The 72,089-nt window shown below is 42.7% G+C and overlaps 5 protein-coding genes across 5 annotated transcripts; all 5 read right to left on the bottom strand.

Moving 5' to 3' along the window:
• Positions 1-26,250: 26,250 nt before the first annotated feature.
• On the bottom strand, positions 26,251-27,306 carry LOC123987951 (golgin subfamily A member 6-like protein 1). The gene has a single exon (XM_046286378.1). It carries the CDS (start codon positions 27,304-27,306, stop codon positions 26,251-26,253), a length of 1,056 nt encoding a protein of 351 aa, XP_046142334.1.
• A 617-nt stretch (positions 27,307-27,923) lies between these two features.
• LOC114882015 (stress response protein nst1-like) lies at positions 27,924-28,981 on the bottom strand. Its single transcript, XM_029198900.2, has 3 exons — positions 28,550-28,981; positions 28,147-28,164; positions 27,924-28,076 (listed from the first exon to the last, which is right to left on the bottom strand). Exons 1-3 carry the CDS (start codon positions 28,979-28,981, stop codon positions 27,924-27,926), a joined length of 603 nt encoding a protein of 200 aa, XP_029054733.2.
• A 21,359-nt stretch (positions 28,982-50,340) lies between these two features.
• LOC123987950 lies at positions 50,341-51,333 on the bottom strand. Its single transcript, XM_046286377.1, has one exon. The coding sequence runs from the start codon at positions 51,331-51,333 to the stop codon at positions 50,341-50,343; it is 993 nt and encodes a 330-aa protein (XP_046142333.1).
• Positions 51,334-51,383: 50 nt separating this feature from the next.
• On the bottom strand, positions 51,384-54,012 carry LOC123987949. The gene is made up of 2 exons (XM_046286376.1): positions 51,511-54,012; positions 51,384-51,461 (listed from the first exon to the last, which is right to left on the bottom strand). Exons 1-2 carry the CDS (start codon positions 54,010-54,012, stop codon positions 51,384-51,386), a joined length of 2,580 nt encoding a protein of 859 aa, XP_046142332.1.
• An 849-nt stretch (positions 54,013-54,861) lies between these two features.
• Positions 54,862-55,641, bottom strand: LOC123987948. The gene has a single exon (XM_046286375.1). The coding sequence runs from the start codon at positions 55,639-55,641 to the stop codon at positions 54,862-54,864; it is 780 nt and encodes a 259-aa protein (XP_046142331.1).
• Positions 55,642-72,089: the final 16,448 nt, after the last annotated feature.

Here is a 72,089-nt window from a genome sequence, read left to right as displayed (position 1 = left end):
GCATCTTGTAGAGTATATCTTCTAATTAGTCCTGCAAAAAAATTGTATTTTTTCATTCCTAACGACTTTTATCGCAAAATACATAATACTTCGTTTATATCTTCCGGCGTGTATGCTGCAGGGAATGTACCGATAACGATGAAACCTTTCACATTTAGTAGGAGGTTTATCCGCGATGATCTCACTTGCAAAAATTTATGAAATTTGTTGTTTATTAACAACTTAAATTCGGTCAATTTTTTTCGGTTATTAGCTAAGCAACAGAAATTTAAAATCACGTTACACTATCCTACAAATACTACTGGTTCCACTAAAAAGTGTGAAATAAAATAATTTTTAACAAAAAAACATCCGACTGGTGGGCAGAAATATATGACGTACGATAACTGATAACTGGTGATGATATTGTAAAGTATCACGATACAATGAAATTTCTATTATTTGTCGCAAAAAAAATGATGTGAACGCATAGTAAGAAGCATGCTGTAAAGGGGAATCACACGCACTATTAAAAATCTCCCTAAAATTCAGTAGGTCACTAGCTGCGCGAGTTAAGTGCGGTCACTCGTGAACTGCAGTATAGTTAATTCGCAATGGGTTTATTGATTCCCGCTGAATATAGTTTACTTGAAACTCTCAAATGGGTGATTTATCATAGGTTGCCGACGCCGGAGTTAGGATCTTCCTAGTAGAGGAAAAGTTTTTAATTTTGCGCCGCCTCTGAAAACTTTGAAATGTATTTGGTATCCTATTTAACGATTAAGTAGATATTATTAATAGCTATGGAATATTGGTATAAATGAAATAGAAATTATTTTATACTTTTTAGTGCATTTCGAAGTCGGATGTTTTTTTGTTAAAAATTATTTTATCTTTAATTCCTTTTCCCCGTTTATATGGTGCAAGGTAAAGTCCATGTCCTTCCATAACACGATTGTGCCGTTTCACTTCCTTTAATGTTTTCCGTGCTGCAGATGCATCGTTGACTGCCTTGGCGATACCTGCTGCACCGCCAGCCACCGTGCCCAAAACTGAAAGACCTGCAAAAATAGGTTCAAGTGCTGGAAAAAATCCCCCACGTTTTGCAACTGGAAGTTTGCGCGACTTCGTCTTCTTCTTCTTGTTACTTTTCCACGGTGCCATTAATTTCCTCTTTGGCTAACTCTTTGGCTAACAATATTCCAGCAACATGCACAGACAAAAGTATTTTCCAATCTGGTGCGAATTCTTTTGGTGCTAATTCGAAGATCAAATGTGCATATGCACATCGTACGGCTATCGTATAGGAAGTGAAATTTTTCGTGAGATGTTTGGGTTTATATAGGTAGAGCGAGAAGTAGCAAATGATGCAATACATTATGATTTATTAAAGTACAATTTTCAACATAATTTGTAACATAATCCTTTTTTCTCTGTTAAGATGCTGCTGATGCAGCTGTTTTTATTGCCTGAATACCTAAAGCTACTAATTCGCAATCGATAATTGAATTTGGATCATAAATATCAGTTTCTTTGATATGCTGCAAAACCTCTGCATGCACTTTTACATCTCCGTATCCCCGAACTAATGCAACAAACTCTTTAAATTTTTGTTCCACCGAATACAGTTTATCATATAATGCATTATGCATTTCAATTATACAATCATTTAAAATTACCATTTTCTCAAATGTTTTTTTCATCATGCACATACATATATCATTGCTAATCAATTTAATTACTTTTTCGCCATATAGCACTCCAAATTCAACACTTATATCATTAAAATTAATATTGACGCGTGTATCTTTTGAATCGCCAAAGAAGCTGCGTTCGTTGTCTGCTTCGACTACAATCAGCGACCATGTGACTATGCTCAGCTCCATACGGTTGTTTCGCCTGTCTGATAATATGAGTTGCGGGTAGAAATTGTCGCCAAGTATATTTATGCCGATTTCCAAATGCTTTGTACAGGAATCCGTCAATGGATATTTTCGGCCCAAAATTCGACATGATAATTGTGGTGCGATTCTCCAACAAATAAATACCGTTTAAATATGTTATTAGAACAAATAAATACCGACAGCGTTAAATGAAATGTGTTTCGAACACTTACTTCACATCATCCTGATGTTTTGTCATCTTTTTGCGCACCTCTTCTTCTTGAGTAGAACTTGTGGGGCGTTTCCTTTGGCAAAAAAACTCTTTGAAACTTTGAGAATACATATTTCACTTTTCACAATACAATCTCGCGAACGATGCACTTGCGGTGATGGTCAATTTGGTTTTGCGTATGCTTGAAACTTTTGCAAACCCCCTACCTTCTATAGTCACGAATTACAGTATCAGATTTGCTGCGTCAACAAAAAACTCATTTCCAAGACGTAGAAAAAAGTGGTATTCCGATAAGAACAAACAGTTCAAGGTCATGGAGGGTGGGGGTGGGGTATCATATTTCTGCTGATGGTGTCAAATTTCCGTTCAAGGTCATGTGGTGGGGGGGAGGTAGTATCATATTTCTGCTGACGGTGGTGACAAATTTCAGTTCAAGGTCATGGGGGGGGGTATTTCTGCTGAGGTGGTGGTTATGGGGGGACGTTGTCATAGGGTGGGTATTTCTGCTGAGGGGGTAGTTATAGGGCGGGGGTTGTCATAGGGTGGGTATTTCTGCTGCGGGTGGTGGTTATGGGGTGGTTATAGGGCGGGGGTTGTCACAGGGTGGTTATTTCTGTGAGGGGGTGGGGGAGGGGAGGGGTGGGGGTTGTCGGAGGTCAAGGTCATGGGGTGGGGAGTGGGGTGGATGTTGTCGGGGTAGGGGGTATCATATTTCTGCTGACGGTGTCAAATTACTGCATAGTCAGCAAAAAAAATGCTGACGCCAGTGATTTAGAATCCGCATAGAACAACTACTTCCGACGATTTCAACTCCCACGGCACTCTGCCTCGCTACGCGGAGGTCTTTACCGCAGAGGAAAACTATCGCGATTTCCGAACAACTCTGTCTCTCGGACACACGGGCTCCCGATTACGTACCTCGACGATTGATCGATCAAGAGTGACAAATTTTGCGCGAGATCGACGGTCGAAGGGCCCGTCGCCCGATCATCGTCCTTGGAGGGGACGGTTTGACGAATCGTGGCACGTTTTCGGTAGTGTCGCGTGCCCGGTGGTTGGCTAAGACGCGCGAGCTAGATGAAGATCCTTCATCCCCTTTCGTTGGTGTTCCTTTTCTTTCTATTTCGTCGCCATGATAGTTTCAACGGTTTTCAGAAACTACGCAGTATTTCTCTGTATATGTATAATTATAAAATAATCGATTTAGTTGATTGTTGGATAATTAACTATTAAATTCTATTGATTTGGTTAAAATGCAGAATGAATCTGGGATTAAAATACATATATAATTTGAGAGATGAACCTGTCATCCGTATATCTTCCCTTAACAGGATCAAAATTATTTACTTTCCTGATTTATAACAACGATCTTATCAGTGTAAACGCGGACGATGCATTTACGATAATCGCAATGCCGATTATGCATTCATTTACAATTTATTCGCATAATAATTTCAGTGGATTCGGCATTTCGTTTTCTATGAATTCAAACATTCCTTCGAGAAAGTTCCTTTGTTCAAAATTTGCCGTTGTCGCTAGGCAGTACTTAGAATTTCTAATACAATAGTGTTTATTGCTTTGAACGACTCTTGATTTTCGAACGGCGGTCGAACCTTCGCGACGTTTGATTTTATAAGGATTCTCATTCCTTAGGTTCATCGTTTAAAAACATATTCATCCATCCATCCTTTCACACTATCATTCCGATCAGCTAATAATGATCCTGGTTGGACCGGCTGACGCTTTGTGCAAATGAGAGAGAGAAAGAGTTTTCTTAACAAAGAAGTTATTACGGTTTTCCCGTTTTTACGCAGTTACCAAGGGAAAGTCCCGGAATGCGAAGCACTGGCTAACTGCGTAGCGCTGGTGTTATGCTTACGGCTCTCTCTCTCTCTCGAGCTGAGCCCGAGTTTTTGTGCGTGGTATTAAACGGTATTGTATTACTATGGTTGGCGACGATAGTTTCAAGGAGGGTCACGTAAACAACTGTAAAGAAGGAAACAGAAATGACCTTTCCCCGTGTACCTCGCATGAGAAATTCTCCGAACCCAAGGGCTTGACAAGATACACGATTCCAGGGTAGAGTAGAATAAAGAAAAGAAAGCGATAGAATAAGTCAAAAATAGAAAAGAATTAAACTCAAACTCTTCCTTGTACACCCCTGCATGAGAAATCCTCGGAATCTCGAAAGGCTTGACAAGAATGTACAAGGTAGAGGAGGAATGAAAAGATTGGCGGAAAAGTGAAACACCCACCTCACGACCCTTACATGAGAAATCCTCGGAACCCCGAAAGGCTTGATAAGGGACGCAAGGTGGATAAATCTCAAATTTTCCGCCGTGGCGTAAGAGTGTTCACCGATTACTCCGAGATGGATGTACCAATCGGAACGAAACCTTTTATATCTTGTAGGATATGTCTTCCGGTTGGTCCCATTGAAAAAAAATTTTTCATTTTATCATTGTTATTGCAAAATACAGGAAGTTTTTAATGTCAAGATTGGACGATTTCAATGACCTTTTAATATGTTGTCGGGGACATGATTCTGAACAACTTTTTCATTATGCATAATTAACGGAAAGTTTTAGTTTCCGAGATATTCGTGAAAAACTATTGTTACTACTACATTGAATTCTACGTATGCCTATGTGTCTACTGGTGTATGAATCAGCATGCAGTCGCCGATTCTCTACTGTTTCTATACACATATCGCGTCGATCGAAATCCAGTATGCATAGACATATAATAATAATAACTATTGTTATTGCAAAATCCGATTCTATACCGCTACTCTATAAGGAATACACCGATTGCGATGAAACTTTTCACATCTCGTACATCTTTCCACCATAATTTCATTCACAAAAATGTATGTAACTTCTTATTGTTAATAACTACCGTTATTGCAAAAAAACATATTCTTTAGGGTTATTCTGCAAGGAATGTAGCGAGCGCGATTTTTCAAACTTGTCCCTGCAAGTAATCTTCGTCAGTTTCTTTACTAATTGGTCGCTAATAATAAAACAAATAAAAAAAAGGCTTGGCTTGCTTCTTCACATATCAGGCGCTGGAAGCTGATTTGGACTGTTTCTTTGCAAAAGCAACTGTCGTAATTTTAGGATGTTGGGTGGGTGAATGCAAATACTCGGTGACAGTTAATAGGTGTATTTAATAAGAAAATATATTATCAACAGACGACTGCTCGTGGCGACGGCCCGGTGCCTTCTACCTTCTACAACGAAAAACCTTTTCCTGTCCCGGAAAATCGGAAGGGGAAAACCCTCCGGCTTCAAGGACTCGCTGGCTAACTATTCCTTCGACCGAACCGAGGTTCTGGCAATCGTCACTTTTATTACCACGTCTCGAGTTCGGTTGTACATAGTATAAACATCAGGCGATACGACAGTCGGCCACATAATCTTTGCATTTCTGAGCAATGCGATACGAGTGCTCTCTCGTCATGAGGTTTAACGAGGACTTTGTTTGGTGCTAAATCAGATAAAACTAGACCATCTAAACTTTTTACACGACTAACAAGGAAAGGCCGCGAAGTGTCCCCCTCCGATTTTGATGAAACTTCATTCATTTGTTAAGCAGGTAAAAATAAGGGACACGTATTTTTTTATACCGGCTGAGACGCGACTTTAAGGGGTGAAACCACCTTCAAAGTTTCGACGTGAAACTGCTATCTCGAAAACCAAAGAAGATACGTGAAAACTTCTAATGGGCGGATTTAATGGTTTTTTATATACAATAATATGGCGTTAACAGATTGTCGAAAATACCATTTGTTTATAACAAAAAAAATGTTTATAACATTATTTTACACCTTATTTAAATTTATGTAATGACAAAAAATGTAGAGCATTTTATTCCAAATCGATTGATATATATGTTTATGAAATTCCTTCCTACAGTTTCGCAGATTTTTATTATTTATGACTCGCGCGTACGCCCGCTGAGTCAGCGCGTGATACTTTCATCGTATCTGACGTTATACACTGATGTTATTTATCCGCATAAGTGGAAAACAACTATTTTTATAACATACAATGGTTAATTTTGTTAAATTTGTATCGCATGATATAAAATAATTAAAGCTATACATACTCCAGGGTGGATGTATGAAATTGATAATTTTAATATGCAACAAGGAATTTGAATAACTTAAAGAACATAGTCGTGACAAAAATGATACTCTTCGAAGAAATGCTTCAAATATAAAGGCTTTCGGCACCAAGCACAGGTAATAATAGCCATATGTGGTTCATTTTCAGATTGATAGTTAATACTCCTAATTGTTTATTATCTGATACAACTTTTCCCATATGTCCACTACAGTATCCACTCAACGAATGGAATAGTAAAGCGATTGTTTATAAAACATTTACTTTAAAAATAAAAATATCTTGTAACCTTTGTGACCTTCGCTCTTATAGTCTTATAAATTTTTATTATTTATATACGGAACTCTCGCCAATCAATTCCATCCACTACGCATAGCTACATTATACAACCTACAATATCTGCAAACGGAAAACTGCTATCTCCTCTTTTCGTCGTGTTAAAGGAAACATCTGGAGAGTTTGGACCTAGGGTACAACAAACTATGTTTAAACCAACAAACATTTTGGCCATCGCGTCAACATCTGGAAAACTGACCAACGAACATTTTAAAATTTGGTTAAAAGAAATTTACTTTCCTAATACAAACAAGAAGACTGCTTTACTATTAGATTCTTGGAGTGACCATTGTTGTCGTAGTATTGTGGAAGCTACACCGGAAAATAAAGAATTAGTAGTATTTACGATTCCAGCAGGGACTACAAAATATTTACAACCATTAGACGTGTACGGATTTCGTGTATGGAAAAATTTTGTTCGCCGGTTTTCAGACACAGTCATCCTATTACATTACGAGATTAATCTCCACACGAGGGACAATATTTTAAAACTCCAGTCGCTGGCTCATAAACAATTTTCTTCCCCACCATTTGAAAACTTTATTAAATATTCATGGTATAAAAACGGATATGTGTCATCGAGACCACCTCATTTTGAAAATCCCGTGGAGTTCTGCTATGCTGCAGATAATGAACCACGATGTCACGTATGTGGTGATGTGGCTATTATTACCTGTGCTTGGTGCCGAAAGCCTTTATATTTGAAGCATTTCTTCGAAGAGTATCATTTTTGTCACGACTATGTTCTTTAACTTATTCAAATTCCTTGTTGCATATTAAAATTATCAATTTCATACATCCACCCTGGAGTATGTATAGCTTTAATTATTTTATATCATGCGATACAAGTTTAACAAAAGTAACCATTGTATGTTATAAAAATAGTTGTTTTCCACTTATGCGGATAAATAATATCAGTGTATAACGTCAGATACGATGAAAGTATCACGCGCTGACTCAGCGGGCGTACGCGCGAGTCATAAATAATAAAAATCTGCGAAACTGTAGGAAGGAATTTCATAAACATATATATCAATCGATTTGGAATAAAATGCTCTACATTTTTTGTCATTACATAAATTTAAATAAGGTGTAAAATAATGTTATAAACATTTTTTTCGTTATAAACAAATGGTATTTTCGACAAACTGTTAACGCCATATTATTGTATATAAAAAACCATTAAATCCGCCCATTAGAAGTTTTCACGTATCTTCTTTGGTTTTCGAGATAGCAGTTTCACGTCGAAACTTTGAGGGGTCGTTTCACCCCTTAAAGTCGCGTCTCAGCCGATATAAAAAAATACGTGTCCCTTATTTTTACCTGCTTAACAAATGTACGAAGTTTCATCAAAATCGGAGGGGGACACTTCGCGGCCTTTCCTTGTAAGTGCACCGTAAATTTGGCCTTTTGCAAAATTCTTTTTGCCAAGATCAATTACAGCTTTGTTCAATATAGTCCCTTGTAATTTGTGCACCGTTACTGCCCAACTCAGAATAAGTGGTAACATTCTGCATCCGACGTCTCCAAATCCTTTTGTCGCTTGAAACGTTGCTGAAACTGGAGATATTGGAATGTTGCCATCAATATTTGTGAATCTATTTCCAATGGATTCGTCGTCAAATTTTATAAGTACTGAATCCGGCAATTCTCCCTGTTCTAGTTGATCTCTTCGAAGTGCCGGCCATGTAAATTTCTTTACTATTCCCATTGCGCCGTTTATCAAACCATCAGAAATTGATAGGTTTCGTCGCAGCATAATTCGAGATCCCTCAGTTAATGTTATTGTATGTAACAGTCCGCCACAATTATTTGCATTTACAGGTACGACATTTTCTGGTGGCTTTTTTCCATATGTAGCTGCCTCACGGGACTCATCTATTGAATCACTGACGTACATTCGACGTGATTTTGCTAATTCATCTGTCATTTTTGTGTTATATTCATCCACTAATTTTATCGTTGGGAATATTCTTACTGCAGCACCATCCTCGAACTCTCCGGTTAGGGGAACTCTTCTTCGTTCGCATAGTATTTGTAGTTGAGAAGTTGTCACTTCTCCAAACCGAAGGTTATTCAGTAAGTCGATAAATTCAACGTCATCTCTTTGTCGCATATTAATGGTGAGTTCGCAGAATGAAAATTGGTGCCATAAATTAATTTCTGCAGTACACCAATGTGGTTGTTCAAAACACCAGTGTCCTTTTACGGGGGCAACTGTATGATATCGCCGAAGAGAAGTACATTTACGCCGCCAAATAGTTTATCATTGCTTTTGAATTCTTGCAATCTTAAATGAATTATTCGCAAATTCTCATAAGATACCATTGATATCTCGTCAATAATCAACCACCTTGTATGACGCCACTTTCGTCTCTCCTGTTCGAGTCTTTGTCCTGTCAGTCGCCGATACGTCATTGCAGTACCTTTTTCAATAGGCAAGGAGAACATGGAATGCAGAGTTTTACCTAATATTTGACGGGCGGCGACGCCAGTCAAAGAAGCTACTTCAATGAAAGATGGTTTTATCATCGTATCAACTGTAGGATTATAGCAGCGTTTAACATGTTCAACAAGTAATTTAAAAATAAACGACTTACCGCTACCAGCTCCTCCGGTAATAAAAAGCAACATTTGTTCCCTATTTTCATCATCATTTTCATTAATATCTTTCTCAATTACTGCGGAAACTGATTTCAATAAGTCTTTCTGTTGAATACTAAGACATCGAATACTATTAAGGAACACGTCTTCTGGCATTGCAATTGTTTCTTGCTGTTGATCTTCATACAAATCAACTTGATCGTAATGTATTGTTTCGTCAGCATGAATTCTGACTGGATTTCTTAAAAGTTTATCATTTCTTAAATGTTCTTCGTGTACAACAATTAAAGCAGCAGCCTGGGCGAGCGCCGCTTCAATAATTTGGTCTGCGTGAGTAAATTGTTCGACGGTTGCGTTACCCATCATAGGTTTCAACTCGTGTTGCTGTCGAAGAAAACATTGTTCCGAAGATTCGTTTTCGGACATAAGTGTACTTTCATCACGAAATGGAATGTGACACACTATTAAGTTATAGAAATATCCTTCTCTGTCACTGTTCAGGGTATAATTTCGGTGGCGAAGTACAGCTGGTTTATTTCTTATTCGCATTCGGGTATTGTCCTTTAATTTGATAAATTTCGACCTTGACATTGCTCCATCGTCATTACGAAGTTCTGCGTCTCCATCCTCTTCTGTCCACATACCACTGGAAACTGTTTCATATCGGACAGCAAATTCAGCTAAGCTCAAATCCTCTAGATTGTCTGCTCTCTTTACGTAACGATCGAATATGTTATTGAAAAATGATGTTTCATATGCTTCGAATCGCAAAATTCTATATCTCTACTCAGGCCGACATCTATTTATAAATACAGCTTTTCGCGAGCTCATTTTCAGAGGTAAATGACATAACCGATAAGCACATTCGGGAGCACTAACCACACGTTGAGACAGAATTGCCATAGATACCGATAATAGTTGATCCCGGACGGTACCGCTCCGGCGTTTCGCTCGTAAAATGGCTTCTTTAATAATATTTCCTGTGTCCTGCGGCTCGCATTTACTTTCGTATTTTGCAATATAATATGCGACAGCTGTAACATTTCCGCATGATTGAATATCCATGTTTGCTTCCCAAAGCTTTAAAAGAGTTGGGTTGTAATTATTTACCATAATTTCATTTCCTGTTCTCTTAAGTACGCAGAAACGTCCATTATTCGCAAGTGTGTCATCTGGACCTAAGCACATCGTTCTTTCACTTATCGGTCTCGAGAATCCAAAACGACAACAACGATTATTACGACCTTTGTAACATGTAGCAGAATGTTTATGAATTTGGACCTTTTGAACTGTCCCTCATATCTTCATTTTCTGCTTCCAATGAACAAGATACAACTTTCTCAATAACGTTGCGGCCTTCGTTGGTAAGGAAATCAGGTACGTTTGCACACCAAAGAAGCATGTGCAAATGTGGACCTCCCCTGTCCTGAAATTCTATTCTATGCCAAAAATCGATAACAACGCCACCTAAGCAATCGGAGTTTCTTAAATACTGCATTAACGCGTTTACACGTAACGTAAATTGTCATGCAATAACTACAGGGTATCTCTGAACCAACTTTAGTCGATCTGCAAAAGTTAGGTTTTCAAATTCGGTAATTGGGCGACCATAGTATAGTAGAAATGCTTTCAACATATCTGGCCAATTTAGATCATTGCAAGAGAACGTAACAAACCATGTGGGCGGTCTAAGACTTCGGACCATGGCGAGAAATTATATTTCTCATCGTGAGGTGCATATTATCTACTAATCTCTGTGGAGTATGTTCCCCTTGGCGCATTCTACATGATACTGAAACGCTAGCTTTCGCGCGGTAGTATTCAACAACAGATGATGCGAAGAACAAATAATCTGTTCGTTGGAATCGTTTGTCATTGCTCAGAATACGCGCTTGGAAGTAATCCAGTGGTGTAATTGAGATGTCTCGATGCTTTCCGAATCCATTTTTACCATCCGGAAACAGGAAGAACCAACACAGTTCTTCCATCCTTCTCTCCCTTTCTAGGTTTAAAGGAGGCACTGTTTTTCTATGTATATTTGCAAGGTTTATCGGGTCATTTTCTGCGTTATTATTATCATTAATGACGGAGACGATACTATCGATGTTGGGAACATCTTCGTCAGGCGAACGTATCATGCTTGTGGCGAAAATAATTTCTGTTGCGCCGGATTCTCTATGAGCGGTCGCAACAGATGGTTGTTGTATCCTTTCTATTTCAGGAGATCTATTCCTTTCGGGTGCTATTGTTGCAGGTGTTAGTGAATAGATATTTAGCACATTGCTATTGCCTCCTTTAGCATATAAATTACGACGCAAGATGATGTGTAAATCATCAATAATAGTACATTTCTTAATTGGCAGTAAGAATTCCGTACGTATACTGTTGGAAAAACGTAATCAATGCGTTCTTTAAATTTGGAAATCCTTCATCGCCGTTATCAATATCAATATGACCAATTACAGCCATTTCATAGCCAATGTTAATATTGACTCTGTTGTTATCAAATGATATGTGTGGCAATAATTCGGTAACGGCTAACTAAATTCACTTCTCTGGGGTCAGGATTACTTCGCGCTTCAATGCAATCACGGTAATATTTATCTCTTACTAAAAGTACATAATCGTCATTACTAGTACACCACGTACTAGGGTCGAGCAAATGAAACGCAACGCAAACAACTGCAGCTATGCCAGTACATTGCTTACCGCGAGATTCAATACTGAAGCGATCGCTAGCTTGATGGCACGAGCCTCGTAAAATAGTTACATTCTGTCCAACATTCACAAAACTACTGTTTGATTCAGTATTTCTTTCTGTAACTTCCCTTTCGTTTCTTACAATACAAGGCTCTTCAACGACATCAGCTATTTCCAAAATGTTATTGGTAATACTAGAAAAACATGGTCGCACATCTTTGTATAAAGCATTATTTTGTAATAGCCATTGTAAAGCTACTCGAAGTTTGCCAACGTCAATTTCAAATTGTCTTTGTCGCTCCAAATTTTCGAGGCTTTCGACTACAATCATTATACCGGTTTCGTTTAATCTAAGTGGAAGTTGCTCGGCTACATCCAACACATCGCGGGCGAATAGGACTACCTGACCTTTGCACCAATCCTGACTGAAGCGATTTTGAATTTTCATGATTTTAAGAAACGGTACTGTTCTGCACACCATTTGTTTCTCGATTTCCGATAAATCTGCTATCTCTTGAGGTACAGACATTAGTTCCATTTTATTCCAGAATGCCTGAGATGGAACTTTGCATTTTTTAAGATGATGTAGGCAACGAGAACATGTTGTTATCTTCTCCGATTGTATTAGATTTGCAGGAATTAGACCAGACAAAGGCTGCGTGTGCAAAGCGTAACGTTGCCGCGGATATAAAGTCTTGTAACACACTGCACATGGTACATCAGCAAAAATATTAATAGTCGATTTAAAGTTGTCTACCTGAAGGAGAAGTTCTTTTCTGCGATTTTTCGCTAGTTCACGCATATTCCTTAAACGCGTATTTCGTGATTCGGTACGTTCACTTAGTAGTACTTCTCGCGTACGATTTCTCATAACCATTAGACGTTGCGAACGTTCCTCAGTAGATTCGTTCGCTAAACGTCTGCGGATTAATCAGAAACGGCGTGATCGTTCCTCCGCAGATTACTTCGCTAAACGTCTGCGGATTAATCCGATACGACGTGACCGTTGCTCGGCAGATTCGTTCTTTAAACCATGAGAAATTAGGCTTAGCCGACGTTTTTTTTCAGCGACCGTTTCGCGCGATAATTTCGAAAGAGCATATTTCTGCTTTGACAATCTCGCACGGCGTTCATCAATACTTTCTTGTGTCACGTCTGGGAAAATTTTACAAATTTGTCCCCTCACGTTCCCTTATCAAGCCTTCGGGTTATAGGAGTCTCCTCATGTAAGGGACGTGGGGAGGGCGAATTACTGCTTCATCTTTTTCAATTTTCTCCTCGACTCTGTGTTTTCTCATCAAGCCTTCGGGTTATAAGAGACTTCTTCATGTGGGAAAAGCACAGGGAAGAGTTTGAGTTTATAATTATTCTATTTTGTCTTTTCTATCCTTTATTCTCTTTACATTTCTTAATTCTTTTCTTTAATTATTACCCCTCCTTGAAACTATCGTCGTGCTCAACTGCGTAGCAACAGATTTCGAAATAGACAGAACCTCGGGTTCGACCGAGGAGAGGTATCCTAAACAGCGTTCGCTGCGCAGTTAGCCAGTGCTTCGCACTATAGGGGTCTCCTCAGGTTAACTGCGCAAAAGCGTAAACAGCAACTTATCTTTTAGATTTTCAACCGATACTCTCCTCTTTTTCACGCGTAGGCGCCAGTCGGTCCCAAACCCGATCGTATGTGCGAATTGAGTGTTGGAATGAAAGTATGAAATAGCATAAAATTCAAATATTCGAATGAGTGCACAGGGCGAGGAATGAGAACCCTCACCCGCGAACGTTAGCAATATTCGAGAACTGTTTAGAGACGAAGGGTCACACAGAGTAATAAAAGTCTTTGTATTGAATTCTAAGAATTACCCGAAACTAAGACCCAACGGTACGATTTTGAACAGAAAGAACGTTCTCGAACAAAGTTCGCTGCGAATACAGGAATGAATATTCGAATATCGAACAATTGAATACTGCTGAAATTATCAGTTAAATCATCGTATGCTATTAGGATTTTTAACGAACAACTTGCGCTACCACCGCAATTCGAATTGTTGATCGATTTCTTTGCGAACAAAATAATTACGACGCCGCCAATTGTTAATCAACGAATGTCGTGATCACCAATCAATTATCTATATACATAATAGAATGATGGATATAATTCATGTTCATAGGTATTTGCATTTTTATTGTTTAGCAATTGTGATTTAAATATTTGTTAATATTCGCATCATTATATCTGATATTGAAACCTGTTCGCGCGTTTCGCGCTCTCGAGACAGTTCGATATATATTTGTAACACGCGGAGAGTTTAGGAGGCGTGTGATATCAGTAGCAATCGACTGAGGCCTGCATGTAGGGACGAGCGCGTTCGTCATGGGGAAAATAGCTCGTGGCGATGCGCTGAGCGGCGGCATGTGTGCGGCGATTTAAAAGAAGACGAGAACGTTTCTATCGGGATGAGGGCGAAGTTCGGGTTCCTTCTCGCGGCCGCGGCTTTGACAGAAACACAGCTGGACGAGGCACTGGCTGCCTTCGTAGAGGAGATCTGCCCTGCCAATCTCTCTCTGGGATGCACCCAATCAGGCGGCATTTCATTGCCCAAACAGCAACACGCGACGAGGGCTGTACCCGTTCCTGAGACGTCAGGGTCGCGTTGTCTGCACAGGTACGATTTCATGGGGCATCTCCCACTTATTACAAGCCGCGCAGTATTTCCCACCGAGCTGGTGGTGTTCTGGAACCCGAGTAGTTAGTAAGAGCGCTCCGTTAACACAACATGTATGTATGCTTCCGAATTCGAGTACCACCAAACCTAAATTGTATTAACTGTAGATTTGTAATTTTCCTCCTTGAAGGCTTTTTCCTCCACTCACTGAGTGGAGGTTTTTTATGCCCATTAAAATCCTTTTCTTTCCTTCCAATTGTGCCTTTCTTATTCCTCTCCCAAATTCACATTCCTACATCAATTTAGAATTCACCTTAAAAGACGTGGTGGTGACCCAGGCCTGCTGTGGACGTACGCTCGGCAAATCGACGCCGAGCTGCCTCGCCTTGAAGGTAACTGCGGGCTCGGCACAGCCAACTTTTATTTATTTAAATTTATAATAACTTGAAGGAAAAGTCGAGACAAAACCGTAAGCGAGAATGGAATATTCCAGAAAAACTCTACGGCGTAGAAACACCAAAAAGCCGTTAGACAGAGATGGAACACCGAAAGAGAGAGAGAATATGATCTAGAGGATTTCGTCTGGCACGCGCCCTTAACCAATAGCGACGCACGTGACGCTACCGTCACACACTATGATTTGTTGAGATGTCCCCACGCAGGACATCGTCCTCGCGACGGGCCCTTCCGGCCAGGATTGCGATCGATTCTGATCACTCTTCGTCGAACAATCGAGTAAGTCGTGACGGGAGACCGTGCGTCTAGAGAAAGAGTTGTAATTTGTACTTTCACGTGATTTACTTACGCGGCAAGTCCTATCCGTAGGCAGAGTGTCGCGAGGGTGAAATTCGGAAATACGTTACAAAGACTCAGTGACGCGCACGTAAAGCCATTTTCACACTATTAAACCTCTATCTTTTCTCTTTCTTTTAATCCGTTTGATCGCGTATTTTTCGTATTAAATTCACTCGCGTTTATAATAATATTTTTCAAAAATCGTAATCGTCTTGTGATCGTCTTAGTCAAATTCTTATTCGCAATAAAGGGCAATCGGGCGCGCGACAAGTGCTAGTGCGACAGGTTCCTCATCTCTCTCTTGGTGTTCCAGATTCAACAGCGATTATTCCACGATTTAAAAGCGAACATTCAAAGCGATTTTTCATATATTGTATTCTACATTTCCACGGTAAGCCTGTTTATTACTAATTTGTCGAGCACGGCATTATTATCGATATTTCAACAAGGCAAAACGGGCGATCTATTAAGCCTACGGGTTATAAGAGTCTCTTCATTTTAGATCGTCTCGTTTCTCATACTCAGGTACCGATAAATATATATAATCTTCCGAATTTTCCGAATCGCGGTTTTCCTGAAATGAGTGTCTCGACTACGAGGCATAATCGAGGGACGACTTGCAAAGCCTTCGGGTTATAAGAGTCTCTTCATTCAAGTCGTACCCTCGCGGATTGAATCCGCTATTTTTCTCAATTTCTAAATTGTCGAGATAGTCGTTTGATAATAAAATATACAATTTTATACACGTTACACTTTATGAAAACCGATCTCAATTCGAATCAAAGGCTGTTAATATATATATCTTACACGATTTCCCGGTCAAACAATAGTCATTATTATACAATAGGTTAAGCATCTTTACCCTTGTGAACCAGTAGTGCTACAAATTGAATTAATTTAATAGTAAATATCAGTATTACCAGAAATTAACAGTATTAAATTTAATAGTCATTTTCAGTTTGTATTACTTTCAATAGTTTTTGAATTACATTATTTTCTTGCACACTAAACCGCATTAACATTCCTTTCAATTACCATTCTCATATCTTTTACACTTCAAATCAGCGCACGCCAACACAACGTTTCAAGGAGGGACCCGTACGGGACCTAGAACACTGACGAACCCAATGGAAATAAATATCTAATTTTCCGTCTTTTAAAATTGTTCTGATCGTAGAGGACGTTAACGCGTCATACGCGGTCAGAGCTGGTGGCAGCGAGACCTTTCTCATCGCACTAATTAATTAAATCAAGAAAGAATTAACAACTGAAATCTTTTCATTTTCTTTTCTTTTTTTAACCTTTTACGTTGCGCACTCGCCTCGCGTCGCGCAACGTAACACTTGACGCCGTGCCTCTGCGGTTCTTTCACGTTTTTTAGAAAGACGTAATTGTTTGGCATCATCTGATTCATTTGCACGACTCTGTCTCATACGGCATGCACTTTTTGTACGTCTACCCATACTTTCATATACCAGACCTACCTGGTTTCAGTGAAGATGAAGGATTCAAAAAAAGTATTTGCCGCGCTTTTTTATTTTCACAATCAGTCGCGTACAGCAGACTTGTTTTATCGATCAGTCGCTTAAAGCAGACTTCTTTTATAAATAAGTCGCTTGAAGCTGACTTCTTTTATCAATCAGTCGCTTAAAGCAGACTTGTTTTATCAGTCAGTCGCTTAAAGCAGACTGCTTTTAACAATCAGTCGCTTAAAGCAGACTTGTTTTAACAATCAGTCGCTTAAAGCAGACTTGTTTTAACAATCAGTCGCTTCAAGCAGACTTCTTTTATAAATAAGTCGCTTCAAGCTGACTTCTTTTAACAATTAGTCGCTTAAAGCAGACCTGGTCCGTTTCTTTTCAAATACAATTACTTACTGAAAGCGAAATTGGACCCTCTTCTTTACTTATCAAATATTACAAAATAAATTAAAAAAAAAAAAAAACTAATAATTGTTACAATTTACCTCACAATAGAATATATTGAAAAAAATTCAATGGAAAGCAGCGTTGCAAGGTGTTAATTGAAACTGACTGCTGTTCGTCGTTCGTAACTTGGCCGTCGCCAAAAATTTGGGTAGGATTGGTCGTGCCCCGCCTTTGATCACACGACTTGCAGCCGTAATATATTATTGGTCGAAACACCTACATCTACTGACTTGGCTCCTGTAAACAATTAAGAAAACGGCGGTGTGTGCAACGGATCACTCATTTCCCCTACGCTGCGCTGGCCGATAAAATTGCGTGACATTGCCCAACGGCCAATTTCCTGGAACCCAGCAGAGTTTCGAATCCGTCATAAAAAAGGAAAGAGAACACGTATTACGAGAGAAAACGAGATAGATGCATTCCAAAGGGATGCCGCGAGTAAAACAAATCACCATCCAGTAAAGAACATTACATTTACAATATTTTTTGTCTTATCTTCCAAAAAATAGTATGAATGGATTGTTCAGGTTATTCCGATTAAAATGAGTACCGACACGACAGAAATCGGTTTAATTTGACTTTCATTGGCTAGTAATGATTGACCTCATCAATTTAAAGTGATTAATAAAAAAACTAGTCCGATTTACTTCCGGTTTGGTCTTATTTTCATCAGAAAAATATCACAAATCTGTTGATAACACTTTTAAACCAAAAAAATTATTAATAAAAAATTTTCGTCGTTGCATTAGTATTGTTCTAGACACATACAGTCGATTGTTTTCGCTCCGTCCTCTTTTTCAATTGCTGCCCTTCTTTACGTTCCATGCAGTCGGCAAACTTCAAATAATGTAGGAACTAGATGATATTTGTGCATCTATACGACGCAACAGCGAAAATTGTTTGTGTATGCGATCATGGAATGTGCCCCACCAACTGTCTTCCTTTAGAAGACACAGATTTTGTTCATTTTCAATCCGAACGAGCTGCTGTTCAGGCGTAAGTACCAAATAACAAGCAATATTTCATTTCTTTATATAATACATATTATACATATAACATATATTAATTTCATCGTCAATGGTTCCTGGTTTAGTTGGGTGTAGTTCGAAAAACCACTCACCCCCCTTTTTTTGGATTAAAAAAAAAGTATTCTTACGTTTGTTGATACACTGATTACGAATATCATAACGAAAAATTGGCGACTATTGAGCCATCGTAAGGCGGCCGGCACCGATTACGCGCAAAAATCAGAAATTCTTTCAACAACATTATTACTTCCAAATTCTTGTGGCGGCGACGCGACAAGAAAAACGTACATCCGTTTATTCAATTACTTCAGGATATTCGGATTTCCTATTTTGCGGAATGCAAATCAAGTTGTCGCCAAATTTCACTACGATATTCATTCAATATCATATATCCAAAACTTCCATGTAACCGTTAACAGCTCTTAAAGACAGTTGGATAGCATTGTCTACGATATTCGTAATCAGCGTATAAAACACGTAAGATTACTGAATTTTAAAGAAATAGGGGGTGATTACTTTTCCGAACTTCATCCACAAATGCGAACGGATTATTTCCTTTTTATTCATGAAACTTCTTTTTTTCTCACAGAAATATGAAAGACATAACGGTTGAAACAAATGAACGTAAGTATAATTCCAACTTCAATGAAAAAGTAATATACTGCATGATTCACAAACATGCATGTTACATACCTCCTTTTTCATTCAGACAACGAAATTATGAACGCGTTGCTGCAGTTGCAGCAACAGCTGTAGCACATGCAGACGCGGGAGCAGGAGAGGGACCGCGAGGTTGCCTTGCTGCAGCAACAGCTGCAGCAGCAACAACCGCCGCAGCAGCAACAACCACCGCAGCAACACCAACCGCCGCAGCAGCAGCAACCGCCGCAGCAGCAGCAACTGCCGCAGCAGCAACAACCGCCGCAGCATCACAAGCAAGAACAACCGGAAGAAAGTGAGGCGGATGTGAAGCCGCAGCGAAGTGAGGTTCACATATATTATCGAAAAAATAATTAACACATTTCCGTCAGAAGTAATAAACAAAATTAATTGTAAAATGGGTGAACGATATTAACATTAAACATTTAACGTTACAGAAAGAGGAGCGGCTGCTGGCAGAAAGCGCCTTGCCTACCGCGGAAGATGACCGCGGGGTGGGAGGGGTAGCGAAAGGGGCAGCGCTAGGGGCGGCGGTAGGGGCGGCCCTACCGTTTAATTATTTATTAAACAATAAATATTATTTCACATTATTTTAATTTTAAGTTTTATAATCTTTTTTATCCGACTTCGAAAAGGAGGAGAATACTCAATTCGATGAGTATATATTTTTTTTTCTCTTTTTTTTCTGGCTTTGTTCACCAATTACGCCGAGACGGATGGACCAATCGGAACGAAACCTTTTGCATCTTGTAGGATATGTCTTCCGATTGGTCCCGTTAAAAAAACATTTTGCATTTTTTCATTCCGAACGCTTTTTATTGCAAAAAAACGTGCTATTTCATGTACGTGCGGTGTATGTTCACCGATTATTCTGATACGGATGGACCAATCGGAATGAAACATTTTGCATCTTGTACAGTACAATTCCCCATTGTTCCCGTAAAACAAATATTTAGCATTTTTTTATTCCTAACGACTTTATTTTCTAAATGTGCGTTCGCTGATTACTCTGAGACGGATGGACCAATCGGAATGAAATCTTTTGCGTCTTGTAGGATATGTCTTCCGATTGGTCCCGTTATAAAAACATTTCGCATTTTTTTATTTCGAACGGTTTTCATTATTGCAAAATATGTTCTGGTTCAAGGAATGCACCGATTGCGATGAAAGATTTCACATTTCGTAGATCATTCCGCGATGATCCGATTTCCCAAAATTTATGTAACTTCTTATTGTTAATAACTATTGTTATTATAATAAAAAGCCTATTCTTTAGGGTTACCCTCCAAGGAATATACCGATCGCGATTTTTCAAACTTGTCCCTGCGAGTAAACTTCGAATACTGCTCCTTCCACTAAAAAGTGTGAAATAAAATAATTTTTAACAAAAAAAAAATCCGACTTCAAAATGCACTAAAAAGTATAAAATAATTTCCATTTCATTTATATCTGTATTCCACAGCTATTAATACAATCTACTTAATCATTAAATAGGATACTAAATATATTTCAAAGTTTTCGGAGGCGGCGCAAAATTAAAAATACCCGAACAAACGGTACTGCCAATAACGATTTGATTGTGTTATGGCAAACTTGGTAATTAATGAGTCGTAAGAGAAAAATGATAGGTCCGGCTGAAAACATTTGTAATTGTAACGATTGTATGAGAAATTGGCAGCACTCCTGATGTACATGCACTATACTGCAGTTCACAAGAGACCATATTTAACTCGCGCATCTCACTAGATCTAGAGAGATTTTTAATGACGTGTGTTATTCCCCTCTCCAGCTTGCTTCTTATTATAGTTTGCGATCATATAAATGGTGGGCAGAAATATATGACGTACGATAACTGAAAACCGGTGATGATATTGTAAAGTTTCACGATGCAATGCAAATTCTATTATTTTCCGGAAAAACATGATGTGAACACAAAGTAAGAAGCAAGCTGTAAAGGGAAATCACACGCACTATTAAAAATCTCCCTAGACCTCAGTAGGTCACTAGCTGCGCGAGTTAAGTGCGGTCACTCGTGAACTGCAGTATAGTTAATTCGTAATGGGTATATTGATTCCCATTGAATATTGTTTACTTGAAATTATCAAATGGGTCATTTGTCACTGGTTGCCGACACCTGAACAAGGATCTTCCTAGTAGGGGAAAGGTTTTTAATTTTGCGCCGCCTCCGAAAACTTTGAAATATATTTATTATCCTATTTAATGATTAAGTAGATTGTATTAATAGCTGTGGAATGCAGATATAAATGAAATGGAAATTATTTTATACTTTTTAGTGCATTTTGAAGTCGGATTTTTTTTTTGTTAAAAATTATTTTATTAATTTTTCATATTATTTGTAATATCTTATATCATTTCTTATATTTCTATTTGTCTTTCTTTTATAATATTTAAAATACAAAAAATACAAAAAATATTATTCATATTGTTTTCTTTTAGTTTTTCCTTACGATATCCTACAAATATTAAATATACCACTTAAAAGTTCAGAAATGAAATATTTTTTAACACAAATTTTACATGTGCAGTAGTAAGATAATATAGCGGGGTGGGAGGGGTGGCGGCAGGGGCGGCGGTACGGGCGGCGCCGTGAATATATATTATTTTAGTTTATTTCCAATTTCATTCTTTATTTATTATACTTTCTTTTATTTTCATTTCATTTCTTATTTATATTCTGATTCTTTTTAATTTTTTAGTTTCATTTTATCGTCATTTTCATTTTTTTTATCATAATTGTCATTTCCATTTTATATTCTAATTTTTTTTTTTACTTCTTTTTTTATCAAAGATTTTAAAAAGAAAAACAAATAAACATATATTTCACATTATTTTCTTTTTTTTCCTTACGACATCCTACAAATACTAAACGTACCACTAAAAACTTAAATAAAATATTTTTCAACAAAAAAAAAGCCGACTTCGAAATGCACTAAAAAGTGTAAAATAATTTCTATATCATTTATACCAGTATTCCACAGCTATTCATAAAATCTACTTCATCATTAAATAGGATACTCAATACATTTCAACCTTTTCGGAGGCGGCACAAAATAAAAAATTTTTCTTCTATTACGAAGATCATAGTTCATGCGTCGGCAACCTGTAACAAATGACCCGTTTGATAATTTAAAGTAAACAATATTGAACGGGAATCAACATACCCATTGCAGAATAACTATACTGCATTTGAGTATAGACCATACTTAACTCGCGCAGGTTATTAGGTGTAGGGACATTTGTAATAACGTGTGTGATTCTCCTGTACACCTTGCTTTTTACTTTACGATTGTTGCGAACCTCGCTTGTATGTATGTGTGTGATATCATGTGAATTTAGCCGCAAGCTTGTAATCACTAGCGCTGAATGAAATGTAATATGGCGACGATGCCATAAGAGTATGACTGCAGCATGTCTGCATTATGTTATATCAATGCTCATAAATTAGGAGCCAAAATTCAAAGGAATGTACAAACAATAGATAAGATATTGTAAAACTCTCAACACGGGTGATCGTGCTGGGAGAGAGTTGGAAATCCGGAGAAATAAGACTATCACACTTGAAATTTCTAAAGAGCTAATTTATTGCGGGCTGTATCTAATTCGTTACTCGTAACGAAAATCATGTTGGTTCTTGAAACTGTCGAAGTCTCTTCGACATCCTGTTTATTTACAGAGGGTCGTAAATTCTCTTAAGGGTTGCCTTGGCTCGCTAGCGCGAGACCTTTTGTTATCTTACGTTTTCTCTGGATCCCACGCTTTCTCTTAACACGTGTGCACGGAATCGTTCTCGAGTCTTGGCGGAGCACCACCATCTTCCGCTCGCCCAAGGGTGGACCGAAGCCAGGGAGAGGGACCGCCTCCGGACAGGGATGGGCCCCACCACCATTGGACCAGGGATGATCCTGAGGGAGGATTCAGGATCCAGCGAGGAGGGGATGGCAGCCAACATCGATCGAGGATCTTCACCGCCAAGCTCAGAACGATTCAAAGCTTCAACCCGACTTGAGTCAAATTGAATAAAATACAAACTATTAATTTTTACCTTAAAAATAAAGTGTACTTTATTAAAACCGGCGCCGCGAGCAGAGTGCTTTAGCGCTCCACGGGCACCTTACCCACGTAGTAAAGATCCAAAAATCCCTAGACACCTGAAATCCACGCGCAACACGATCATATAATTGTTTCTTTGAAAAAATAATAGTAATTTCATTGTATCGTGTATCTGTACCATATCATCATCGGTTATCACCTTTCGTACCTAATATATTTCTGTCCGCCATTTATATGATTGCAAAGTAAGAAGCAAGCTGTAAAGGGTAATCACACACGTTATTAAAAATCTCCCTAGACCTAGTGAGCGAGTAAAGTGTGGTCTGTCGTGAATTGCAGTAGGCATGTATGTACATCAGAAGTGGTAGCAACTTCTGATACAATCGTTAGACTTACAAATGTTTTGTGCCGTGTCTATAACGTTTCGAATTTTATTTCTTACGACTGATGAATTACCAACTTTGCCATACCGCAATGGAATCGTTATTAGCAGGATCGTATATTCTGGTATTTTTAATTTTGCGCCGCCTCCGAAAAGGTTGAAATGTATTGAGTATCCTATTTAATGATGAAGTAGATTTTATGAATAGCTGTGGAATACTGGTATAAATGATATAGAAATTATTTTACACTTTTTAGTGCATTTCGAAGTCGGTTTTTTTTTCGTTGAAAAATATTTTTCCCATATATCGTTCTTTTTTCCTAGCAGTTCATTTCTATCCTCCTCCTCTTCTAATTCCATCAGGATCAATTTGCTCCCATCCTCTCCTGTCAGCTCCGTTTGCTTCTTTCTCATCGCCTTTTTTCCTAGCTCTATTTGGGACATTATGTTGACCCTCCTGCTTCTTTCCTCTGCATCTTTTCCTCCCACCCCTTTTCACACCAAACATCTTTTTCTTCTTTCTTTTTTCTCAGTCTCGATCCTCTTTTCCCAGCTCTCCATCCAGTCCTCTCCGTCCTCGAGGAAGATCAATTATACTAAGGTATTAATAGACGCCTGGCCACGTATTTGCGTAGCATTCCCCGCTGATATATATTCTAAGTGTGTTCTCCTTTCTTTTGTTTCTCTTGTTTTTTCTTACCTTCACTGCTTCTCTTTATCCTTTCCTTTCCTTCTTTTACTTTCCGTTGATTCTTTAATTCCTTGTTCTCCTGCCTCACCTTTCTTACTAATTTCCGTTTGCCTTGTACCTGTTGCTTCTTTCTGGTGCGCATGCTTTTTCGCCATGTGCCTCTTCAGTGTTGCCACCTGATTTTCTTTTTGATCCCAGTAGCGCTATGTGAAGGCTCTTCCTCTTCTCTCTCCTGTTGTCACATCATTCTGTCGGTACCGTTGCTCCCATCCCTTCCGACCGTCTCTGTCTTTCCCTCATTGCTCTTTCTTTCTCTAGTTCTTTCATCCAGTGTTCTCCTTTTCCTTCTTCTCCCAGCAGTTCCTTGACTTTTTCTTGCCATCCTTCTTTTCTCTCTTTGTTTGCTCCACATCCTTCTCACACATGCTCCCACGATTCTTGTTCCCATCCGCATATGCTGCATTTCCTTTTCTCTTCACTTTCCCAGTATTTAGCTCATTTCCCATCCTGAATCTGGCTACTCTTTTCCACCTTTCTTCTTTCCAACCTTTTTCTAGGTACTTAGGAGTTCCCGTTTCTTTAATCTCTACCATTTGTTGTAACTTGCTGCCAGTATCTTGTTCCATCTCTAGTTTTCTTGCATCCGTATGTCTACCTCTTCTATCTCTTCGAATCCCATTTCCCCTTCCTTTTTGTTTCCAGCGTTGCTTATTTCACCCCTCTTTCTTCGATGAATTTTTTCCTCTCCTCTCCCCATTTACTTTTAGGCCTCTCACTTTGTTCCCTGCAGATCATCTCCTCCCAACATTTCCTTGCCAGTTCTCCTCCTCTCCCCTCCCACATCCAGCTTTCAAATCCCCAGGCCAACCTTCCCGCTTTTAGACTCACCTTCGATCTTTGCGTCGCTTCCCTTATCATGTATCCCGGTGTACACACAGTCCCATCGAAGTTGTCGCAGTGAAGTTGGCGCACTAACGCAATCACGCCGTGGCGGCGTTAGCGCGCCAACTTCACTGCGACAACTTCGATGGGACTCATTGTACACCAGTCCACCCCCAGCGTCCATCTTAAGATTCTCTCCTGCACCCCTTCCATTTCTCTTCTCTCCTTCCACCCCCAAACTTCGGCCCCGTACGCCATTATGGACCATACCAACCTGTCCCATAGCCATAGCCTCCTCTTCCAGTCCTTTCCGAATCTTCTTTTCCCGATCCTCCAGACTTGTCTCGTCGCGGCACTCGCTCTGATCACCCTATCTTTTATGTGCAGTTCGCTTCCTCCATTCCCTTTGAAAACGTATCCTAGCTATTTGAAGCACTTCACCTCTTCCATTTTCTTTCCTTTCCATAGCCAGTCCCTCTTCTTCCACCTTCCTCCCCCATTCCTGAATCTCATTACCTTTGATTTCTCTCGGTTTAGCTCCAGTTTCTTCTTGTCTAAGTAACCTTCCAATTTTCTTATCATCGCTGCCATGTCCTCCTCCTTCTCTGCCAGGAGAGCCACATCGTCTGCGTAGGCGAGAGTGTATACTTTCCACTCCCCTAGTTTTATCCCTACAATCCCTCCTTTTCGCATCACCTCTTCCAGGTCTGCTGTTAACAGGTTGTATAGTATCGGGCTCAGAGGGCATCCCTGTCTTAGGCCTCTCGCTGTCCAGAACGGCTCCGTTAGCCCTTCCACCGTCCTTACTCTGCTTCTGGCCTGTCTCAGCACTTCCTTTATTCTATCTCTGACCCCTTTTTTTACTTCTTTCTCCTTTAGTGTTTCCATCAGTGCACCTCTGTCCACCGAGTCGAAGGCGGCTTTCAAGTCAATGAAGCACGTAATCACCTTTCCCTTCTCCTTCTTTATTTGCCTATTCACTCCAAGTAATTCAATCCATATATATTATCCATAGTTCCCATTCCTTTTCTGAAACCCGTCTGGTTATCCGGGATCATCCTCTTACTTTTCACTTCTTGTCTCAGTATCTCCGTTAATACCGCCGCGTATATCTTATACAGTGTTGGCATCAGGGTCACCCCTCTGTAGTCGCTAGCCTGGCTTCCATTTCCTTTTTTTTTAATTGGGGCAATTATCCCCTCCTTCCATTCCTCCGGCCAGCCTACTCCCTTCCACACTCTATTGCAGGTCTCCCATACCCGTTCTGGTATTTCATCACCCCCGTATTTTCAGACTTCGTTTGGTATTCCGTCTCCACCCACTGCTTTCCCGTCCTTCAGTTTTGTCACTGCCTTTCTTATCTCCTCCCTACTTATTTCTTCTTCTTCGTCCTCTTCTGCTATCCTTTCTCCTCCCATCACCACCTTTTCTTCCGTCCCTCCTAGTAAGCTCATGAAATGCAATTTCCATTCCTCTTTTTTTATGTTCGATTGTGGCTGCCCTCTCTGTTGCCTTTCCCTGTTGACTATTCTCCACACGTCTTTGTCCGTTTTTACTCCCTCTACCTCTTTTATGAACCTTTCGTTTTCTTCTTTCTTTTTTTCTTCACACACTTTGTTGTATTCTTTCTTTGCTTTTCTGTAACTTTCTCCCTCTTTGCTCCCCCTTCTCCACTCTCTTAGTATCTTCCTAACTTCCTTTTTTCTTTCTTTGCATTCCTCGTCCCACCATCCTTTTTTCTTGCTCTTTTGTCCTTTCTTACTTCCACTCTCAAGCCCTTTTCTGAGCTCTTCTAGCGTTATTTTCATGTCGTCGTTCAATTCCTTGGTCTTCGATTTCCTCCAGCTTAATCCCTCTCTGAATTCTTTCCTCTCCTGCTCCGACCAATCCCCTGTTGGTGCTGCCTTCCTTCTTCTTTCTTCTACTATGTTTTGTTCTCCTCCCCCCTTCATTTCTACTATCAGGGGGCGGTGGTCTGACTCTATCCTGTCTCCAATTTCCATCCTTTTAATCTCTTCCCTTCCTTCCTCCTCTACTATGACGTAGTCTATCACCGTTTCTCCTCTGACCCCGGTGTATGTAAATTCTCCATCCTTGTCCCCGTCTATACTTCCATTCAGAATAGACCGGCCTGTCTCCCTCAGGGTCTCTAGTAATCTGTTTCCTTCCGCATTGATCTTCTTGTCTTTGGACCTTCTTTTTTCCTCTCTTTCTTCGTCTTCCTCCTCTGTCTTGCTTCCCCCCTCCTCTCCCGTTTTCGCATTGAAATCGCCCCCTATTATCGTCCATCTCCCTCCCCCTATTTCTTCTAACCAGGGTCTGAGTTCCTTTATCTTTGCTTCCATGTCTCCGTTTACGTATACTCCCACAATCCTTCAGTTCTGCTCTCCCCCTTTGCATTCTGCCGTTATTATGCCCTCTTTCCCCTCCTCCACTATGATCCCCCTTCCTTGCCCAGTATCCCTTCCTTCACTCCCATTATCATCCCTCCCATTGCTCTTCCTTTTCTGTTTTTCCTTCTTGCTAGTTGCGCTTCCCACCTGTAACCTTTTGGCATCCTGTCCCTTATCTTGTCCCATCTTCCAACCATGTTTCTATAAGTACTACCACGTCCCATTCTTTTCCCAAAATTCTGCGTCTTTATTTAATACTCCTGCGCAGTTCCAGAATCCTACTCTCCAGCTTCTATCCTCCTTTCTTCCTTCTCTTCTTGGCTCTTCTCTTTTCTCAGACTTCTTTTCTCTTTTAGGTCCATTTCTCTCTTGCTCCCTATTGCTCTCCTCGAGCGCTTCTTCTTCTAGTTCTTCAGCCTTTCTTCTTCTCTTTTTTCCTTCTGCTGATTTACGTCATCCACTCTCTTATCACGCCCTATGTCCCTTTCCCCTCTTCCCCCTTCTTCTGCTCTCCTTCCTGAGCGAGTTTCCATTCTTTCCCCTCCCCATTTGTTAGCACTCCCTTATCATCATCCCATTTCCACCATTTCCCTTCTATTCTTAGTTTCTTGAAGTCTACCCATATGTTTTTTCCTTTCTCTCTTTCTCCTCTTGCGACTCTTCTTAACCCTTTGAGCGCTATAAACCCATATATGGGTTCTCACATAACCATTCGAATTCGGCTATGAACGCATATATGGGTTCTCACATAACCATTTGAATTCGGCTATGAACGCACATATGGGTTCTCACATAACCATTCGAATTCGGCTATGAACGCATATATGGGTTCTCACATAACCATTTGAATTCGGCTATGAACGCACATATGGGTTCTCACAATACCATTCGAATTCAATTATTACAGTCAACATATTTTGCGATGTAAGCTTCGAGTTAGCCAGCCCAGTATGCGCGTTGTCGGAGAAAGTGGCCAGCCCACAGCGCACGTTAACATCGGACGACTCAGCGCTCAAAGGGTTAATGTCCACTGTGTCCTCCTTTCATCCCACGTAAGATCATCCTCTATTCTCTCTTCTCTGCCTTTTAGCGTACTTTTGTTTTCCATTATTTTCTTCTTTAGTTCCGCCGCCTTTACTTTTAGTTGCATCATATATATTTCTTTTCCCCTTCCTACTGGTTCCATTGCTTTTACCTCCTCTATTGCGTCCTCTACCCCCGTAACCTTTAAGATCTCCTCTGCCTTTTCTTTCACCTCCTCTCTTTTCACTTTTGTTCCTCTGATTATGTTTTTCCTTCTCTCTTCTTTATCTTTCCTCTCCAATATTCTTTCTATCTCCTTCAATTTCTCTTTTATTTTAGCCCCGTCAGACTCCTCTCTTCTATTTCCTGTTGCTTCTTGCGCTACCTTGAGCATTTTTTCTTCTATTGCTTTCCATCTCACGTCCTCCGCTTCTCTTCTCTCCATCTGCTCCATTTTCTTCATCATTTTTTCCATCTTCCTCTCCAGGTTCCTTTTCTGCTCTATCCATTCCTCTTCCCTTCTTCTCATTTCCTCTCTTAATTGCTCCATCTCTCTTCTTATGTCCTTCCCTAGTAACTTCATATTTGAGTCCATCCTCTCCATCTTTCCTCCTAAATTTTTATTCATTTCTCTGATTAGCTCTGTTACTTCTCTTATCCCTCCCTCCTCTTCCTTTCTTTTTCTTTTCCGGTGATCTCCCTGTCAGCTTGCTTTCTCCAAACATCCAGTTGTCTGTTTTGCTATTACCCCCTCCCCTTTGTTCCTTCTCTGCTTCTTCCTCATTTTCTGCATCTCTTTTCCTGTTCCATATTTCCTCCAGGTTTGCCATGCTTCCTATGCTCTTGGATCTTTCTCTTGACAGTTGTAACGGGGCGGTCTAGTTGGTGCGCACGACGTTGCGCACCGCGGTCGGTTTCTCCGTGCCAGGGTTCGTCGTTGTTAATAGGAAAATAGAAATATTTATTCAGAATAGTGTAATAATCTTAGGCCGGTGGGAGTGAGCCGCCGGCTGCGGCCCCTAGATATGCCGGTGTTCGTGGCGGTATATCCTGCCGGGCTCGCTATAACAGAAAATCTACCGGTGAGCTGGCGATGGAGCCGTGTCGCGCTTAAACCTAGTTGTACATTGGCTTATGAACTACGGTCGGGACCCGGCCCGTCACAGAAGTCGCGCGGTCTTACGAACTAACGCAGGTCGTAGCTGTCGCTACGCGGTCTTACGGACTAACGCAGGTCGTAGCTGTCGCTACGCGGTATTGCAGGCTACGGCGCGGAGTGAAAGCGCGGCGCGGAGCTCGCGCGCGAACGAGAGAGACGCGGTGTTCTGGCGCACGCGTAAAACGCGGAGTCGTCGAAGACTTGGAGAAGGGATGGCCCATTTGGGCCGCCGCACAGTGGGCCGGATTGGAGAAGTATGGGACATTTTACGAAAAAATCAACTTTCGTATATCTATATTTATTGAATTTATTCGATTATTGAATATATAAATATTGTTTCCTAAATGTCTGTGGACCTCGAAAATGAATAAATTAATGAAATTTAATAAAAATTGCAGACAAATCCTAACACTTGAAACTGTATTTTTTAAAAATAGCATGTTTTACTAGAAAAATGTGTTCATCTTCTACGAAATGTCCTGAGCAACCTGTTCAATATTTGCTTTCTATTCTTTTTCTACAATAAAGAACATCGTTTCAAGATAAGAAATACTCATACCATTAATAATTATTGTCTATAAAATATTTAAAAAATATTATTAAACCTGATAAAGAAAATATTTTAAATCTTTGGCAATTGAGAAGAGATATCTTTTGAGTCCCAAAAAGTCCCGGATCGAAAGAAATTGGAATCTTTTCAGTACATCTTCCTCTATACAACCACGCAGAAATCAGTTCCCACTTCGTCCCATTTTTCAAATTATTACTATTTAAAGCCGTCAGTGTTAAATCACGTTACGTGCGTGCGTTCGCATTTGTCGTCGAATGCGAGGACTTAAGAGATTCCTTGAAGACATTGTATGTTTATGCTATGGCGTTGAGAGGTTCTTCTAAGAAATTGAATACTTGCAATGTTTATGCGATTTTTTGACTGCATTCAGTTCAGCCACAACCATTCGAGAGAGCACAGCGATATATTTAAAGCGTTTATTTCTGTTCTATTTTTATTGGTTTAGATTTCATTTATTAGTTAGTATTATCAGTATGTGTTGACTTTATTATATAGGGTTTAGTGTATTTATAGTGTGCTATATGTACTTTGGTGTGTTTAGTGAATAATATATATAGTTAAGTTCTATTTTCGTTCTGTTGTTGTGTTAACTTTAGTTATTGTACTATTTACATTTATTATTTTATAAAAATGGAGGCTTTTCGTAAAAATAAGGACCTTTACTTCGTACTGAGAAATGCCTCAAAAGATATGGGTGATTACATATTTTTGTACGAAGTAATAAGTGGAAAAATTGATGTTTCGTCGGAAAGTTTAAAAGAATTGAAAACAAGTTTGAAAAAATTTACTTGGAAGTTAAAACAGAGATGGGTTCAAGCTCGCTACACAGAAACTTTATTTCTTAAGCGTAATCAAGAATGGTTAGAGTTAAATTTTATTTACCCCAATTTAATATCAAGAGAAATGCCATCAACAAGCAATCGAAGATCAATTGTTACAAAACCAACATCTACACTTGTACATATCCATAAGGGGAAAAAATCATTTCTTCAATGCAGTCGCAGGGAACGGTTAAGAAGAGCTCGATCTTTAGTGGATAACTTTTCCTTACAGGAATTATTGTATGCAACAAAGCTAAGCTTTAAAAACTGTGGAATGCATCAGAAGTCGCGCTTTCTTCAGTATCTTCATGATAATGAATACAGTGAAAGCATTGAAGCTTTTCTGAAGAAAAAGAGCGTATCAAAAAGAAAAACAATTACAACTGAAGAAACATTAAACCTATTTAACATTGCAGAACTTTCTAAGTTCCAATATATTGCAATTAGAAACGAGGCAATCAGATGTAAAAGCAACCAATGGCCCTCATATTTCAAAGTATCGCAAGAAAAACGTAATTGTTATCCTCCAAAAAACACAATAGGAATAACAGAAACTTATGCCAAAGTCACACTCCAAGGTTTATTAGATCATACAACTTCACGCATATTGAAAAGTATAAACAGATTAGAGGATAATTCACAATTAATTCTTACTTGCAAGTGGGGATGTGATGGAAGCTCAGGACACCAGAGATATAAGCAAATACTCCACACAGAGTCCAATTTAATAAATGACGATAACGTATTTGTTTCAAGTTTCGTACCGTTAAGACTTTCCAAAAAATCAAATTCTGATATTTTATGGAATAATCCAAGACCATCGTCCCCTTGGTTTTGCCGACCAATAAAATTCCATTTTATTAAAGAATCTACGGAAGTTATAGAAGAAGAAATAAATCGAATCAACAATGAAATAGAACATTTGAACCCAACAAAAATTAATAATGTGCAAATAGAGTATTCCATGATTTTAGCAATGGTGGACAATAAAGTATGCAACACTATAACACATACAACTTCTGCAATGCGTTGCTACATTTGCAACGCAAAACCAACAGAGATGAACAACCTAGAACTTGTGAATTCTAAAGCTTGTAATAGTGATAATTTCTCCTTCGGCATTTCTTCTCTACACGCATGGATTCGGTGTTTTGAATGCTTACTGCATGTATCTTATAATATGCCCTTCAAAAAGTGGACAGCAAATACACCTGAACTAAAGAAAATCCAGTCTGAAAGAAAGCAACATATTCAAAAACAATTTAAGGACAAATTGGGGCTACTTGTAGACTTTGTCAAGCAAGGATGGGGGTCTTCAAATGATGGCAACACTGCAAGACGATTTTTTAGAAATGACGAAATTTCTGCAGAAATAACAGATATTGACAGAACATTGATTAAACGCTTTCATATTATATTACAAGTAATTTCTTCGCCATACGAAATAGATGCCAATAGATTTCAAAAATATACTCTGGACACTGCGAAACATTTTATAAAAAATTACGGATGGTATTATATACCAGCATCCGTCCATAAACTCCTGATACATGGGGTAGATATAACACAACATGCTCTACTTCCTATCGGCCAACTTTCAGAAGAGGCACAAGAGACGAGGCACAAGGATTTCAAAAAATATAGAACAAAAAATAGCAGAAAAATCTCAAGAACCGCTACTAATGAAGATACATTCTATAGGCTACTTTTAACATCAAATCCATATATGTCAACAATAAGACTAAAATCTTTCAACAAGAACCATGAAATACTAGATCCTGAAGCTAAAGAACTTATAAACGAGTAAAGCGTTTATCATTTATCCATCACCATGTAAGTAACCCCATATAATTATTATAATATTTTTACACTTTTTAATAAGTTATTTTCTTATATTTAATGATATGTATACATACACACACACACACATATATATGTATAATATACATATAATATTAGATATTGATAAAATATGAAATAAACAGTTTTTCAAATTTGTTTAATACCATTCAATCTAAGAAATTAAAAAAATAACTGCTAAACATAAAACGTACCATTTACATTGTATTTCATTTAATACGGATTATATTTTAACATTTTTTAAATCAGATTTCATTCCGATATCTTTTGTAGTCCAAGAGTTATATACAAATGTCCCATACTTCTCCAATCCGGCCCACTGTGCGCCGGTCTTTTATTCAAAAGTCGCGCTGCGGTGTTTCGCGCTGCGGTGGAGTTGTTGCCCGCTTGCCTAACGCGGCTGTCTTCTCGCACCCCGTGGTCAAACCTAGCAGTGAACGAGGCGACGACCAATCCTGGCTCGCTCTGGGTCGCGCCTCGGGACGGGACGGAATCGATTGCCAGAGGCAGAATGCGGTGCCGTGTAAGCTAGCGTTCGGAACACCGCGGACAAACCGGCGGATGTTACGGACGCGCACTAGTTTGGTCATCCTGGGTCAAACCTGGGGGCTGACGAAACTAGGCGCCTACGGCTGCTGGACCAATTGGGAGCTGCCAACCCGTGATGTACGTTACGTTCCGACGGCCGGTGAACTCGTCGCCTGGACAAACCGCGACGCCGAGTCTGCCGGTGCTCCGGTCCGACCTCCTAGGAGGTCTGCTCGGGGCCGAGGCCCCGAGGCAACTCATCGATCCACGTGTCGATCGATCCTACTTATAGCCTCGCTCGCGGGAGTGGGGAGGCCGCCGCGGTGGGGGCTCGCGATGCGCGACGCCGATCCGCGGCTGTCGTCGCATGTTAACCACTCTTAGCCGCTTCGTAATCTTTTAACAATTCTTCGCCTCCGCGAGTTTCATTTCGAATAGAGCGAACGCAACACGGACCAAAAAAACTCAGGTGATGCGACATTATTTAGCAAAGATCAGAGGGCGGGTCATCTGTATTCCTCTTTTCTCTTTTTTTATATCTTTCCATTTTACTAGGGAGTCGCAACGACGGGTACATATATGTTTATTTGTATTTCATTTTTTATGATACTTCCCTTTCGGATAGTAATAATATGATCCTTCTCCTTAAAGGATAACCAATAGAAGCTTGTTTTCTTACTACTTGTTCTTTTGTTTGTTTGTTTGCTTCTTACGACTTGTTTGGTACCCAATCAAGTAGACGACGACCCATAACTGAAAGTTAGAGGGAGAAAGGTCGAGAGACCTCACGCAAGCGTCTTTACTTCCATTCACATCGATCAGAGAGAAATGGTCCGGCGTCGTGCTCTTTGGCGACGTTGGTCACACAATTTTTTTGCCGGCGGTTCCTAACGGACGGGAGGAACGCGATGAGTAATCAAAGCGACCTCCGCACGTAACCGCGTCATAAGTTTACCGCATCGCAGCGTTTTGGTATTTGTTTCTCATTGACTCGAACCCGAGATTTTCGTGTTTTATGTCATATACATATATGTATTATATCTCTCGGTTTGTATAATTTCTGGTTCGAGCTCAATAAACTTTTATCGCTTCATCAATGATCCAATCTAAGGTTTTCTCTTGTATTTTAACTTGTTAATGATCCCTCCGCAGGTTTACCTACGGAAACCTTGTTACGACTTTTACTTCCTCTAAATATTCAAGTTTGGTCATCTTCCCGGTAACATCGGCAATGCCGAGACATTGCCGCGCACCAGTCCGAAGACCTCACTAAATCATTCAATCGGTAGTAGCGACGGGCGGTATGTACAAAGGGCAGGGACGTAATCAACGCGAGCTTATGACTCGCGCTTACTGGAAATTCCTCGTTCATGGGGAATAATTGCAAGCCCCAATCCTTAGTACGAAGAAGATTCAGCAGGTTACCCGGGCCTTTCGGCCAGGGAAAACACGTTGATTCCTTCAGTGTAGCGCGCGTGCGGCCCAGAACATCTAACGGCATCAAAGACGTGTTATTGCTCAATCTCGTGCGGCTAGACGCAAACGCTTTGGTTTCCCGGAAGTTGCCCGCCGAGTCATCGGAGGAACTTCGGCGGATCGCTAGCTGGCATCGTTTATGGTCAGAACTAGGGCGGTATCTGATCGCCTTAGAACCTCTAACTTTCGTTCTTGATTAATGAAAACATTTTTGGCAAATGCTTTCGCTTCTGTCCGCCTTGCGACGATCCAAGAATTTCACCTGTAACGTCGCAATACGAATGCCCCCATCTGTCCCTATTAATCATTACCTCGGGGTTCCAAAAACCAACAAAATAGAACCGAGGTCCTATTCCATTATTCCATGCATAGAGTATTCAGGCGAAGGTAGCCTGCTTTGAGCACTCTAATTTGTTCAAAGTAAACGTACCGACCCACCTCGATACTCAGTGAAGAGCACCGCAATGGGATATTAGTTGGACCGCCCGCGAGGAGCTAAGCCTACCGGTAGGACGTACCACATAATGCCAGTTAAACACCACGAGCTGTGAACCGACACTGTGACACACAGATTCAACTACGAGCTTTTTAACCGCAACAACTTTAATATACGCTATTGGAGCTGGAATTACCGCGGCTGCTGGCACCAGACTTGCCCTCCAATGGATCCTCGTTAAAGGATTTAAAGTGTACTCATTCCGATTACGGGGCCTCGGATGAGTCCCGTATCGTTATTTTTCGTCACTACCTCCCTGTTCCGGGAGTGGGTAATTTGCGCGGCTGCTGCCTTCCTTGGATGTGGTAGTCGTTTCTCAGGCTCCCTCTCCGGAATCGAACCCTGATTCCCCGTTACCCGTTACAACCATGGTAGGCGTAGAACCTACCATCGACAGTTGATATGGCAGACATTTGAAAGATCCGTCGTCGGTGCTAGAAGACCATACGATCAGCACAAAGTTATTCAGAGTCACCAAAGCCGACGATGGACGAACGGACAAGCCGTCCGCCACCGATTGGTTTTGGTCTAATAAAAGCATTCCTCCCATCTCTGGGTGGAATTCTGGTTTGCATGTATTAGCTCTAGAATTACCACAGTTATCCAAGTAATGTGTTGTACGATCTAAGAAACCAAAACTGATTTAATGAGCCATTCGCGGTTTCACCTTAATTCAGTATGTACTTAGACATGCATGGCTTAATCTTTACCGCTATAACGCGGATTACTTTAAGTGAATCGAGGATTAAGACAAAACTTTTCGTTTCTTTCATTTATACGACTACGTGTTCATTTTATTAAATACAACGAGTTTTCGTTAAGATTACGCAACAGGTTGTTGTGGAGTTCATTGCCTCCGCCTTTTCCATAATCCCGTGCTTCGGTAATCGCGATCCTGTACCTCGCTCATCTCCTAAAGATTTCCAATCGTGGAAAATACGCCGCGACAAAATTTGATGGAACAAACTGGTCCTTCGAGCCGGATTACGTTAAACGAACAACGGTGCTTTGTGAAAAACGCGCAAGTGAACTCCGTGCTTCAAGCACATCTGGTTTTTTTTCTTCACCTGTGGAGAACTTCGTCGGCGATCCAGATCAGCGAAAATCTCCAACCAGGAATCTGAAAAGAAGAGCCGATTGTAAGCCAGTTACGTAACCATCCTTTGTTTCAACGGCAACGACCCGCTTTGTGACGTCACGCCGCGAGCCCAACGACTTTGGGTAAGTCAGCGCAAGTAATATTTACCAACATTGCGGTACGCGTTGAAAGGCTTAGAAGTACGGTCTCAGTGGTTCTCTATCGAAATATTAAATTAAATTTCGCCTTGAATTGCGATCATGTCTACATCCTTTACGTAGCGGGGTGGATTCAAAGATTCTGGGCTAACGTATGCAAGTTAGGAAAGGTCAAGCTGACGGGAGCGGTTTTAGAGCAGAGACAGGGCTTGCTCAACCGGTACTGGGACACGTTCCTTAGCGGTCACAGTAAATTGATGCGATGTAAGGAGGCGAGTTCTAATCCATATATCAAAGAGGACGCCTTTTCGGTAACAGAAGAAGCTTACCTCGACGCAACCTCCATGATTTCCCATCACCTGAAGGAGCTGCAGTTCCCTGGACCATCGCAAAGCCAACCGTCCAATCCTGCGCCTCCGCCCCATCCGCAACTGCCTAAAATCGAATTGCCGAAATTTTCGGGTGATCCGTTACAATGGGAGAGCTTTCGCGACCTTTTTAAAAGTCTTGTCCATGACGTTAGCCATTTACCTGATGTGCAGAAGCTACTCTATTTAAAGTCTAGTTTGACAGGTGAGGCCGCCGAGGTCATTCGGAATACGCCGACAACAGACTCCGGCTTCAAGGGAGCATGGGAGGATCTGGAAGCCCGGTACGGTAACTTTCGTCTGTTATCGTTTTCACATCATCGTGCGCTCCTCTCGTGCACACCAGCCCTGCAGCAGTCAGCTTTCCGCTAGGCGATCAGGGCGTACGTTACACTAAGGAAACCCGTTACTTCATGGGATGAGTTGTTCGTATACTTACTAAGCCAAAAACTTGACAAAACTACTCATCTTGCTTGGGAGACCTCTTTGGCGGATAGCCGGGAAATCCCGCGGTTTCAGCAATTGTCGCAGTTCTTGGAAAACCAGATCCAAGCTCTAGGAGCGGCCGGCATGACTGACCCATCCCTCGATGCTGCGTCTCCGGCAAGTTCCAAGGAAGTCAAACCTAAAATAAAGGGAGGAGCATCAGCAAAAGGCGTTAACTCTACCGTCTTAGCCGCAGCGTCGAAGTCGCCCCCGGCCCGGAAATGTCCGGGGTGTTCGGGCACCCACGGTCTAGGATTTTGTTATAAATTCAAGGCTCTGTCGCCAGCAAAACGCAAGGAGCGTGTGCAACAGCTGAAGGCCTGCTTGAGCTGTTTGAATATAGGACACGAAGTGGGTAAGTGCCCGTCTAAACAAGTCTGTTTAGCTTGTAGCAAGCGACATCGTACGCTACTTCACGAGGCGCTGACGGCTCCACCGGCAAGTGCACCAGGCCGTGAAGGCGGACAGCCGGCACGAGAAGACGCTACCTCGACATCTGACGAAGCAACTCAGCAGGTGACCACCCTCTCGCTATCGACCGGTTCAAAAGCCGTAGCCTTACTCGCAACCGCCAAGGTGAGATTGGAGGCCTCATCAGGAGATACCGTAGAGGTCCGACCCCTTCTGGACACCGGCTCCGATACCTCCCTCGTCTCATCGTGGGTCGCTCAGGCGCTACGTCTTCCACGGCGGGCGGTGCGAGTGGCCATCTCAGGCGTCAAGGAGAATGAGGTTGGATTCGCAACCGGAGAGATATCCCTTCTGGTTCGACCCCGACACACTTCGGACTTCCGATTACCCGTTCGCGCGTTGTTACTCCGCAAATTAACGTCGCTCCCGAGGAAACGCATCGTGGCAAAGTCTTGGCCGCATATTACCGGTCTCACGTTTGCTGACCCCGAGTACGGAGTTCCGGCTCGGGTAGATTTACTTTTAGGTGCGGATGTTTGCGGAACGCTCTTTGGTGACGACTCGCGCAGAGGGCCAGAGGGTACTCCAACGGCGAAACTCACCCCCTTTGGCTGGGTGCTCATGGGACCAGCCTCCGACGACAAACCCAAGGCGGAGACGGCCGCCCGGGTTCTTCACTGCCACAGCGAGGACTCCACAAGCCAACTCCTCCAGCGGTTTTGGGAGTTGGACGAAATTCGAGAACGGGCTCCGACGTCAGAAGAAGAGGAAAAGTGTGAGCGTCACTTCCTCGACACCCATGCTCGAGATCTATCGGGACGCTACGTGGTGCGCCTTACCTTCGTCAAGGACCCGCTGACTGCGCTGAAGTTCAACAGGATGACGGCGTTGAAACTCCTCTTCAATTGTGAATGACACCTATCCTCGGATGCCACGCTGAAAGAGCAGTACCGAAATTTTATGATGGAGTACCTGACTTTGCAGCACATGCAGGGTGTACCCGAAGGAGCGGATAAGGGGTCTGCGTATTACCTGCCGCACCACGCCGTACGCAAGCGCCACGGTCCTTCTGTCAAGCTACGAGTCGTTTTTAATGCCTCTTTTTGCACAGCCACAGGCCAGGCGCTCAACGACTGCCTTGCCACTGGTTAGAAGCTCCAGGCTGACCTATGGATGGTATTGACCCGCTGGCGACTTTTTCGGATCGTATTCACCATGGACATTATGAAGATGTTCAGACAGATCCGAGTCCATCCTGAGGATACTAAGTGGCAAAGCATTCTCTGGCGTGCCACCCCCGACGATCGAGTGCAGGACTTTCGGCTTACGACGGTGACGTAAGATACGGCGTGTGCTAGGAAAGGTCCTAGCTTTACGGGTACTTGCTCAGCTGGCAAACGACGAGCACAGCCGGTTTCCCCGAGGGGTATCGGTGGTGCGTCGACATACCTATGTCGACGATATTCTCACCGGGGCGGATGATGTCGACGAGACTCTGGCTTTGAAAAGAGAAGTGGTGGCCATTTTCAAGGCTGGTGGTTTCGAATTAAACAAATGGACATCTAACATACCGGAGATTCAAGAAACCGACTCTTCTGATACGCGCCTGTTTCAGGAATTGTCCGGCATCAGTACACTAGGCGTGAACTAGAATCCTAGGGATGATGCCTTCTCCCTTCGAGTCGCAGTTGCTGAGGTGGTGAGAGAACGTATCACCAAGAGGTTCATCCTCTCAGAAATCGCTGGCCTCTTCGACCCGCTGGGCTGGGCGGCGCCGGTCCTAGTAGTGGTCAAGGTTCTAATGCAGGACCTCTGGATCCTTGGAGCAGATTGAGACCAGCAACTGCCAGAGGACGTCTGCACTACGTGGCAGCGCTTCAGAGGCTCCTTGGCGCAACTGGATACCCTGAAGATCCCACGCTGGACGTTTGCGTCATCAGAGCCGTCCACCCAGATGGAACTTCACGGTTTTTGTGACGCCTCGCAGCGAGCTTATGCGGCGGCGGTATACCTACGGGTCAATAACAAAGGGTCGGTGAGGACCTCGCTTTTGGTCGCAAAAACTATGGTGGCCCCGGTAAAGACTATAACAATTCCGAAGTTGGAACTGTGTGGAGCCACCTTGTTGTCTAAATTATTGGTTCGGGTCAAAGAAGGCCTTAACATGTCTGGCCCGATCATCGCGTGGACGGATTCGAGTGTAACCTTACACTGGATCCGCGGCCATGCGTCTCAATGGAAACCCTTCGTTGCCCATCGAGTCTCCGATATCCAGCACGAGATACCGGCGAACAACTGGCGGCACATCCACTCTCCGGACAATCCAGCGGACTTGGCAACCCGAGGAATGAGTCCTGCCGCGCTCATCGACTCCGATTTGTGGTGGCACGGGCCGAAATGGCTGACTGAACAGCCTGAACTCTGGCCGGCGACCTTTCCGGAGACCAACGAGGGTATAGAGGCAGAGAGAAGAGGAGCCACGGTACACGTCGTTAAGGGGAAACCCGGAGAAGACTTCCTGTCCCGCTTCTCCTCCCTCTTGCACCTTTTATCTGTTATTGCCCAGTGTTTCAGGTTTGTCAGTCTAAGCCGAGGGCAGCCTTGCGAGAGGGGTTTTGTTAAAATAGCAGAGTGCACCCACGCCTTCCGAGCAGTTCTGAGATTCTCTCAACACATAAGTTTCCTGGAGGAGATGGAACAATTGCAAAGGCACGGCGAGATACGCAAGGCTTCACCCCTTTCTTCGTGTCGACCTTTCTTAGACGACCAGGGCTTACTGAGGCTAGGAGGGCGCTTAGAAAACGCGGCTCTGCCGTACAATGAGAAACACCCTTACCTGGTGGCGAAGAGATGTCCGTTGGCCAGGCTTCTGGTACGAGACGCACAACACCGCACGCTCCATGGAGGTCCACAGCTCACCTGCAGCCATCTAACGCGGAGAGTCTGGATCGTCCGAGGCCGCTCATTGGTTCGATCCGAAATCGCGGCCTGCGTAACGTGCGCCCGGTTTAGCGGACGTAGAGCTGGACAACTGATGGGGCAGCTCCCACAGGAGCGCACTGCAGCACAAAGGGTCTTTTTAACAACTGGCGTGGATTATGCAGGCCCGATTAAGCTACATACCTCGCCGGGGCGTGTCCACAAAGCCTACAAGGGCTGCATTGCCCTCTTCGTGTGCCTGTTTACCAGGGCAATACATTTGGAAGCGGTGTCGGACTTAACCTCAGCTTCCTTTCTTGCAGCCTTCCGTCGATTTGTGGGCAGGCGAGGATGTTGCGCTACTCTGTTTAGTGACAATGGCACTGTATTGCAGAGAGCTACGCACTATATTCCGCCAGTCTACTTCACTCTACCAGGAGGCAGCCGCGTTACTGGCGTTAGACGGCACTTGCTGGTAGTTCATTCCCCCTTAATTCGGTTTAGTGCGAATTATAAAATGATACCAGGTCGCATTTAATGCGAACAAAAATTCAGTTAATGCGAGGTTTGCGAGGCTTTTCTCGATCCAGACAGGGATCGATGCATGCAAGTTAACAGAGACTTGGATAAAATACTGCGGGTTTATCATCACATATACGGAGATAAGAAAAAATAATTTTTAACAAAAAAAAGCATCCGACTTCGAAATGCACTAAAAAGTGTAAAATAATTTCGATTTCATTTATACCAATATTTCATAGCTATTAATAATATCCACTTAATCGTTAAATAAGATATCAAATACATTTCAAAGTTTTCGGAGGCGGCGCAAAATTAAAAACTATTCCTCTACTAGGTAGATCCTAACTCGGTCGTCGGCAACATATGATAAATCACCCATTTGATAATTTCAAGTAAACAATATTCAACGGGAATCAACAAACCCATTGCGAATTAACTATACTGCAGTTCACGAGTGACCGCACTTAACTCCCGCAGCTACTGAAACTACTGAGGTCTAGGGAGATTTTTAATAGTGCGTGTGATTCCCCTTTACAGCTTGCTTCTTCTTCTGCGTTCACATCATTTTTTTTTGCGACAAATGATAGGAATTTCATTGCATTGTGAAACTTTACAATATCATCACCGGTTATCAGTTATCGTACGTAATATATTTCTGCCCACCATTTATATGATCGCAAAGTATAATAAGAAGCAAGCTGTAGAGGGGAATAACACACGTTATTAAAAATCTCTCTGGACCTAGCGAGTCTCTTGTGAACTGCAGTATAATGCGTGTACATCAGGAGTGCTGCCAATTTCTCATACAATCGTTACAATTACAAATGTTTTCAGCCGTACCTATAATTTTTCTCTTACGACTTATTAATTACCAAGTTTGCCATACCGCAGTCAAATCGTTATTGGCAGCATCGTTTGTTTGGGTATTTTTAATTTTGCGCCGCCTCCGAAAACTTTGAAATGTATTTGGTATCCTATTTAACGATTAAGTAGATATTATTGATAGCTATGGAATATTGGTATAAATGGAATAGAAATTATTTTACACCTTTTAGTGCATTTCGGAGTCGGATGTTTTTGTTAAAAATTATTTTTTTTTAGAAACAATTGGTTGCTCCAAGCAGACGTGGTCAGTTTGTTTTTACAAACAGTTATTAGTCGCTCCAAGCAGACGTGGTTAGTTTGTTTATACAAACAATTATTAGTCGCTCCAGGCAGACGTAGTCGGTTTGTTTTCTTTACAAACAATTGGTCGCTTCAAGCAGACGTGGGCAGTTTGTTTTTTATTACAAACAATTATTAGTCGCTCCATACAGACGTGGTCGGTTTGTTTTTTTACAAACAATTGGTCGCTTCAAGCAGACGTGGCCGATTTTGGATTAAAAAAAATAAAATAATAGCGGTTAAAACGATTACCTTCTAAGCAATTTTCAAATAATTCAATTAATTACTGTAGCAGTCGCAATCAATTGAACTCGTAACATTGCCAGGTATTCGTTTCAACTGACTACGCAATCTGTCTATGGACTCTAGCTATGTTTGTTTATGTTGTGAGGACGATCGGAGTAATATGCCAACTTACAGTAGAATTCCGTTACAGGAAGTGATAAGTGGAAAATAGTAATGAATTTTGCGGCAATAAGTTTTTCATTGAATGCGATAGTACGAGGTCATCGAGGAACATGAACGTTTTTCACACGTAAAGCAATGCGATATATGTACAAAACTCATGGCAGTGTTAAGTGGATTTAATATAACATAAATTCACAAATACTTGCAATGTAATTAAAATTTGCATTACCTAATGTTCAATTACATTTCCACGCGCCTTTTTATGCGTCTTGGCAATGATTCGTATATTTATATCGTTATGATTTTATTTCACGATGCCTTATTTTCTTCACGAAGCTCATTTTTGTGTACAGGTTTTCTTATGTACATTAAATTTTTCATAATTGCCAATAAATTCTTCATTGAGCTCAAATGAAGATTGTTTAATGCCCGGTGTATAATTTTATAATTATTACATTATTCTTCGAGCTGAATAATCTTCAACTCTTTTACTACGGTGGCAAGTTGGATTGTAAAAGTACATCGCAGCACAATGCGTTTGATCGAAAAATGTATTCCGACAGGTTGTACAGTGAGTGTAATAAAAAAGTGTTTGGATACCGTTTGAAACAGAGTATCTCATTTAAAATTGGACCAAATAACTTGAGGTTTTTTATGGAGAAGTTATACACATTAATTTACTAAGATATGTGCTTTTGTCGTTTTAAAAAATTACAATTTGTTGAAATCGTGAAGAAAAATAGTAAAAGGCAATTTACATCTCTTTTACGTGAGCCTATAATGAGAATTTAAAATATGTCTTTCGTAGATTTAAATAGGTTATGGGTATGCAGAAAATTTCGTGGAGATCGGCCAATGCACTTAGAAGTTACAAATAATAAAAATTTCTGAAAATCACAACTTTTCATTTAAAAACGTGACTACTTATGTTCTTAGATGAAAAAGTCGCGATTTTCGAAAATTTTAATTACTTGTAAGTGGTAAATACAGTGATCAATCTCGATGAAATTTTCAGCATACACATAACACGCTTAAATTTACAAATATTGTTACGTTGCGCGACGCGAGGCGAGCGCGCAACGTAAAAGATAAAAAGAAAAGAAAATGAAAAGATTTCAGTTGTTAATTTTTCTTGATTTAATTAATTAATGCGATGAGAAAGGTCTCGCTGCCACCAGCTCTGACCGCGTATGACGGGTTGACGTCCTCTACGATCAGAACAATTTTAAAAGACGGAAAATTAGATATTTATTTCCGTTGGGTTCGTCAGTGTTCTAGGTTCCGTACGGGTCCCTCCTTGAAACGTTGTGTTGGCGTGCGTGGATTTGAAGCGTAAAATGAGATGAGAATGTTAATTGAAAAGAAATGTTAATACTGTTTAGTGTGCAAGAAAATAATATAATTCAAAAACTGTTGAATCTAATACAAAACTGAAAATGACTATTGAATTTCTGATAATACTGATAATTACTATTAGATGAATTCAATTTAAAGCAATACTGGCTTACAAGGGTAAAGATGCTTAATCTATTGTATAATAAATGACTATTGTTTAACCGGAAAAATCGTGTAAGATATATATATAAACAGTCTTTGATTCGAATTGAGATCGCTTTTTATAAACTGTAACGTGTATAAAATGTATATATTATTTATCAAACGAATATCTCGACAATTTAGAAATTGAGAAAAATAGCGGATTCAATCCGCGAGGGTACGACTTGAATGAAGAGACTCTTATAACCCGAAGGCTTTGCAAGTCGTCCCTCGATTATACCTCGTAGTCGAGACAATCGTTTCAGGAGAACCGCGATTCGGAAAATACGGAAAATTATGTATTTTTATCGGTACCTGAGTATGGGAAACGAGACGATCTAAAATGAAGAGACTCTTATAATCCGTAGGCTTGATAGATCGCCCGTTTTGCCTTGTTGAAAAGTCAATAATAATGCCGTGCTCGACAAATTAGTAATAAACAGGTTTACCGTGGTACTGTAGAATATGATATGCGATAGATAAATCACTTAAAAATCGCTGTGAGATCGCTGAATAATCGCTGTTAAATCTGGAACACCAAGAGAGAGATGAAGAACCTGTCGCACTAACACTTGCCGCGCGCCCGATTGCTCTTTATTGCGTATAAAAATCTAACTAGACGATAGACAAGACGATTACAAATCTTGGAAAGTAGAATAATTAACGCGAATGAGTTTAATTCGATATTACGCGATCAAACGGATTAAAATAAAGAGAAAAGATAGAAATTTAATAGTGTGAAAATGGCTTTACGTGCGCGTCACTGAGTCTTGCGCGACATTCTCGCGACACTCTGCCTAATTCGTAGGACTTGCCGCGCAGCTAAATTACGCGAAGTACTATTACAACTCTATCTCTAAACGCACGGGCTCCCGTCACGACTTACTCGATTGTTCGACGAAGAGTGATCAGAATCGATCGCGATCCTGGCCGGAAGGGCCCGTCGCGAGGATGATGTCCTGCTTGGGGACATTCCAACAAATCATAGCGCGTGACGACAGCGTCGCGCGCGTCGCTATTGGTCGAAGACGCGTGCTAGCTAAATTCCTCTAGGCTATGTTCTTTCTCTCTCTTGGGGTTTCCATCTCTGTCTAACGGCTTTTCGATGTTTCTACGCCGTAGATTTTTCTGGAATATTCCATTTCTCGCTTATAGTTTCGATATCAGATATAAACGAACATCAGCAATTATTTAATCTGAACTAATGTTTAAATCAGAACTACTCAACAATAAAAGCGAATAATTATGAATAAAAGTTATATCCATCATACTATTATGTATTAATCGATCGGCAATCATACAATTTTTGACTAGCAGTCGGCGTAATTGATTAACGTTATCCGTAATTATTTGTTCATAAATCGCAACGCGAATTTCGCTGGTACACATGTTGTAAAGCATTCGGTGTTTGAATGAAATCCTCGATTATTTAACATATTCTTTGATTATTAAATCGAATATTCGCTATTACATTAGCAGCGTAGTTAATTCTAGCACGTTCTTACTATTCGAAAATTACCGTTGGGTCTTGGTTTCAGGCAAATTCTCGGAATTCGATACAAAGACTTTTATTGCCCCGTTCGACCCTTCGCCCCTAAACAGTCTTCGAACGCTTGCTAACGCTTGACTGCGAGGGTTCTCATTCCTCATTTATTCTATCAACCAAATGTTCAAATAGATAGATTAATCCGCGTTTCCATTCCAGCACTCATTTCACGCATACGATCGAATTAGGGACCGACTGGCGCCCACGCGTGCAAAAACAGGAGAGTATCGGTTGAAAATCCACAAGATAAATTGATCTTTACGCTTTTGCGCAGTTAACCTGAGGAGACCCCTATAATGCGAAGCACTGGCTAACTGCGCAGCGAACGCTGTTCATGATATCTCTCCTCGCTCGAACCTAGTTTTTGTTTAGTTTGGAATCTGTTACTACGCAGTTGAGCACGACGATAGTTTCAAGGAGGGGTAATAATTAAAGGAAAGAATTGAGAAATATAAAGAGAATAAAGGATAGAAAAGACAAAATAGAATAATTATAAACTCAAACTCTTCCCTGTGCTTTTCCCACATGAAGAAGTCTCTTATAACCCGAAGGCTTGATGAGAAAAGACAGTGTCGAGCAGAAAATTGAAAAAGATGAAGCACGTCCCTTACATGAGGAGACTCCTATAACCCGAAGGCTTGATAAGGAAACGTGAGGCGGACAAATTTGTAAAATTTTCCAGACGTGACAATATCATGTTTTAAATTTTCATTGCAAACTCACATAAAAAAGTTAATAAAAAATTGCCTTCTACTATTTTCTTTCATGATTTCAACAAATTGTAATTTTTTTAAACGACAAAAGCACATATCTTAATAAATAAATTTGTATAACTTCTCCATAAAAAACCTCAAGTTATTTGGTCCAATTTTAAATGAGGTATTCTGTTTTAAACGGTGACTAGACATTATTTATTACACTCACTGTACTTATACTTTGTACATTTGTTGGCTACAATTAAGAGGATATGAATATTTCTATCATTGACTGTACGCTGTTTGTTTTTTGCGTATTTGAGGTGAACAGAATATTTACGAATATTTACGTTCCATATAAACTACTATGTACATACTAACAGGAATATAAACATAGAGAACAATTTGTGCGATCCTGGAATATGCCCCGCCAACTCTCTCCCTTTGGAAGTCACAGATTCCTGCTCAGGTTCATACGATCAGTGATTGAAGCAAGTGGTAAGTACGAAACGAGCAATATTTCATTTCTGTATATGTTGTCTCTAATAATATATATTAATAATCCTTAATAGCTGGTGGTAAGGTTTATTTAGTTGGTGTATTATTGCAGTTACTTTGAACAAAAAATATTTTTACATTGTAACGTGGTGACACCCGTGCCCCCCCCCCCCCCCATTACAATCGCTGCGCTTTCCCCCACCCATGCGCCCACCTAATAGTAACCTCTAACCCTTCCCTCACCTTACCCCTTTCCCCCAGCCCACCGGTGTCGGACCGATGGAGGCGACGGACAGGTCGTCAAGGAGCACCCTCACCAGGAGCTTCGAGGCCGGCGACAGCCTCACCGCTCCAACAAACGGAGCAACATGGGACCCCCAAGGAATTATCCAGCAATTAAGACGAAGCGACCCAGATTGACGCAAACGTCCACCCGGAGCCATCTGTCGCCGAGCCCGAAGACCTTAGCCTACCCGTCACCGAAGGAAGTCCGTCAGCCCCATCGACTCCGATCACCGGTGTATCGAAAGTCGATCATCGATCCATCGCGGGCCGGAAGAGGCCCCCTTCCAAAATCCTATCCCCTTCCCAAAATATTCCGCGACGGTCTCGTCGTCGCAGCGGCGATGAGCCCTAGGCTACCTTAGTATACAGACGATTTTGAGATTTTAGTAGCGATTTAACGAAAAGCGAATAGCGAGTTTTCTTGGCGTGAGTGGCGTTTGAGTTGTGTGTGTGTGGAGTACACCGCGGGTAAGCCCCTTTCGATTATATCAATTATCACGACTATATTGTTTGAGTATTGGCAATGGCTACCCTCTCGTTCTGACCCCGTTTAATTATATAACTACGCGTAACGTACTGACCTCCGCGAGGACCCATCCCGACCCTGTACCTTCCCGTCCCCAGTTATCTCCTCCTTGCGCACTCCCCCGCGAACTTGTACGGACAAAAGTGCCCCGAGACCCGTCCATTGTGAATTCCCCATTACCCCTTTTCCCCTTCCGTTTTCGATTGCCACAAACAGTGGCTGGCGCCCAACGACATTTTGTATTTTGCGACGTCCGTTTTGTATAGACTGAACCCCCCGAAAGGGTCACAACATCAAAGAAAAACTTATTATTTTTATTTAACTTTTAATATTGTATTCTTAACAAATTTTTATTACAATTATTATAATAAAAAAGTAATACGAATATGTTAACAAATATGAATAGATATTTTCTTTTTTATTATCAATAAAACTTGTTATTTCTATTTAAAATATTCGTATTCATTATTGCTTTTTAACGGTTGAATGTGTGCTGAATACGAATATAGCAACCATTTACCGCTATTAGGAACGTTGTTCGGGTGTTAAATAACGAACGCGATTTAATGGACGAAAAAACGAACAATTATATTTATTTTTACTATTCGACAGTAAACTTGGTATGAAATCGCACATGCATATAATTAGAATTTCTTCTACAACTTGAATCTAAAAAAAAAAATTTTTGGCACTACTGCATTTCGAATGTCATTTTTATCACTTTGATCGTTGTTTAAACATACTTATGGATAATATTTTATATATTTCGTAATTAAAATAATCAAAAATTTTGACCACTGGTGAAAAATGGTTTATAGATTCATATTCAGGGAATATAATAAAAATATATAAGAAGTACATATTGAATGTTAGTTATCCCAATACGCTTTAAAAAGTATAGATGTGTTTCGATATACACGGTCTTGTCGCCGTTCGTGTAACTTTCGTTCGATACAACATAAACACTATGTCACAGTAATCGATAACATTCCACCTGTTCACACGATTTGGTTGAACGATGTTTCTTAGTACGCGTTCGCGATGTGATATTGTTTTTATAACCGGTTGACACCACCACGAACCTTGTACCTCCTTAATATCAATTAAGACGCTAAGGATAATAATTCGCTTAAATATAGGTTAAATATGATAATATGTTTATTACAAGGTTGATATAAAATAGAATTATGACGTAAGTGGCACGATGCCTGTATGAATTTACTCTACTGGTCGGAGAATAGAAGTATCCCGTGGACTCTAAGTTCGAATTATTCACGGCTCGAATCTGACGAAGACTGACCCGGTAAGATTTTGTGAATTGTCTGACGACTCGTGTTTGAATGAATGTCCGTGTCAAAACGTCCAGCAAGAAGCCGCCGAGAGGTAGTCCGACGAGGTAGGCGTTGACCAAAAAAGGGCCAATTAGTAAACGTTTTGAATTTAGCTATTGGCGATAGGCTGAAATGTTCAGCAAATCAGCTCGCCGGACATTTCCCATGTAAGCTGCCGGAAAACCCAGCAGGCTGCGGTGCATGTGGGAGTCTTAAGGTGCGTGTTTGCACAGAACCGGCGATAACTCCCAGGTAAGAGCGATTGATGACTCAGGTATAGGCTGTTTGCCAGATGCGAGCGAATGAAGGCTCTGACGGTCTTGGTGACCGGTGGTACCTGGGACAGAGCGCAAGACGGTTCGAACCCTGTTGGGGTTGGTATAACTCACAAGACACATGCACGGCAGGGGGTCCTGTTTATGACACGGAATGAAAGTTTGATGTTCTGCAGAGTTAATCTGACAAAAGGTTTTAGGCGTTCGTTTAGGCCAACTAGATATCTGTAGAAAATGAAAGTACCCGTAAAAGATTGTAAACCGCGTGTCGCGAATTTTGTGGACAATACGAGTTCTAAAATCAATGTCCTGAGTTTTGGAACCTTTTTCTTAGAAATTCTCTTTACTATCTGGAAATTCCGAATTCTTGAATAACGATTGCCTTTTCCGTGACAAGCTATGCCTCCGACCAGTTTAGTAGATTTCCGTATAATTGTGAATTATATTATTGACCGTGAATGATCGTGCTTCTAAATTAGTATAATAAACGGTTGGTTATTCGTTCTTTTAGTTGTTAATCCTTGCCAGGTAAGCTGAATATATTGAACAGGCTTAAATTAAATTGCAGTGTTTTCATTACGGTCGACAAGAAGACCGTATGGTGGTTGATTGACAAAATTGTTATTGTGTACTTGACTGTTGTAGTTATAAATTCGCGATGCTGTGCAACATCCTCCCCCCGTTGAGAGGGCACCGATCAAATGATATTAGTATGTGTACAGCTGTCTGAGTTCGTATCGTGGTATAGGTCTTATGATCTAAGAATGGCTAAAGCAAAGGTTATGATTCCAATAGTTAAAAGGAAACTTATGGTCTACGTATAGTTACATTAAATTAAATTAACATTCATGAATGATCGTCCATAGTCTGCTCATCCTGGTCTGTCTGGACGGGCAGGGGAACGAGTCGTTTTACGCTTCGATCTAGCGTGGTTTTGGCCGTTTTTATGGTGGCGGTCCGAATGATGCCATCGGAGCCGGGATGGACCTTGACGACTCGGCCTAGGGGCCAGTGCAGAGAGGGAGTGTTTTCCTCCCTGAGAAGCACGATGGTACCTTCGTTTATAGCATGGCCTCCTGTTGTCCATTTTCTGCGGGTGGTCAGCTCATTGAGATACTCTCGGTGCCATCTGGTCCAGAAATGTTGCTTCACCTTTTGGATGTGTTGCCAACTGGAAAGGCGATTCGATGGAGTATCTCTGAAATTTCTCTCACGCAAGCTAGTCAAGGAGTCGCCGATCAAGAAATGAGCAGGTGTGAGGACCAGGAGGTCGTTTGGATCAGATGAAATTGGAGTGAGTGGACGAGAGTTCAATATGGATTCGATTTCAATAATTAGGGTGTTGAAGTTCTCAAAGGTGAATAATTCTGCGCCTGCGACGCGTTTCAAATGATATTTGAATGACTTCACCGCAGCCTCCCAAAGTCCTCCAAAGTGAGGTGTCAACGGAGGGATGAAGTTCCAGTTGATGGCGCGTTCTGCGAGAAAGGTGGTGACCTTCTCGCGATGGTCGTCGGATTGTAGTAGTGCGCGTAGTTCACGTAGCTCGTTGTTTGCTCCAATGAAATTGGAACCGTTGTCCGAATACAGGTCCGTACAGAATCCTCTTCTAGCGATAAACCGTCTGAGGGCCGCCAGGAAAGCCTCAGTGGTTAACTCGCTAACGAGCTCCAAATGGATCGCCTTTACGGCGAGGCAGACGAAAACTGCAACGTAGACCTTGACCCGGTTGAGATTTCTATGTTTTCTTTCCTTTATGAAGAAAGGTCCGCAATAGTCGACTCCCACATTAGTGAATGGCCGAGATTCCGTGACCCTGGCTGTAGGTAGGTTACCCATGATGTAATCCACAGGCGGCGGTTGTGCTCGACAACAGCGGACGCAGGTCTTTATGACCTTCCAGACCTGGTCTCGGCCGTCAATGGGCCAGTAGCGCCGTCTGACCGCATAAAGGGTGGCCTGAGTACCTGAGTGTAAATTAGCACGATGCTCATTTCCTAGTATCAATGCAGTGACTCGGGTCTTCGGCAGAATGATCGGGTGTCGTTGACCGAATGGCATGAATGAATTCTTTAGTCGGCCACCGACTCGTAGAAGTCCGTCGCGGTCAATGAATGGGTTTAGCCGTTGAAGTCCGCCCTTCAATGTCTGGCCGTTGCCCGTTGTTATTTTCTTCATTTCCTCAGTGTAGTGCATTCGTTGTATTAATTTTATGATGACATCATGAGCGTACTTTAGTTCCGAGGCTGTGAGTGCTCCCTTTGCCGTGTGACTGTGTTTCCACCGCAGGCAGTATGCGATGACTCTGATTAGTCTTCCCCATGATGAAAATCGTTCGATGAAATTGACATCAGGACAGGTAGTGGTCAGGCAGACGACAGTTTTCTGCTCCGGAAGATCGTTTGGACATGATATGTTTCCGGAAGGCCAATGTGTTTCCTCTTCTTGTAGCCACCTCGGTCCGTGGTGCCATATTGATGGTTGTAAGAACTCCTCAGGTGATCGGCCTCTGGAGATGATGTCTGCGGGATTGTCTGCGGTTGGGACGTGTCGCCAGTCTTCGATGTTCGTGTTGCCTTGAATTTCAGCGACTCGATTCGCGACAAAAGTTTTGAGTAAGTGTGGCGATGTTCTCAGCCAGTGTAATACTATGGCGGAATCGGTCCAATAGCAAATGCGATTAATGGTGACGTGTAGAGCCTTCTGTGCTGTTGTGGCTAATGAGGTTAGGAGTATCGCTCCACACAATTCCAATCGTGGAATTGACTGGGTTTTTAGCGGAGCTACCTTAGATTTTGCCAACAAGAGTTCAACCTGATAGTGACCGTCCGCATTCCTTGAACGAAGGTAGATGCAGGCTCCATATGCTCGTTCGCTGGCATCACAGAAGCCGTGTAACTCGATGGATGTTGGTTCGCTGATGAGTGTATTCCTATGAAACGTGACGTTATTTAATAAAGATAATTGCGTACAAAACTGCACCCATTCTGTGTGTACGGTCATTGGCAGCGACTCGTCCCAATCAATCTTCATTGTCCAGATCTTCTGCAATAAAATCTTCGCGACAATTATAACTGGTCCGAGAAGGCCCAAAGGGTCGTAAATTCGCGCGATGACAGAACTGATAGACCGTTTGGTAACGGATTTCGTGGGTATGATATTGGTCACGGAATATCGAATCGTGTCATCAGTGGAATCCCAAACAACCCCTAAAGTTTTTATTGTCGAGGACTCTCCCAGGTGAAGCCTCTTATTGATGTGTTGTTCGGGTAATCCATGTAAGAGTGGCTTGTGATTTGAAGCCCACTGTCGTATTTGTAGCCCGGCTGAATTTAATAACTGGATCATTTGGTCTCGCAAGGCCAAGGCTCCCTGTACCGTTGGTGCTCCAGTTAGTAGGTCGTCTACGTAGAAGTCCCTTACCAGACTCTGCGCGGCATCAGGAAATCGGTGTCCTTCGTCTTGAGCCAATTGCGAGAGGCAGCGAATGGCCAAGTATGGAGCGGCGGATAGTCCAAAGGTGACTGTGTTTAGTGTGTATGTTTTTAAATTGCCCGCAGGATCACGCCATAGGACTCGCTGATATTTCCGATCCTCGGGGCGGATTAGAAATTGTCTGTACATCTTTTCGATGTCGCCATTCAAGACGTACCGGTGACTTCGGAACCTAATGAGGATATATAATAAATTGTCTTGAACCTTTGGCCCAACGTGCAATGTCTCGTTAAGCGAAACGCCTGTTGTTGTTGCTGCGGAGCCGTCGAACACAACCCGCAACTTCGTAGTGTCACTGGAAGTCTTAGTGACCCCGTGATGGGGTAGATAAAACCCGTCGTTGATTTCGTCGGTGTCCTGTACCTCTGACATGTGTCCTAGGTCTTGGTATTCCTGCAGTACAGACCCATATTGTTGTGATAAACCTTGGTCGTGCTGCAGCCTGCGTTCCAAAGCCAACAGGCGTTTTAACGCCCTAGATTTGGACTCCCCAAGTTGCGGCAGCTTGTCGTTGAACGGGAGTGCTACTACATATCTGCCATCGGAATTCCTGTGAACATTTTGTTGGAAATGCTCCTCGCAGAATCGTTCGGCGTCAGATAGTCGTTGGATTTGTGGTCCCTCTTCTAACTCCCAGAAACGCGCCAAATCGTCCTGTATTGTCGTTGTCGCATGACAGATCGTGCTTTGCGTGGGTTTGGACGCTGGAGCACTCCCCCCGATTATCCATCCTAATCTGTTTTTTTGCAAGAATAAATCTGGACCGTTGGGAGGTGACAGATTTATTTGCCCGACACTCAATAAGGACAATGCTACTCCGGCGCCTAGTAATAGATCGACAGGTGCAGGTATGTGAAATGTTGGGTCTGCTAATTGTATGTTTTTCGGGATATTTATAGGCGTGCGGTCAATAGGTTGGTCTGGAATGAAGGCGGAAATCGTAGGTATCGTTAGGAAGGTCAATGTTCGGTTGTACGTGTTGGTTTTAGATTGGATTGTCGTTGTAATCGTATGCTTTGACATTGTGGTCATAGTATTGAGTGCTCCGATGGGAATTGAACACCTTCCTAAAGGGATGTCTAACCTTTTGGCGAAAGTCTCGGTCATAAAATTGGTCGAGGCGCAAGTGTCAATGAGTGTCCGACAAGCGACAGGTTGATGGTACCTGTTCAGAACATAGACCTGCGCGGTCACTAAAAGGTCTTGCGTAACGGCGTCGACTACGAAGGCTTTATGACCGCTTATTCCCGTTGGAGCTTCCGGTGTTAGTCATCTCGGCTGCCGCGTTGTCTCCGTCGACTGGGAAGACTCTGACGCCCTTCGCGGGGTGGGTTCCGCGGTTGTGATTGTTTGGTGGAGTAGCGTGTGGTGCTTCTTGCGGCATATGCGACACGTGCCGTGTTTGCAAGCGTCCGCGTTGTGGCCGTCCCTCAAACAATTATGACACAATGAAGCTCTATTTACAGCTGCGATCCTATCACGGACCGACGAACCGTGGAACCGCTCACAAAACCATATTATATGATTTTTGTCGCAGACCGGGCATCGCCTAGGTGGAGCTGACATGTGTTGCCTGTCGTTTGTTCTATGGTCCTCGTACGGGTGTTGGCGAGTCTTAGTGGACAGAAACGCGTGGCCTCTCGATGGTCGATGTTTCATGACCCGAGGATTTCCTGAAGGACCCGATCCACGAGGTTCAGCGGTTGGAGCTGCCCTCGTGATTGATGTTCGCGCACAATTAGCCCGTTTCTCGAGGAACGCGAGAAGATCGGTGTACGCCGGTACCGTCCTTTTGTCCTTGAGCGCCAGTTCTCAATGCCACACCGTGTTTGAATTTAATTTAGATAAGATCATGGATAGTAGAAGACTATTTCATGAGATTACATTTTCGCCCAGACTCGTCAATGCGCGTAGATGCTGGTTCACGTTATCTACTAAATCGCCCAAGGCTTCCGGTGTATCCCTTATGAGTTTTGGGATATCCCGCAGCGCGTCGCAATGGCCTAATATGACGCGACGTGGACAGTCGTATTTTTCGCGTAATAGTTCGATTGCATCGTGATAATTCGCGTCGGTGGTGCTTAACGCCTTGATGCACGCCGCGGCCTTACCGGTTAAGGTAGAACGTAAATACTGAAACTTCTGTACCGGTGTTAAATCTTCGTTACGATCGATCATTGAAGTGAAGATATCATGAAAGGATGACCATTCTTCTATTGTCCCGTCGAAAGTCGGCAGGCGCATCTCAGGTAGTTTAATGGCCATCGGTGCCGATGCGGTGGATGCCGGGGACGGATTAGCGGCGCGTGTCGTGGAACCTGTTGGTTGTCCATTATGCAACAGACGATTTGCCCTGGCTATTGCGGTGTAGTAGTCGTTTTGAATTTGATATCGACGCGGTTCTTCTGATTCGTCGAGCTCTTCGAGGGCAAATTGAAGGTCGTCGAATTTCTTCCAGGTCTCATTTAAGCCGTTCAAATGGGTTTCCAATAAGAACGAATCGCGTGAATCAGACTCCTCATAATAATCGAGGAAGGTCTTCAAAGAGGAAATCTGCCCGAGGATGTGACCCCGTCTACGCCGCAAGGTACCGATATTCGATCCGCGGGTGGCGGTTTGCGCGTGACTCGAACTCGCGGAGTTGTTAGGCATCGTGATGCGTATGAGGAGATAATTTGACGGTGAAACAAATTAACGATCCTACCTTTGTCGTATTAGATTGTTCGTAACGTAACTTAACTCGTATCCCAATCCCTTGCAGCGTGTAGCCGTTGCGATGAGACCACCCTTGTCGTGGAATGCTCGGTGACAAGCCGTGACTTGCTTCTGTTGCTGTGGGTGGCTGGGATATCGTCCGAGTATCGCCACTCAATAAGTTTTATGTTCGTTGCACTCACTGTGGCACTTAATCCAATGTGGCACTGAGTTGCACTTAGTTCGTAATGCACTGAATTGCACTGTAATCCGGAAATCCGGCTCGAATGTTTCTTAGTACGCGTTCGCGATGTGATATTGTTTTTATAACCGGTTGACACCACCACGAACCTTGTACCTCCTTAATATCAATTAAGACGCTAAGGATAATAATTCGCTTAAATATAGGTTAAATATGATAATATGTTTATTACAAGGTTGATATAAAATAGAATTATGACGTAAGTGGCACGATGCCTGTATGAATTTACTCTACTGGTCGGAGAATAGAAGTATCCCGTGGACTCTAAGTTCGAATTATTCACGGCTCGAATCTGACGAAGACTGACCCGGTAAGATTTTGTGAATTGTCTGACGACTCGTGTTTGAATGAATGTCCGTGTCAAAACGTCCAGCAAGAAGCCGCCGAGAGGTAGTCCGACGAGGTAGGCGTTGACCAAAAAAGGGCTAATTAGTAAACGTTTTGAATTTAGCTATTGGCGATAGGCTGAAATGTTCAGCAAATCAGCTCGCCGGACATTTCCCATGTAAGCTGCCGGAAAACCCAGCAGGCTGCGGTGCATGTGGGAGTCTTAAGGTGCGTGTTTGCACAGAACCGGCGATAACTCCCAGGTAAGAGCGATTGATGACTCAGGTATAGGCTGTTTGCCAGATGCGAGCGAATGAAGGCTCTGACGGTCTTGGTGACCGGTGGTACCTGGGACAGAGCGCAAGACGGTTCGAACCCTGTTGGGGTTGGTATAACTCACAAGACACATGCACGGCAGGGGGTCCTGTTTATGACACGGAATGAAAGTTTGATGTTCTGCAGAGTTAATCTGACAAAAGGTTTTAGGCGTTCGTTTAGGCCAACTAGATATCTGTAGAAAATGAAAGTACCCGTAAAAGATTGTAAACCGCGTGTCGCGAATTTTGTGGACAATACGAGTTCTAAAATCAACGTCCTGAGTTTTGGAACCTTTTCCTTAGAAATTCTCTTTACTATCTGGAAATTCCGAATTCTTGAATAACGATTGCCTTTTCCGTGACAAGCTATGCCTCCGACCAGTTTAGTAGATTTCCGTATAATTGTGAATTATATTATTGACCGTGAATGATCGTGCTTCTAAATTAGTATAATAAACGGTTGGTTATTCGTTCTTTTAGTTGTTAATCCTTGCCAGGTAAGCTGAATATATTGAACAGGCTTAAATTAAATTGCAGTGTTTTCATTACGGTCGACAAGAAGACCGTATGGTGGTTGATTGACAAAATTGTTATTGTGTACTTGACTGTTGTAGTTATAAATTCGCGATGCTGTGCAACAAACGATCTCCGCTAACTTGAAATACGCCGTGAGAGAAAAACGGGTGCCGGATCGGGTAAGGCGTGAGTGAATGAAAAACCGAAATTTAGCGTGTCGCACAATGTATATTGTCGTCGTCTGGATTACAAATCCGGTTAACAAATAAGATTATGATAAGTGTTTATGCCGAAGCGTCGGTTCGATATTTAGACCGTAGCGGAACGAAGCTCGACGTTCGATAGAAAGAGACGAGGCCAGAGTGTTGTTACTTGCGTAGCGATCAGCCGGTAATGAATACAAGCGGGCTCCGAAAGGTCTGGAAGTCAAAAGGTTCCAGAACTTTCGGAGCGGCTTTAAAATCAGAATGCGCGAAGGTTCTGGGTTCGCGAAAGTTCTGGACCGTTCGCTCGAACACCACCGCTAGTCATTAATTAATATTAATGTAACTGTTATTACTTATATCTTTTTTTGCAAATATTACATTTATATATTTTTGTTTCAGAACATACAACAAATAAAAAAATTAAAAGCAAAAATAATAAAAATAAAAATGGAACCATCTGAAAACAATTGTAAGTATTATTTCAACGTTAATAATGGCAGAAGAGTTCAAGAAAGATTAAAAGAAACTCTGGAAAATGCATATATTGTATGATTCAGAAACATGCCTGTACTATATATATGTATATATGTTGTAACGTGGTGACACGTGTGCCCCCCCCCCCCCCCCCCCATTACAATCGCTGCGCGTCTGTTACCTCCCGTTCCAAAATCGTCATGACCCATAACCCTTTCCTCACCTAACCCCTTTACCCACCCGCCGGTAACGGACCGATGGAGGCGACGGAGAAGACCCCAGCAGGCAGCCCAAGGAACCTCGAGGCCGGCGACAGCACCATCACCCCTCCCCAGAAAGGGAGCAACCCAGCAGACAGACCAAAGTCCACCAACCCAGAAAGAGCCAAAAGGAATGATTGGAGCCATCCGTCGCCGAGCCCGAGGACCTCAGCCCACACCCGCCATTAGCGAGGATCCGCCAGCCCCATCGACCCCGGTTACCGGCAAATCGATAAGCGAAAATCGATCTATCCTAGTCCCGGAAGAGGCCTCCATTCTACCCTATCCCCTCCCCAAAAATGTCCCGCGACGGGCTCGTCGTCGCTGCTGCGGCCATGAGCCATCAATTAGCCTTGTGCATTATAGAGAGCGAGATACAGTAATGCTTCGAAATAAGCAAGTGGCTCGGGACCGAACAGTTGCTTATTTCGAAGCAGGTTGCTATTCGGCTTGACTTTGTTCTCGAAACGGGACGATAGAGAACGCGAGAAACGAGTGAGAGATCCGAGGTAGCGGCAAATCATAAAGTGATCGGCCGGGCAGCGATGTTATTTTTTGAACAAGGATAGAAAGCATTATATACATATATTCCATCCTTCTTCTACTAACCGATGTCACTGCTCAGTCGAGCGTGAAATTTATTACCCTAAACATCGGCTTCGCGCTTTCATGTACCTCTCCCTCATTTTTCGTACCTCTCACTTTGCGGGCGACTTCAAACAAAGAAGAGGGGATAGCGAGTTGCTTATTTCGAAGCAGAGACCACTTGCTTATTTCGAAGCATTACTGTATAGAGAAATTTTTGAGTTCGAAAGCGAGATAGTAGCAATCTGCGGGGTTAGAATAGCGGTTTTGGAGGTGTGAGTTTATGTGTGAGTTTTTTTGGGTGAGTCTTTTGCGGTATTAAATTGTCAAAGTTTGAGGCCTTAACGGCACCTTCTCGCCCGCGTATTTTCGCGTCCGCATATTGTACCGGCTATTCGAAATTCCTACGTTTTGCGAAACTCCTTTTCCGTCCCCTATCATTCCCGTCTACACTAATCTTCCTACGCGTAACGTGACGAACTGCCTGCGAACCCTTCCCAACCCTGAGACCTCCCTTCCCCCGACAATCCTCTTCGCGTACTCCCCCGCGAAATATTGTACGGACATCCAGGAAGTACCACGAAACCCGTCCCCTGTAAACTTCCAAATCGACGATCCTATTCTTTAGTTGCCACGAAACGTGGCTGGCGCCCAGCCAATTATCAAAATTTCACTGCAATTGTAACGAGTATCATTTTTTTGTATCTAATAAAGTATTGGGTGCACCCCCGAAAGAGTCACCAATTTGGCGCCCAACGTGGGGTCAGGAAAATTTTAAAGTTCAACAAACTCTCGCGTAGAGGAAAATTAATTTTGGATTCTACCGTTAAATTACGAAAAATTCGAAACTACGACGCAGAAGGTGCCCGTTATCGAGAGCCTCTTGTTGCCGTTTTTTTTTTAAGTGTCGCCTGTCGAACGCGGCGCGGTGTTAGAAATTCGATCCTCAAACGTCGTAGAGGACAAATAAACATTTCTCAACCGACACATACGCCGTTTTCGACCGAACCGTTACTGTTATTGAAATTGGTGAAATTGAATTACTATCTGTGCCGAATATATATTTCTGTTGTGTGCCCTCCCCAAATTCAAATGTTTGCTCGCGTTTTGCCAGTATATAGGGCCCTGGCCGTGCCTTTCGCCGACCGTGGGCACTCTATCGAGCCTTTTTCCGATTAAAGATTTTCTTTTTTTCAGTTCCCCTCTTTTCACATCTGGCTGGCCGAATACGGTATTTTGACTTTATTGTTTTTTTGCATTTGGTTTTGATATTGTTGTACCTGAATTTAAACTGTTTCCTTTTCCCGCTGTACCCCTTTTTTCTTTTCAGGACCCTCCGAAACCTTTTTTTTGCCCCTTTTATTCCCCCTTTTTTCCTTCAATTTTTGTTTCTTTCCGCGAACGAACCCCGTTTTTAAAACACCGCGAAAATGGATTCCGAGGAGGCCAGCGTAATGCGAGCGCATATTTGCGAGCTCGATGGAGTGGAACTCATTCAATTGATGGATCACGCGCGGTTGAAAATCCGCGGGAAGTTACAGGACCTCCGTGATCGGTACCTTCGCGCGGCAGTACGTCGCGTTTTCAGTCCGGACACCGCGCCATGGGACGGGACAATCGATGCAGCCCGGGATCGCCTCCCGTTTACCCTTTTCATCGCGTGGGCGACCCCTGCGGCCGATGATTCCCCCCCCCCCCCTGGACCAACAGCCAATCCTCCTCCCCGCCAACCTGACGATCCCGCGCCAGAAGAGGCCGATCCACCGGCCACGGAAACCTCCCACGGATCCTTCCCTGAAATCCGGCCCCAACCTTATATCTCAAATCCCGCTACCCCGACCTCTACAACCACTCCGACCACCACTACTGTTACTGTAACTTCTGTTTCCCGTCCGACTTCCGCTCCACCCCTACTGATTGACCTCAATCAGTCCCCTCCTGTCGAGGAACGGCGCAAGAGGGTTACCTTCGCGCCGGACCCAAGTATCGACGAACAATCCAATCCCCTACCTACACCCCCTCCTAACCCTCTTGATAACCCTCCAATGATACCTTTACCCCAATTTCCACCCCACGATCCTCTTCCCCATCTTTTAAATACTTATAACCCATATCGCGATAATCAAGGAGTAGCTCCGCCCCCCCTTAGCAGTACCCATGTTCCATACCGAGCACCTGAACCGCAAAATTCTTTCCTCCCATCACGGCCGGTCCCCGCACCGGCCCAGGCCCCAAATCAACTGGATTACATCTACCCTCTTCCACATTCATCCCAACGTCCTTATGGTCTCCCATTTTTCCCCTATTTGCCCTCGCTGCCCCAACGCTTCGCCAAACCATTCCTTTCCCGCACAAACCCTTACTATCCCTAGGGTAACACATCCGAATTTTCCCATTTTCCCGCCGCGGGCGAGGATCATGCCGCGGAACTTTTCAGAAAATGGAAAATTTCCTTCTCGGGAGCTCCCGGGGAGGACGGGGAAGAGTTCCTCGTAACGTTGTCCGACTTCGCGCAGAACCTTCCTGAACTCGAAATGCTCCGAGCTATCCCCTTTATTCTAACCGGTGAAGCATGAGCATGGGCGCGGGGACAAGACCAAACCTGGTTAAATTACGGTGAATTTTTACGAGCCTTCCGCCTTTGTTGCGCCCCCAGTAATTACCATAACCGTTTGAAAAGGGACTTGATAACACGTACCCAGGGGGAGCGGGATCCCCTCTCCGTGTACCTTTCTAAGTTACATTTGATATTTCGCCGCCTGGAACTTCCCTTATCTGTGTCTGAACAACTAGACGTTACCCTTCGAAATCTACACCCCCGTTATAAGCTAGTAGTCGACTTCCATCCTCCAAATTCCTTTGATGACCTCCTCCATTTGGGGAGATGGGTGGAGGAAACCCAGCGATACAGCGAGGGGTATCGCAGCCCTCCGACGGCGGGAAGCCTCACGATCCCCGGATCGGCGTATGTGCCCCCACCAGGAGGACCGCGATCAAAACTCGCTGCAGCCGCTGGCCCCTCCCGATCACCCTCGCCTCCCCTATCGACCCCGAAACCCACGAGAAACCTCCCAAGACCCACTCCCCCGCGGGGGTCGACCCCGTATCGCGCCTTCACTCCTCCGCCTCCCCTGACTATTACAGAAATCCCTAGTTTGATCTCCCTTCCCACGGTACCACCTCCCGCCGGATATCGTGCCCCAATATCCACTTACGTCCCGACCACCTACCGCCCAACCTCCTATACACAAGTGACTTCTGGTTCCCGTCAACAGCATCCTCGTGCCGCAGCGCCACCCTCCCAATCCTCCCTTCGAGGAATTGGAATTGTTGGAAGTGTTGGAATTGCGGCCGGCCGGGACACTGGTTCGGCGCTTGCCAACAACCGAGGAGGAAATTTTGCTTCCGGTGCGGAACGTTTGACGTGATCGCATCGGAATGCCCGAAATGTTTGTCGGGAAACGCTTACGGAGGTCGACGGTAAGGGTCGATGCAACCTCCCCAAAAACACCGATCCAGCACCCCGGATCCCGTGTCCTACCACCCCCGAAAATCCGTCAAACCGCCTCTATTCTCACTCCAAAGAAATCCCTTTTAGTAGAGTCCCGTACAGAACCCTATCCCGGTGATAATCGCATTTTCTCACCCTTGCAACATGATAAATACATTTTCCAAGCCCTCCTCGATACCGGCGCAACCCATTCTTACGCAGGTCCCAAAATTGCACAATTATTTCGAACTTATTTAACCCCTTCCCAAGCCTCCATGTTCCTAGCCAATAATGCCAAGGAGAGAATCCTCGGAGAGGTCACCGTCGCGATCCAGATCGATGACGAAATCCATAACCTCCCTCTCCGCGCCAGCGAGGCAATGGGGTATGAGGTAGTCCAAGGGATGGATTTTATTACTCGATTTGGAGTAACCATAGACGGAGACCTAAGGACGTGGCGGACTCCGAATGGACATCTTCACCCCTTTCATCCCGAATCCACGACCAAACCCTTTCCCATGAACCCCGCTTGCGTCGGACTTTCCGAAGCAACTCCCGGGGAAATCTTGGGAATTCAAACCCTACTTGACCACCTCATTCCACCTCCATCCTCCACCTTAGGAACTACCCCTCTTGTAACCCATTCCATTGATGTCCAAGGCCACCCTCCCATGAAACAACGTCCTCGCCGCATGGCTCCCGTGTTTTCGAAGCTGCCCAGAGAGAAGTTGATTCCATGCTCCAAGCAGGTATAATTGAACCCTCCTCTAGTGCTTGGTGCAGTCGTCCCGTTCTAATTCCCAAACCTAATGGTTCCTATAGATTTTGTATAGATTACCGCGACGTTAATAAAGTCACCAGAAAAGACGCCTATCCCCTCCCTAGTATGGATCGTATTCTTGATAGCCTCCGAACTGCCCGTTATATTTCCAAATTAGATCATAGCCAAGCGTATTTCCAAGTCCCCCTCGATCCCTCCAGTAAAGAAATTACGACTTTTGCAATCCCCGGTAGGGACTTTTTCCAATTTACCCGCATGCCCTACGGCCTCACCAGCGCCCCCGCAACCTTCCAGCGTATTATGGATAAGCTAATCACCCCCTATTGGGAATCCCACATTTTCGCGTACTTAGGCGACGTGGTAATCGCGACCGATTCGTACGAGGAACATCTAGAATGGCTAAACAAAGTCTTGACCCGATTAAAGGAAGCAAATTTAAAAATTAACCGTGAAAAGAGTGAATTTTGCTGTTCCGAAGTCCGATACCTTGGTTTCCTGATAAATAAAGACGGCATGATAGCCGACCCCGGAAAAATCGAACCCATCCTTTCCTACCCTCCTTCAACAACCCTTAAGCATCTCCGACGTTTCCTTGGCATGGTGAAATGGTATTCCCGATTTTTAAAAGACGTTGCCAAAGAGCAAACTCCCCTCACCCGCCTTTTACAGAAAGATGTTGCGTGGGAATGGGGTCCCGAACAAGAGTCCGCTTTTGAAACCCTGAAAATGGCCCTTACCCGAACTCCCGTCTTGGCTCGTCTCGATTTTACTCTTCCATTTTCCCTCCAAACGGATGCTAGCGACACGGCTATCGGGGCAGTTCTCGTACAAACCGTGGACGGTGAGGAGCACCCGATAGCCTACGCTAGTCGCTCCCTTACCCGCGCGGAGAGAAACGATTCCGTGACCGAAAGAGAGTTTCTGGCCGTCGTGTGGGCAACCCAAAAATTCCGCCCCTATATTGAACGTTCTGAAATTACCGTGGTAACGGACCACAATAGCCTCAGATTGCTTCACCATTTAAAAGACCCCACTGGTCGATTGGCCCGATGGGCATTGACCCTTCAAGGTCAACCCATGAAGATCGTCCACCGAAAAGGACAACGTAGTGCCAGACGCTCTCTCCCGAATGTTCGGCGACCCCATGGACGACATGGCCGCCGTAGGTAATGACCCTGACCCCTGGTACTCCAATAAATTTCGTGACGTTAGTGATTTTCCCTCTAAATATCCAAATATCCAAATAGAAGACAATAGACTATATTACCACCGTCCTAATTCCCTCCTAGATCCTATCATCCCCGAGCTTGACGGTTGGAAATTAGTCCTTCCCCTTTCCCTACGTCCACGAGCCCTTTCTGACGCCCACGATCCTCCCCAATCCGGTCACCTTGACATTGATAAGACCTATTACCGTCTGACGCAGGGCTTTTACTGGCCTGGAATGTTCCAGGACGTAGTCCAATTTGTCAAGCAATCAGTAAATCCTCGTATATCGCGGTGGGCCATGTTTTTGCAAAGCTATGATTATCAAATTGAACATCGATCAGGCGAGAAAATGAGACACGTCGATACCCTTAGTAGGTATCACAGTGTGTTAGTTTTGGAAGGTAATACCTTCGAACAAGTACTTTCACTAAAGCAGAATCAAGACGAAAAGATCCGCGAAATTCGGAATAGGTTAGAGAAAAGCGAAGATTCGTATTTTGAGCTAAGAGATGGGTTAGTATACCGTAAAATAAAAAATCGACAACTATTGTTCTACGTCCCGGAGGCCATGGAAAACAACGTGATACGCAGTTGTCACGACGACATCGGACACGTCGGAATCGACAAAGTACTTGAAAATTTATTGCGAATTTATTGGTTCCCGAAGATGCACGGGAAGATCAAATTGTATATTAATAACTGTTTGAAGTGCGTTGAGTTTTCTCCGTTGAGCAGCAAACCGGAAGGATACTTACACAATATCCCAAAAGGCGTACGCCCTTTTGGCACCATACATGTAGACCTCTATGGTCCTCTCGAGAAGAGCCGTCGCGGAAATCGTTATATACTATCAGTTGTCGATGCGTTTACCAAGCATACTCGATTGTTTGCGTGCAAAACGACGAAGTCCGACGAGATTATTCGACACCTCGACAATTATTTTCATATTTATAGCATTCCAAAAAATTTAATTTCTGATCGAGGTACTTCGTTTACTTCGAATGCTTTCAAAGACTTCGTAGAAAACCGAGCGTCAAATCACGTCCTGGTCGCCGTAGGTACTCCCCGAGCAAACGGCCAAATGGAACGGTTTAACTGGGTGTTAACGCCGATGCTGGCAAAATTATCAGAACGTCCAGAAAAATGGGATGACGCGATCTCATCCATTGAGTTTGCATTAAACAATACCGTGTGTCGCTCCACTGGCGAAACACCGTCCCGCTTATTGTTTAGTATTGATCAAAAGGGTCAGGTTAATGATAAAGTGAGACAAATATTAGAGGATTACTCGACGTCGGAACGCGATTTAGAAGGACGTCGCGAACGCGCGGCTGATTGTATTTTGAAGCGGCAAAACGAAAACGAACGATAGTATAATCGCCGACGCAAAGATGCTACCCACTACAAAATTGGCGATTACGTAATGATCCGGAATGTTGACACGACACCAAGCGTAAATAAAAAGTTAGTGCCTAAATTGAAAGGCCCTTATGAAATAAAAGAGGTGTTGGACCATAACCGCTTTGTGGTTAGTGACGTCGAAGGATATCAGTTGACTCAAATGCCGTTCTAAGCGTGGTCGGCCCCGACCAGATGAAGTTTTGGATTCGGCAACATTAATTTGCGTAGATGTATTATTTCTCCATTATTATGTTATGTTGTTTCTATTCTTATGTTATTCTCTGTACTTTCTTGCGTCTCGTAGCTATAAGTTATTTTATTTACGTCGAATATATTCGATAACATTGCGATGTTTTGACTACGATTTTGTACACCATATGTAATCTCCGAACGACTTATTTCTTTTAATGTAAACGGAGACAGAAAAGAGTTTGACCAGAGACGGTCAACGGTCAGGTTGGCCGAACTGTAGGTAAATTAGGCTACTGTCGCGGTGTCTCCCCATCTCTTTTCCCTCTTTCAGGTAGGGCCCCCCGGCCGCCAGCGAGGACGATAGATTTAGACGATCGTCAGACGGTTATAGATCATTGAAGATTACACATATTTGTTGACGTGCGAAGAGAGACAATTAAAATAAAGGGATTCTCCAAATCCTTCGCGAAAGTGTTCGAATTGATTATAATAACCGCACCCCCATCGGTCCGGCTCCCTAGAAAGAACAGTTTTCCTGACTAAATGAAGTTAATTGCCTACAAATAGAAAGTTTTATTGATAATAAAAAAGAAAATATCTACCCATATTTGTTAACATATTTGTATTAGTTTTTTATTATAATAAGTGTAACAAAAATTTGTTAAGAATTCAAAATTAAAAGTTAAATAAAAATAATAAATTTGACTGGTCATTCAATTAAAAACAGCCACCCGATTGGTCATCTCCACTCAACTGGAACGTCACACTACAGCGACTCCAGTTCAGGTTAAATAGGGACACTCTGTACGGGAGCAACCAGTATCAGGCTGTATCTCGCCCTGATGAAGCATACTGTAATGTTTGTGAAACGTCGGCAACAAACCGTCAAACAACGCGGCTCCGTCCCGGAAGCTAAGTCTTATTCAATAAGCTTTTCTTTGATGTAAAAATATTTTTTGTTCAAAGTAACTGTAATAATACACCAAATAAATAAACCTTACCACCAGCCATTAAGGATTATTCATATATATTATTATAGACAACATATACAAAAATGAAATGTTGCTCGTTTTGTACTTACCACTTGCTTCAATCACTGATCGTATGAAACTGAGCAGGAATCTGTGACTTTCAAAGGGATAGAGTTGGTGGGGCACATTTCAGGATCGCACAAATTGTTCTCTATGTTTATATTCCTATTCGTATGTACATAGTAGTTTATATGGAACGTAAATATTCGTAAATATTCTGTTCACCTCAAATACGCAAAAAACAAACGGCGTACAGTCAATGATAGAAATATTCATACCCTCTTAATTGTAGTCAACAAATGTACAAAGTATAAGTACAGTGAGCGTAATAAATGGTGTCTAGTCACCGTTTAAAACAGAATGCCTCATTTAAAATTGGACCAAATAACTTAAGGATTTTTATGGAGAAGTTATACAAATTTATTTATTAAGATATGTGTTTTTGTCGTTTTAAAAAATTATAATTTGTTGAAGTCGTGAAAAAAAATAGTAAATGGACGTTTATCCAATCAATGTATTGAAGAACGTTCATACCGTCTAATGCTCATGAAAAAAAGTAATCGTGAAGTATTATTAAGGGAAAATACTGAATCAAAAAATACACGTTTAAGAAATATGCGCGCACTAGCTAAAAACGGATGGATAGAATGTCTCCTCCAAGAAGACTACTTTGAATCGGCTGTTAATATTTTTTCTGATGTACCGCGTGCAGTGTTACAAGACTTTATACCCGCAGCAACGTTGCGCTTTACACACGCAGCCTTTGTCTGGTCTAATTCCAGCAAATCTAATGGAATCAGAGAAAATAACAATATGTTCTCGTTGCATAAATCATCTTAAAAAACACAAAGTTCCATCACAGGCATTCTGGAACAAAATGGAACTAATGCCTGTACCTCAGGAGATAGCAGATTTATTGGAAATCGAAAAACAAATGTTGTGCAGAATAGTACCGTTTCTTAAAATCATGAAAATTCAGAATCGCTTCAGTCAAGACTGGTGCAAAGGTCAGGTAGTCCTATTTGCCCGCGATGTGGTCGAAGTAGCCGAGCAACTTCCAGTTAGATTAAACCAAACCGGTGTAATGATTGTAGTGGAAAGCCTCGAAAATTTGGAGCGACAACGATAATTTCAAATAGGCGTTGGCAAACTTCGAGTAGCTTTACAATGGCTATTACAAAATAATGCTTTATACAAAGATGTGCGACCATGTTTTTCTAATATTACCAATAACATTTTGGAAATAGCTGATGTCGTTGAAGAGCCTTGTATTGTAACAAACGAAAGGGAAGTTGCACAAAGGAATTCTGAATCAAACAGTAGATTTGTGAATGTTGGACAGAATGTAGCTATTTTACGAGGTTCGTACCATCAAGCTAGCGATCCCTTCAGTATCGAATCTCGCGGTAAGCAATGGGGTACTAGTAATGTCGATTACATAGTTTTAGTAGGTGATAAATATTACCGTGATTGCATTGAAGCGCGAAGTAATCCTGACCCCGGGGAAATCAATGTAGACTATTTAGCGGTAACCGAATTATTGCCACACATATTATTTAATAATAGGCGAGTCAATATTAACGTTGACTATGAAATGACTGTAAATATACGGAATTCTTACTGCAAATCTTATATCAATAGCCGTATCATGCAGCAACCAGTCGGAGACCACCTGCTATTGGTTGTTTGATTCCCATGCAAGAGGTCCAAAAGGATATAAAGCGCCATTACGGGGTGCCTCATGCTGTATGAAATTTACTACTATTGATGCTTTACAGGCCATCTTGCGTCGTAATTTGTATGCGAAAGATGGCAACAGCAATGTATTAAATATCTACTCATTAACACCTATAACAATTGTATCCGGAAGAAATGGATCTACACTGGTGGAAAGAATGCAACATCTGTCAGTTGGGACCCCTCGAACAGAATCCGGCGAAACACGAATTATATTCAAAACAAGCATGTTACGTTCGGTTGACGAAGGTGTTCCCAACATCGATGGTGTCGTCTCAGTCAGTAATACTAATAATAACGCAAAAAATGACCCGATAGAACTGGCGAATATACATAGAAAAACAGCGGTTGGACTTTACCAAAACGTGGGACGCAAATTCGGATGCGTCATATATCATTGGAAAGCCCTTGACGAAAGGAACACAATGGTGTGGGTGGGAGGTCTTAAATATGTGACCTTGACCCGGTAGAGGTCAAATATATATATTGAGTTTACTCAAAAGCTCGACGTTAAATCCGGATGGTTCATATGTCATTGGAAAGCCCTTGACGAGAGGAACACAATGGTGTGGGTGGGAGGTCTTAAATATGTGACTTTGACCCACTACAGGTCAAAAACTAAAATTATGTTAATTTTGTTATGCGAGAGGATTTCGTCCAGGTAGACCCGCTCCTGACGCTGGATTATGATAAAAAAGCGAATGTTGCTGTGTAACGTGCAAACCACCGCAGATACAGCACCGTTACCGCCATATTTAGGTTAGGCTAGGGTTAGGTTGAGTTAAGTTGGGTTAGGGTGTCTTCGGGCGGAAGGAACGGCAGCGTGCCATCACTGCGGGGCGGGGCGGGACACCGCGCAACATACCCTGGAGCACTGTCCAGCGTTTGCGCGGGTCCGTCACGCCCTGCGGTGTGAAGTTGGGGGTGATCTCTCGCCGGCGGCACTTGTCAAAGAGATGCTCGCCGGCGAGAATCAGTGGAGGGCGGTGACGGATTACTGCGAGTCGGTCATCGCCCTGAAGGAGGAAGCAGAGCGGGGTCGGGAGAGAGCTGATGCGGCCGGCAAAAGAAGGCGGGAGCGTCGTCGGGGAAGACCCCCTGACAGCGTCAGCTGAGGGAGATGGGGCGGTGGGCCGTGAAGATGTTACATACCAGGCCCACCGCCCCCAACGGTGAGAAGATAATGGGGGGAGCACCCGCTCCCCCTGAAGAGGAGTTCTATGGGGGGGGACACCTATCACCCCCCGGAAGAGGAGGACCGGGGAGGGGCGACTGCCCCTCCCCAACACCGATCTCGCGGCCCCGCGAAACTTATGCGTGGCCGCAGGGGGCCGAGGCTGGGGCCTCGGTCCCTATTGCACGCGGCCCGAGGAGTGCCGTCATCGGGCGTGGCACCCGTTGGCGGCGCAGTTTGGCACGTAGGGGGAAGGCCAAAGCTACACCCTCCCCCGAGCAAGGGGCGCCAACGCGCCATGGCTGCTGGGTCCCGGTGTTGTTCGTCAGAGGTCCCGGGGCCCTTCCCAACGCCCAGCGTAGGCCACCGTGGGGGTTTTAGCCGGTAAAAATCCGGCACTACCGTCGGCTCCTCCCCATGGGGGCTGGGGGCGTCTTTCGAAGATTTCCCCCACGTAAAAAAAAAAAAAGAGTTAGGGTGTCTTTTTCGAAGATTTCTCCTCGTTAAATAAGAAAAAAAAAGTTAATGAATTTATATGTTTTGGGGCATTTTAGTTTTTTACCTCTAGCGGATCAAAGTCACATATTTAAGACCTCCCACCCACACCATTGTGTTCCTATCGTCAAGGGCTTTCCAATGACATATGACCCATCCAGATTTAAGGTCGAGCTTTTGAGTAAACTCAATATATATATTTGACCTCTACCGGGTCAAGGTCACATATTTCAGACCTCCCACCCACACCATTGTGTTCCTCTCGTCAAGGGCTTTCCAATGACATATGAACCATCCGGATTTAACGTCGAGCTTTTGAGTAAACTCAATATATATATTTGACCTCTACCGGGTCAAGGTCACATATTTCAGACCTCCCAGCCACACCATTGTGTTCCTCTCGTCAAGGGCTTTCCAATGACACATGACCCATCCGGATTTGCGTCCCACCTTTTAGTAAAGGTTTACCAAAACAGCGCCTCCTGTGAACCTAGAGAGAGAGAGAATGATGGAAGAACTGTGTTGGTTCTTCTTGTTTCCAGATGGAAAAAACGGATTTAAAGTGCATCGAGACATCTCAACAACACCACTGAATTACCTCCAAGCGCGTATTCTAAGCAATGACAAACGATTCCAGCGACCAGATCGTAATAATCGTTGTTGTCGTTTTGGATTCCCCAGACGGATAAATGAAAGAACGATATGCTTAGGTCCAGATGACACACTTGCGAACAATGGACGTATCTGCGTACTTAAGAGAACCGGAAATGAAATTATGGTGAATAATTAGAACACAACTCTTTTAAAGCTTTGGGAAGCAAACATGGATATTCAACCATGCGGAAACGTTACAGCTGTTGCATATTATATTGCTAAATACGCAAGTAAATGCGAGCCGCACGATACAGGAAATATTATTAAAAAAGCCATTTTACGAGCGAAACGCCGGAGCGGTACCGTCCGGGATCAACTATTTTTGGTATCTATGGCAATTCTATCTCAACGTGCGGGTTGGGCAATAGAATATGCTAATCGGTTATGCAATCTGCCCCTTAAAATGAGCTCGAGAAAGCTGTATTTATAAACAGCTGTCGGCCTGAACAGAGATATAGAATTTTACGGTTCGAAGAAAATGAATCATCATTTTTCAATAACATATTCGATCGTTACGTAAAGAGACCAGATAATCTAGAGGATTTGAGGTTAGCTGAATTTGCTGTCCGATATGAAACAGTTTCAAGTGGAATGTGGGCAGAAGAAGATGGTGACGCAGAACTTAGAAATGACGATGAAGAAATATCGAGGTCGAGGTTTATAAAATTAAAGGACAATACCCGAATGCGAATAAGAAAAAAACCAGCTGTACATCGCCACCGATATTATACCCTAAATAGTGATAGGGGAGGATATTTCTATAACTTAATAGTGTGTCTCGTTCTATTTCGTGATGAAAGTACACTTATGTCCGAAAACGAATCTTCGGAACAATGTTTCCTTCGACGGCAACGCGAGTTGAAAACTATGTTGGGTAATGCAACAGTAGTGGGGCTAGGCCGGTTCTAATTCACTTGCGTCCGCATTTTTTTTGCTGACTCAGCATAAATTTGACACCCTCAGCAGAAATATGATACCCCCCATCCCATCCCACCCCACCCCACCCCCACCTCCGCTTTGAACTGAAATTTGAGACCTTCGGGGGCGGGGTGGGGGTGGGGGTGGGGGTATCATATTTCTGCTGAGGGTGTCAAATTTATGCTGAGTCAGCAAAAAAAAATGCTGACGCAAGTGAATTAGAACCGGCCTAGCACCCTTTTGACCTTGAACTATTTTTGGCGTCACCTATAACACCCCATGACTTTGAACTGAAATTTGACACCTACGAGACCCCCCACCCCATGGCCATGAATAACACCCCACCCGAATTTTTTCTACCTCTTGGAAATGAGGTT

Source organism: Osmia bicornis, chromosome 7 (assembly GCF_907164935.1).
Source record: "Osmia bicornis bicornis chromosome 7, iOsmBic2.1, whole genome shotgun sequence".
NCBI lineage: Eukaryota > Metazoa > Arthropoda > Insecta > Hymenoptera > Megachilidae > Osmia > Osmia bicornis.
This window is presented reverse-complemented; position numbering and strand designations above follow the sequence as displayed.

What these genes read in the sequence shown, in the direction of transcription:
- LOC123987949 (XM_046286376.1), bottom strand. Translation starts at nt 54,012, where the DNA reads ATGTCAAAGCATACGATTACAACGACAATCCAATCTAAAACCAACACG. An exon ending in TCATTCTGCCGAAGACCCGA is followed by an intron (nt 51,462 to 51,510) that starts GTCACTGCATTG and finishes ATTTACACTCAG; the next exon opens with GTACTCAGGCCACCCTTTAT.
- LOC114882015 (XM_029198900.2), bottom strand. Translation starts at nt 28,981, where the DNA reads ATGGAGAGGATGGACTCAAATATGAAGTTACTAGGGAAGGACATAAGA.
- LOC123987948 (XM_046286375.1), bottom strand. Translation starts at nt 55,641, where the DNA reads ATGCCTAACAACTCCGCGAGTTCGAGTCACGCGCAAACCGCCACCCGC.
- LOC123987951 (XM_046286378.1), bottom strand. Translation starts at nt 27,306, where the DNA reads ATGGAAGCAAAGATAAAGGAACTCAGACCCTGGTTAGAAGAAATAGGG.
- LOC123987950 (XM_046286377.1), bottom strand. Translation starts at nt 51,333, where the DNA reads ATGGGTAACCTACCTACAGCCAGGGTCACGGAATCTCGGCCATTCACT.